The sequence below is a fragment of the Pelobates fuscus genome, chromosome 8 (assembly GCF_036172605.1).
Source record: "Pelobates fuscus isolate aPelFus1 chromosome 8, aPelFus1.pri, whole genome shotgun sequence".
Lineage (NCBI taxonomy): Eukaryota > Metazoa > Chordata > Amphibia > Anura > Pelobatidae > Pelobates > Pelobates fuscus.
The window spans coordinates 166,018,698-166,090,786 of record NC_086324.1 but is presented as its reverse complement, the minus strand read 5'-3'; the positions used below and the strand labels follow the sequence as shown (position 1 = coordinate 166,090,786).

At 40.3% G+C, this 72,089-nt stretch overlaps 4 protein-coding genes across 5 annotated transcripts; 3 read left to right on the top strand and 1 right to left on the bottom strand.

Annotated features, from left to right (window-relative positions):
- Positions 1-3: 3 nt before the first annotated feature.
- Positions 4-7,704, top strand: PTX4 (pentraxin 4). The gene is made up of 3 exons (XM_063430703.1): positions 4-608; positions 2,230-3,340; positions 7,046-7,704. Exons 1-3 carry the CDS (start codon positions 492-494, stop codon positions 7,684-7,686), a joined length of 1,869 nt encoding a protein of 622 aa, XP_063286773.1. The 5' UTR covers positions 4-491; the 3' UTR covers positions 7,687-7,704.
- Positions 7,705-8,696: 992 nt separating this feature from the next.
- Positions 8,697-14,884, top strand: LOC134571970 (uncharacterized). Its single transcript, XM_063430704.1, has 3 exons — positions 8,697-9,840; positions 12,239-12,365; positions 14,231-14,884. Exons 1-3 carry the CDS (start codon positions 9,634-9,636, stop codon positions 14,644-14,646), a joined length of 750 nt encoding a protein of 249 aa, XP_063286774.1. The 5' UTR covers positions 8,697-9,633; the 3' UTR covers positions 14,647-14,884.
- A 5,156-nt stretch (positions 14,885-20,040) lies between these two features.
- CLCN7 (chloride voltage-gated channel 7) lies at positions 20,041-60,270 on the top strand. Of its 2 annotated transcripts, XM_063430701.1 has the most exons (25): positions 20,041-20,279; positions 26,956-27,027; positions 28,667-28,738; positions 29,123-29,188; positions 30,040-30,172; positions 30,714-30,823; positions 32,224-32,304; positions 32,772-32,834; positions 33,036-33,119; positions 34,486-34,579; positions 34,847-34,911; positions 36,799-36,915; positions 44,716-44,770; positions 45,259-45,319; positions 48,526-48,664; positions 50,568-50,661; positions 50,753-50,919; positions 51,596-51,647; positions 51,772-51,899; positions 52,899-52,984; positions 54,065-54,197; positions 54,599-54,658; positions 55,374-55,550; positions 56,210-56,290; positions 56,651-60,270. In XM_063430701.1, exons 1-25 carry the CDS (start codon positions 20,139-20,141, stop codon positions 56,735-56,737), a joined length of 2,418 nt encoding a protein of 805 aa, XP_063286771.1. In that variant the 5' UTR covers positions 20,041-20,138; the 3' UTR covers positions 56,738-60,270. The 2 variants fall into 2 exon arrangements, with proteins under 2 accessions (XP_063286771.1, XP_063286772.1); XM_063430702.1 differs by lacking the exon at positions 26,956-27,027.
- A 3,045-nt stretch (positions 60,271-63,315) lies between these two features.
- PERCC1 (proline and glutamate rich with coiled coil 1) lies at positions 63,316-64,116 on the bottom strand. The gene has a single exon (XM_063429003.1). The coding sequence runs from the start codon at positions 64,114-64,116 to the stop codon at positions 63,316-63,318; it is 801 nt and encodes a 266-aa protein (XP_063285073.1).
- Positions 64,117-72,089: the final 7,973 nt, after the last annotated feature.

Below are 72,089 nucleotides of genomic sequence, written 5' to 3'. Positions count from 1 at the left end.
TTTCTGGTGCCTGACATACAGAGGTTTTCCCTTGCGTCTAAAATAGGCTTGTTGTAGATGCTCCAAGAGACTGCAAAACTCATCTATTTGTGGACGAAACCAGCAAGTGTGTGGGGGAGGAACACAGGAGGAGAAAGTATCAGATGGGGAAAGAGACCGAAGAGAAGAGGCCAATTACTCTTTCACCTAACAAAACTAAAGAATGACAGAACGTGAAAAAAGGCATTCGGGAAAAACAGAGAAATAAGAAATAAAACAAAAACAAAAAAGACTGAGAAGAAATTGTCTTGATGGAATAAACGTTTAGTAGAAATAAATGGAATAGAATAGTATAGTGAAAGTGACTTGGAAAAAGAAACGTTCATGAGAGAAGGAATAAAGAAAGTTGGACGACTATCTCTGTAGAGAGCTATGCATTCTTCGCATTGACCAAGAACTGGTGACTTTGGTGGACCCTCAGTTTCTGCAAGGTCTCTATCGCACATCCCACGATGTTGAGTTTCTTCATCTTGGCTGCACTCTGTCTACAGGGTGTCCTACTGGAACAAACACGAATTCTCGAGCAAAGAAAACCATTTTTTGAGCGTTTCCGGAGACTGGAGGAACAGGTGGGTTTAAGACTGAATTTTGTGATACATAGGGAACTTTATTTGTAGACCAAGGTTCTGTTTTGGCATAAGGTGGGGATATTTTTAAACATTGCATGTTGCTCCTCAGTAAGTTTGGTGTGAGGAATACATGGTTAAGGCGATTTGGGGTGATTGAGCGTCCTTGGACGAGTGGACAGATTTGTGGGGTCTCTAGGGAAGTGGGAAGATTCTCAGGGGTGCCAGGTGCCAGGGGTGCTGTTATTTGCTATTTTCTTTAGCTTAATATATTTGTTTTTAGCTGCATTACAAACTCTGAATTGTGCAATCTCATTTCAGCTCTGCAGGTGTGATAAGTGACCTTTTTCAGGGAAGCAGGGCACAGAATGTATATTTTCTTTGATCAGTCCTACTTTAGAAAAATAAACAAAGAACTGCATCTTAAAGCTTTATTTCTCAACTTGTGGACCACCTGCACTTTTTGGACTGCAGTCCCATGACCTTAAAAGACTGAGTTGACCTAATACCTAATTTAAACAGAAGGAAGCTTTCCACCACTAAGATTTAGTCTGACTGAGCACAGTGAGAGTTTAACTTTGATACATTTTTTATATCATGCTGATCGGTGGCATATGAAAAGGGCTGCCCTGTGGTATGTAGAATTCATAGGCAGTATTAGAGCAATCACGTAAATTTTCACTTTAATTCATTCGAGATTCCTTGTGAATTGATTAGTTATCCATCTTGCTGCATATGAAGTCTACATCATGTTGGGCAGCACTTTTCCTACACTGCCCATCAGCATGAGGAATTTACACTTGCCCGGGAAACCACAATGGAACTGGCAACACATTATGGAATGCCTGAGGCCACTTGTCCCTTTTAACAGAATATATGATATCACCATGGATGTAACTCTTTCATTGTCAGAGAACGAGGCAAAACCTTTCTTGTCACCATAGTGAACCATTTAAATAAAAAATGCATGAGTTTACTAGTCATATGCCTTTAAGAAACAGACACTGTAATGTAGACCACCGCCCGAAGATTTATTGCTTATGAGGCATGAACTTAAATACACACGGCCTTTAAACGTCTTGTCATATACATTAGAAATCTGAGCCTTTCTTGTATCTGCCAGAATTAGGATTGCCAGATGTGTTGTGTCATATGAAAAGTACTACTCTGTAGTATGTAGCATTCTTGTGCTGCAGAAGAGAATGCTTATCAAAGAAATTCTCATAAGGTTCCTCTTAAATTAGCAAACTGATTCCATTCCTGCAGCATATATATGGGAAGGCACTACCTTTCATGGATTGCCCATCTTCATAAAGAAAGGACACGTGTCCAAGAAAAACATGGTAACGCTGTCAGCAGGACAGGTTAAACCAAAGCTATATGCTTAAACAAAATGAAAATACTATTAACCTCCACATAAACCACATTTCTAGCTAAAACTCTAAATACAAGCTGTAAAGATTCCTAAGAACTAGTAAAACACAAATAATTTTTTTTTCATTAGCTTCGAAGCTACGAAGACATTTGGTCTTTCTATACTGGCGTTATGGTAGCCTGTAAATGATGGACAGGGACAGAAAATTCTCCTCCTATGACACTAAATTCCTGTGTTATTTTCTTGCAGTTTCGGAGGTTCCAGGAAGTAACGCTAACCCGCCTCCATGGAATTGCTGAAAACTACAATATTTCATACAATATCGACACACGTTTCCACCAAATTATGGACCAGCAACAGTCGCTTACAGAAGCTGTCAATGCCTCTAACCAGGTGACTCAGAACGAGCTGAATGGGATAAAGTTTTGGCTGAAAAAGCTGCAGAAAAAAGCCAAAAAGTTGGACTTAAAGATGGCCTCTTTGGAGGACACCATAACTGAGCGGAATAAGCAGGTGACAAGGGAAAACAAAGTACGAGATGTTGCCATGTCCAACTTGACATTAAATTTCAACAGCCAGAAACGGGTGATTGACCAACTAGTAAAAGATAACAATCTCCTGAAGAAAGGAATGGAGATGTTTCGGGAAGTTGTAAAGCGACAAGGTGGTAAAATAGCCACTTTGGAGGAACAGATTCGAGAAGTTTTGCAACATGATGTTTTACCACCAAATTCTTTGATGGCCACTCAAGAGCGAAATCGTACCCCAGAAAATAAGCAACTTGGGTCTCCAGGAACTAACCCAGAGACAATGACCACCAAACACCGTATGGCTAAACTTCAGATGAAGCATGAACAGACGAGGAGGCTCCAAAATGAGCAACAGCAACTTATTCCTGCCAAAGGGAAAATAGTTCAGGTCGTAAGCGACCATGAGAACAAGTCCAAGAATGTGCTTCAAACAGAAGAAGAAGCACCTGGCATTCAGACCATTCAACCACCACCAAGTGCCACAGAAAAGACACCACTTGGCATTCATACAACTAAGACAACACCATATGTTACAAAGGAGAAACTACCTGGTATCAAAACTACAAGGGCACCACTGCCTGCCATGAAAGAGAAACTACCTGTTATTGAAGCTACCAGGCCACCACTACGTGTCACACAAGAGACACCACCTGCTGTTGAAACTACCAGACCGCCCCGACATGTCACAGACAATAAACCTTCTGGAATGCATACTGTAAACCAACACATTACTGTGGAGAGACCTCCTGGCATACTGACTCCCAATTCCACACCACATGGCCCTGAGGTCCAAAGACATACAGAGCAGAGTACTAAGGTGCCGGGTACAAGTAAGTCAACTGTTAGGAATAAGGTTTAAAGTAACAACAAATCCTGATTTTAAAGGAACACTATAGGGTCATTAATACAAACGTGTATTCCTGACACTAAAGTATTAAAAGCACATGTAGGGTATCTCGCCACACCCCTTGCCCACCTTAAAGTTTTAAAAAACTCACCTTTTTTCAAGCGCCACAGAATTGATGAACTCAGCCAATCACAATGCTTTCCCATAGGAAAATATAGAATTGGCTGAGATAGTCAATTCTGATGATCTCAGTGAAGGAGGTGGGGCGGAGCCAAATGCCACCCTAGCCAATCAGCATCTCCTCACAGAGGTGCTTTGATTTAATGCATCTCTATGAGGAGCATTCAGCATCTCCATATGCAGAGCGTGGAGCTGCTGAAAAGCAGTTTCCCAGGAAGCAACTCTAATGGCTGTCTGAGGATTGGTCACTGGATGTGTTCCTAGGCTGTAATGTAAACACTGCATTTTCTCTGTAAAGGCAGTGTTTACAACAAAATGACTGCAGGAACATGCTATAGACACCAGAACAACTACATTAAGCTATAGTTGTTTTAGTGACTATAGTGTCCCTTTAAATAACTTTTATTTTGAAGGTGAGGGTTTCCATAATCTCCATTTGTAACCGACAGCTGTGAATTCTTCATGCTGTTGGTTTAGGCATTTAAAGTGCTGCCCAGGAGTGTAACGATTTACAACGCTGCTGAATTGATTTTTGCTGACTGCTGTATGACAGCACATTTCATGAATCACCCGACACATTGAAAAAGTTACAGCAGTGGATTGGGCAACCCTTTGTATGTGCATCTTGTGTACATATGAAATACGATTTATTTTTAATAATCAATAATGGCGATCTGCTAATTTTATATATGTAGCAGTTGCAATAAAATGCAACCAAGCCAGTGTCAGCTATTTATAATATTGTTCGCATTTTCCAAACATATGTTTTAAATTCCAGTTTAGAATAGCTGTCAAATACAAAAGCAGGCTGCCCACTGATTTACAGGATGCCTGTGGGGGGCCAAACTTTCTCAGATTCCTTTCATACACTGTCTCTTGCAGGCTGCCTACTTCAGCTGCAAATGTTAACTAAACATTTCATAGTGAAAGGGTCTTCTTTGAAGTTTAACCCCTTAACTACCAACATCGCTAACACATGTTTTTACTTACATTTTGCTTAGAAAAAAAATGTAGCTCATAAAACCACAATTTTTAATCCAGAGACTGACTCCTTAAGAAGAGTGGGAGGGGGGAATATGTGTGCTTTCTACCTGGCCTCGATCCTCGATCCCAGTTATTAGCCCAACCATGTCAAGGTTCAGTGGGCAAACACTTTGATTTTTAAAGGACACTATATCCACAATAACCACTACAGCTTAATGTAGTGGTTCTGGTGTCTATAGCTTGACCATGCAGGCTTTTCAGTGTAGACATCTTTTCACATCTCTATGAGGAGATGCTGATTGTTGCAGTCCTGTGTTTTGCCATTCATGCGCAGTAGCCTCCAAATGCTTTGCTATGGGAAAGGATTGGATTGGCTGCCATCATCACGATTGATGACTTCAGCCAGGGAAGCAGGGCTAGCCGTGGTAAGACCAGCGTGGGGAGGGACAAAAGGTTATTAAAATCACCTTTTCATTCCACTCTGAGTTTGACCAGAGACCTAATGAGCCACTCCAACACTATAGTGTTAGGAATACATGTTTACATTCATAACTCTATGGCAGGCTTCCCCAAACTCCTGCCCTCCAGATGTTGCTGAACTACAACTCCCATGATTCTCAGCCTATCTATTTAATTCATAGAATCATGGGAGTTGTAGTTCAGCAACATCTGGAGGGCCGGAGTTTGAGGAAGCCTGCTCTATAATGTTCCTTTAAATTGAAATGTTGATTTATAAACTAAAGGGCTACAGTCAATCAACTTTGCAATATAGCATGTATTATAATAAAATATATAATATAATAAAGCCAATTCCCTGTCAGTGATCCAACATAACATGTTGTAATATCTATTATAATTGTAAATGCATGTAGCTGAATGGTAACTTTGTTTATTCTAGCACCAATCAGTATCACACTTTCTGTCGTTTGACCCGCTTGAAGGGCACTGAGCCCTAGCCACATGTAGGCGTTCCAGACTATGCATAGTCCTACAGCTGTTCTAAGAAAGTTTAGATAATTTACTAATAACAATATATGAAACTATAATGTGATTTAAAACGAGAACATTGTATCTTATTTACACAGACTGATTTCTAAAAACAAAAGTTCAGAATAGATAAGAAGAAGGATTTCTGGCGCTGGTTTTGAATACATTTGGCAGCTGACACTTCCCAAACCGCAGTCTCTTCTTTCTGACCTTTAGAATAGGTGATACTGGAAAGGGGTGTAGGGAAGCAGCGCCTTCACCCCAACAATATGGAGCTCCTACACGAGAGGAGCACAGGGGAAAAAAGGAGAAAGAGAGATTTGGGTCCAAAATAGGGACTGTGCTTTTAAATCGGGACAATTGGGAGGTATGTTACAGCCCTTTAGAAAGGTACACAAAGGGATTTATTCACTAAAACTGGCAAAATACGTATAAGCAAAAATCAAGCTGTGGCTATAGCTAGGTTGGAGAATTTTTACTTACACTTTGAAATTCAGTTATCAACAATTCAGCGTTTTAGTGAATACATTCCAGAGAGGTTTATTAACAAAACTGGAATTTGTGGAGTAATGGCAATGGAATTATGAATTCCAGGCGAAAGGAGCTGTGCTTGGAGATTGGGCGATTTAGAGAATGTTTTCCTTTTCGGGAGGAATTGGAGGAATGGGAACAAGATAGAACTTTTATTTATTTTTTCCAAACTGTGACAGCTGGATGAAATTAATGATATAATTCTAGGTTTTATGTGCTTCCATTTATTTGTGAATGCGGGAGTATGTATAAATGGTAATCCCTAGTGTCCACTAGAGGTCGCAGTTGTCTAAATAATATCCCGATAGGGCTGAGCACCGCTGATATCGTTCTGAATCTTCAGAGTTATTCACTAAAATGAAAACTCAAACCGGAATCTTAAATTTAAGGCCAGATTAGTCAAACTGGAAAAAGTCACCAAATCGGCTGTGCTTTCAGTTTGGCTACTCTGGCCTCATTTTTGAAATTCTGTTTGAATTCTCACTTTTTTAGTAAATAACTCCATATTATGTATATCACCCAAATAGAACACTAAACACATTATATAAAGGGTTCATTCAATAAACACAGAATTGTAGAGAACCGAAATCTGATTTGCACAATTCAGAGTAGAATATCAAACCGTTACTAAAGTTGGGTTGATATTTTTCTTTTTAAATCAGCAGGTTTTGATCAGATTCTGCAATCCACATTTCACGTCTATAATTTTGCAATCTAGTTAGTAGCCCTGTTCCCATATCAGCCACATTGATAATCCCGAATGATCATTTCACCATTTTCAATGTTAATTTCGGCCAATTTGGAAGCATTGATTGGTTGAGAATGCTTGGCTAACCTGCCCCAGGTGCCAGGAGTGACGGTGCCAGGGTACACTATACAAGTACAGTGAGATCATTAGAGCTGATAAGAAGGCCCACTTCATTTTCCATAGGTTCCCCGGATACTTATCAATAAGAGTTTCAGTTTTTCCACTAATATGTATATATTTTTTTCTTTCTCTTCCCAGTTTGTAATGTGGAGTCCATGCTGACTTTCCCAAGTTCCTCTACTGAAAGTTATGTCACCTTTGGTAAAGGCCTGAGAGAGGGCCTTCACGAATTTTCTGTCTGCACCTGGGTAAAGACCAATGCCAGCTATGTTGGAACAATCCTTTCCTACGCCACAGAAGATAATGACAACAAATTGGTTCTCCATGGCAGGAATGGTGTAGACTATGACTCCCTCCATTTTGTCATCGGTGATCCAGCCTTTCGGGAGCTCCCTATTGTGCATCTAATCGATGGAAGCTGGCATCACACCTGCTTCATTTGGTCATCCATCCAGGGCAGATACTGGTTTTATGTTGACCGCAGGTTGGCTTCTACAGGTTCCAGGTTTCAGAAAGGTTATGAGATACCTTCCGGGGGGTCGCTAATTCTCGGCCAAGAACAGGACACCATGGGTGGAGGATTTGATAGCTCAGAAGCCTTTGTTGGACATCTGGCTGGCTTTGCAATGTGGAACAGGGCATTATCTCCTGGAGAAGTGTCTGGCATTGCCACCGGGAAAGGTTTACCTAGAGGCACCATCCTCACCCTGTCTGATGCCTCTACGTTGCATGGGTCAGTGAACAGAGTGGAGTGTACCTGCCTGGAGCACTGTCTGTAGACTGTACTGACACATCTGGAGGGAACAGAAAATAAATAATAATAAACCATGTATTTATTTCCTATCTCAATATTTTCTTAAAAAAAACATGAACTATGACAAACTTTGTGGACTGCTGGCTATATTGTAATAAGGTGACTCTTAGAAGATTCCATCATAAACTACCACGAGTCACTAACCCATGGAATATATATATTGCTTATATATATATTTAAGCAAATCACATTCCTATCATTTTAGGTTATGAAGTAACCCTCCCCATCCAATTCCATAAAGGGAAATATCTCTTTATAATGAGTCTTTTTTAATAACATACTATTTCATTTTAGTTTACAATAATAATGTCAAACAGCAGGATTTGATGAGTGAGTGCTGAATGCACCCATCTTTTTTTAAACAAAAGTCATGGTTTGGACCTCCTAATGATGAGTATTTACAATTAGCCCCTACTGATCCATTGTAAAATAAATGGTGTATTACTGACAGTGATTTAAATGTACATTTTGAAACTTCAGGCCAAAATAGTTCAATAGCAAAGATTCTGCAAGTCAGCTACCTTTGCTGTTTGGCTACCGTATTTTGATTTTTAAACTTTAAATTCATTATGAATTCTCTTTCAAGTCCAGAAAACTCACTCTATAGTGAATAGCCGAGCTAATGTCCTTTTATAAACTGGAGTGAACAGCTTACAGCATTAAAGGCTGTCCAAGATTAATGGGAGTTGTAGTTTAATCCCGAATTGGATGAAACTGTGCTTTATATTCGCTGTCCAATCTGGGCTGGTCTCATATCTAATGTTAGTGTGTTATGGCTATGTATATGTAAATTAATGTTAAACGCGTCTGGTATTTGGGGTAGATGATAACTGGTATTGTGGAAAAATCTCGACTAATTGCTGCAAGTATTATTATAACAGTATGAATAAAATATTATACGAACATCTTGTTTTGGCTTAACAAAAAAAACATTAATGTGAACTTTTTACAAAAAAAAAAAAATTGTGCAGATTTATTTTATTAAGTAGTAATACATAGCATTAAAACATAATGAAAAAGTAATTTGAACATTGTGTGGTGAAACTGTCCTGGATTCCTTTGAAGATGACTCATTGGCATAAGTAATAAGCCATTAATACAGTAATTAATACATTTGCAATCTCCTCCCACTGTGGTGTTTCCCAACCAAGAAATGGTATAAGGTCTCCAGAGGTTTACATTGGAATGATTTAATGTCCCAGAAGTTGAGAGCTTTCACACCAACTATCGTCTAACAGAGTTCCTTTCCCGTGCACCCCACCCGAATGCCAATATTGTAGTAGGGCCTCCTTCTCCTTTCCGACTTGTCTATCAATCTAGCTGTGGCCACACTAATTTAAGCATTAAACCTATATTAAAAACATGGATACTTGTTGTGCTCTGTTGATTAAAAGGAGTGTTACAATTATTTTTAGATGGCACTGTTGTATTTCACCGCTCTATACAATTGGCAGACACCTCATACAAATAATTAGTGATTTTACATATTTCGAGAAGGTTCCTAGTCCTGAGAGCTTGTATTGTAACAGAAATCAGCCTGTTTAATACATTTGCCACGGGAAGTCATGTAAACAGGACAATTTGAAGGTCACCTGTTAGGTTCAGATGTTTAGCAGAGCTTTACAGAGGATTGTAAAATGGTATTCCTGGAATGTGTTTCAGAAAAAGTCAACAAACATTTCTTGTTTTTCATAGAGTCATACAGAGTTGGACCCCCACTAAGAAAGGACCTTACATTGTCCAAAGATAACAAACCACTCTTGGCCCCAACAATCTTGTGATCATGTTACGAGTCCCACCCGACTCAGAGATCTGTGGCTAACATGTTATAGGCATTCACATGAAAGCTCTGAAGACTTAAGGATGTTTTACTAGAATTCTTAGTTGCCTGAGGTCTACAGCATGAGATGCCATGATGTGCCCAGGAAGGAATGTGATTGGCATCTTGTTATGGCTGTCCATATGGTACTTGTGTGTTTTGAAAGAGGGTCGTGGTAGCTTTTTGCTGCCAAATAAGGATATTCTGGATGATGAGGACATTCAGAAACAAGTGGATCAGGCCCTCCAGCTGGTGAACAAAGATAGTTTCCAAGGATGGCCTCTCGAGCAAATAAAGCAGGTGCGAATTTTAACAATTACCTGAATTTTAACAGAGTATGGTCAATTCATGAACTAAACTTGGTTAACAAGCAATGATAAATTATAGATGATCTGTTAGCAATTACTGTTAGCTAAACTTATAGTCCCTAGTTCTGCTGTGTGGAGCAAGAGTGGCCGCTCAGCCAAGCAGAATGCTCCCCTAACAGATCTTCGAAGTGGATCAACACCTTTGAGTATCTGGTAAATGACCAAGAAGACAATGGATTGAGTTTGTCCTAGACTCCCATATGGTTGAGCTATCCGTCTTGCTCCAAGTGTTTTATTCACAAAACCGTGAATTGAGGTGAAAGGAAAGCTCAGTTATTTGGTCCTAAATCTCAGATATTTAGCTTATTACTTTTTTTTACTTTGATAAATTTATAAATTGTACACAGCGTGACCCCAATGAAAGGGAGGCTCTTTTTCTACAAACTCCTCACTATAATTATACCAATAGGAGTTTGTGTGTGCATTTTAAACTTTACACTTCGCTTACATTTATTGTTTTTTTTTTACAGTACTTAACTATTTTGTTTTGGTTCCTTTGATTGTATTGATCTTCTGCAGGTATTGATGATAATTTATTCTGAAACAGATGGACATATCATTTTAGAAATATGACCAATGAGTCTTTTTCCCCCAAAAATACTTTAATTAAAAATGTTATGTGTTAAAAAAGGTCTATATTTTTTTCATGGCTATTTAAGAACAAGGACAATTAATCCATACTACCAGGGTAAGGAGATAAAAGCAGACTGAAATTAAGGCATGCTGCTTAGGATTCTCAAATATCTGAATTCCATGTGGCCAATGTGCCGTATAACCGAATCATTAAACAATTGGGTGAGCCGTTGTATTTGATTCATAATTTGGAGTTCTCTCCCTGTGGCCAAGAGATGATTGATGGAAAATTATGATCGATGGGTAGAGAACAGCCAAAATGCTTATATCATTCACAGATCAAGTAAGAAGTAACAAACGGAAGGAGAAAAATAAGTACCAGTAAACAAAACCAACAATTATATATTTAAATATATCGCCCAATGTACATTAGCCGAATGGACAGATATACAGGATAATGCATGATCACAACAAGGGGGAGATGGGCCCTAGGCATGGATTAGTGTACATATGTAGACAGCAATAGTATCCTGCAATGCCGTATGACATAAAGAAGCCTGTATGTTTTACTCAGCTATGTATCGTCTACAAAGCAGTGTATATTAGACCCACTAAAAAATTCCAAAAAACGCACCGGATATCCTTTTAAATACCCACAAGCATTTTCATTAATATTACAGTCTCTCAACTCTTGTATGTTCTAAAATGTGTATCTTGTTAGACGAGAAATGCCCCATAATCTCTATTACTTTATACCCTCTCCGATTTTCTTCACAAGTGAAATAGTATATTATAATAAAAGATAATGTAGTTATTTCATTTTCTTTAACAGGGCATCTGAGCAGCAACATGTACATGCATTTATTTATTCATTAATGTAGTTATTTATAAAATATTTTACCAGGAAAGAAACATTGAGGTTTCTCTCGTTTTCAAGTATGTACATAAATCTTTACACACAAAATCCCTGTGTTGCTGTAATTTTATGTGCTGGCTATGCACCCTACATTTCATGTTACATATTTCCACCAAAAAACATGAACCTATCGACGTGCTCCTGGATTTTTCTCCTGTCCCGTACATTTGACCCCTTATTCAGAGCGGAAATCTTCCGTCATGATATCCTTTTTTTCCAGAAGTTGTGTCCTCGAGGGGTTAAGCATCTGCCCAAAATGTCCCTGGTGATTAGGAGACAATTAGCTCAGGGCTGGTGGAACGAGCCCCCCTTTTCATAAAAGTGGTTACGATAAAGATAAAAGACATGATATTAGTAGAGCATAATGCAATCCTGGGTGGCCCCCCAGGGCCCGGGGTTTAGACAGATTGCATTCCACAAAACATGGGATCTCTGGATTGATTTTCATCACCCGCTTCCATAAAATGCTCTATTTTTGGTTCTTAGAGAGGAACATCGTTCTCCTTCTCACTGTGCCTCTCCCTCCTACTTTCTTCTTTGATCTCCCTTACTTCTCCTTTCTAGAATGTTCTTCCTTGCTTTGTTCCTTTTGCTTTCGTTTATGTTCTTTAACTATTATAAAAAAAAAGGCTCAGTGAATGTGTTTTACTTGTTTCTTTGTTTGACTTATATAGTTTAGGACTACTGACTGATTTAGAACCTTTGTGTTCGATTTAATATTCCTCGCTGATGTTCTGATTTTTCTTCTTGCGTATGCCTGCCCCAGATTCAGTAGAGAATTGTAAAAAAAAAGACAATAATGGACATTTTAATTTTTTTTTAAATCCTGGATCTGTTACAGGCGGTCCCCAGACTCCACATAGGTTTGATTGAAATATGGCTTCAGTTCCGGAAGCTTCTGAAGGAGCAGAACGAGGTGTGGACCAAATTAAGAAGGATGACTCGCCAGTCTGCCGTGTCCTGCCAAGGTACTCACGCCAACATGAGGACAATGTCTGGATTTGTATTACAATGGCGCCATTAACTCAGTCCATTATACGGTACTAAAAACCAGGAAAATCAATTAATCTAGTTATTAGATATTATAAAAAAAAAATAAAAAATAAAAATAAAAAAGTAAATTACTAGCTACATTTTTGTTCCAGACACTGCTTTCTCCCAGTCTCCAGTGGGCATGGAGAAACCCAGCAGTGGTTTCCTGTCAAACCGTTTTGGAGCCCACAGACAGCTACATAGAAAGTGTGGCGGATTCAGTTCCCCATTAACTTTTGAACACAGACAGAACATGCAGAAATGAATCTGCCACACTGCCCATGAGGCTGCAAAGGGCCCCGGCTACGAGGGCCAGGGACTGCCCCTTTAAGGATGTCCCTCAGCGTGCCCCTTTAACTATGTATTTTACTAATAATAATAATATGTATTCCCACAAAGCACTCAATTAAAACTTGTAATTCAATTTAACTAGAATTATGCACTATAATTGTCGCATAACTCTCAAGTAAGGCTGCAAATAAATGTGATATTTATGAGCCATGAAAAGTACAAGGTAGGTGTCTCTTTGTTCTAAAAAGGTTGGAACAACTGATAACGGCTGTTCAAATAGAGTAAACACTCATTAATAGAGTCTGTATGGAACATAAATAGCAGCAGAATAGAGAACGTTTAGCTCAGTGATTCTAAACATTTTGTGATACAAGACTTCCATGATGCCCAGCCAGAAGAGTGGATGGTTGGCCATTACCAATCTAGCCTCTGAAATGAATGCAGCATTGTAAACACTCCCAGTGGTCTTGTGTGGTACTGCAGGCTAAAAAATAAACTGTCCAAATTCTTCATGTTTTAGCAGTTATAGAATCATTTGCCACCCTCTGTCAGTCCCTGCCCAGCTTGGCACTAAAATATCAATGTGATACTCATGCTTTCTGTGTATATAAAATGTTTCTCCTATCCACACATTCGAAACAGAAAGAATTGTGATGCAATAATCTTGAATCTGTGTAATCTTAATTTAATCTACTTTAAATCTTTTATTGAATAAGTTTGATTTTTAATTAATTAAGTTAAAGGGACACTATAGTCACCTGAACAACTTTAGCTTAATGAAGCAGTTTTGGTGTATAGAACATGCCCCTGCAGTCTCACTGCTCAATCCTCTGCCATTTAGGAGTTAAATCCCTTTGTTTATGAACCCTAGTCACACCTCCCTGCATGTGACTTGCACAGCCTGCCATAAACACTTCCTGTAAAGAGAGCCCTATTTAGGCTTTCCTTATTGCAAGTTCTGTTTAATTAAGATTTTCTTATCCCCTGCTATGTTAATAGCTTGCTAGACCCTGACAGAGCCTCCTGTATGTGATTAAAGTTCAATTTAGAGATTGAGATACAATTATTTAAGGTAAATTACGTCTGTTTGAAAGTGAAACCAGTTTTTTTTTCCATGCAGGCTCTGTCAATCATAGCCAGGGGAGGTGTGGCTAGGGCTGCATAAACAGAAACAAAGTGATTTAACTCCTAAATGACAGTGAATTGAGCAGTGAAATTGCAGGGGAATGATCTATACACTAAAACTGCTTTATTTAGCTAAAGTCATTTAGGTGACTATAGTGTTCCTTTAAGAGAAAATACATTTTATACTGGTGTGCATCTTTACTAAGTCCTTGTTAAAGTGAAATTACTTTTTTATGTAATGATGAGTTACCTGTGTGTGATTTATTACAAGTGTACATTGTTACAGAATATGTTGGCGCTTTATAAAATAAAACAGTAAAAATGATATTGAAAATCTATAACAAATTAGTGAGGGTTAATAGTTATAATTACATGTGTTTTTCAGAAGTAAAAGCTGAAATGTCAGATTTCAGCGGCAACCTGACCTCCAGAATGGATGCCATCGAGAATCAAGTAGCAGAGATTCAACGCAAGGCAGAGAGTGTGGAAGAAGTGTGCAGATGCGAATCTAGGGCAGTGTCCGAAAACCAGCTTGATGTTAACCAGACAGACTCCAGACAGCAGCCAGCTCAAACCACAACCATCAACGTACAAGGCAAAAATAATTCCTCAGGATCTAACAAGCGTTACAAAGCGAACGTAGAGAAACTATCCCAGAAGGTGGCCAGCCTGACAGAGCTCCTAAATGGTCACAACGAGCTCCTGGTGGAATTATATCAACGCATCGCTGTGCTGGAGGGGACTCAGAACACACAACGCGTTTTGACAGATGTTCAAGAAAAGGGCAGAGGAGATAATTAGAAGAGCAAAATGGATCAGCATGAGGTTCAGGAGAGGACATTTCATATCTCCCACTGTTCCAGTGGCACAAGAGGTGTCTAGGTTCAATGAAAGGACATTAGATGGGTAGCAGGTGACATTTTAGCAAGATGAGGAGGTAGACTTCATCCCAATCACCAAAACCTTCATGTCCTGGTAGACACTGCACAATGAAACCCACGCATTCTGCTTTGACCAAAATGGACTTGACCCCTTTTTCAACAAAAAAACAATAAAATAAATGCTTAATGGAAAACAGAAAATGACTTTAAATATATGGAAAAACAAATCTTTAAGCCTTGGGGGATTAGAGTTAGGCAAATCCCTTATTATTTCAAACATAGTTGTGACATTGTGTTGGCTGCTGATTTGAGACGAATAAGGGTTAGCTACAGGAGGCTTCTGTGTCTTCTGAGTCCAGCCCTGCCCCTCTAAATGTTTAGCAGTTTACAGGTGGACATGGAAGCATGAGGACAACTTGATGGAGCTGTGCTGATAGCGCAGGAGAACATCTGAATCGCTGTAGTTGCATTTTACAATCAGGACAACTCCATCAATTACCCTAATGCAGGAATAGGAACCCAGTTGTTGTGGACTACATCCCTCATAATGCTCTTACAGACATAATGCTGGCAAAGCATCAGGGAGATGTAGTCCACAACATCTGTAGTGCGGAAAGTTGTCTACCCCTACCCTAATGTCACAAGGTCCACCTAGTTCATATGTGGGCTTACACAAGATGGTCATTGGGCAGTAATACCGACACGTGGTGGTATAAGACACATGGGTTTGTTATGATGGATGGAGGGCTGTAATGTACAAGGGAGCTGTGATGAGTATGGACTTGTTACTGAGGTAGTCTGTAATGGATGTGACATGATGTATGGACTTGGTGGACTGTAATGGATGTGATGGAAATTCGAAAATAAACTAATAAACTGATAAACAGATAAACCATGTAAATATTTGACATTTTAATTGCTTTGGAGCTCTGAAATAAATCCATATATAACATTGAGTTTTAATACTGAGGAGCTCTGTGATACACTCATACACACTGCACATCACTGTGAGTTTTAATTCTATGGAGCTCTGTGATACACTCATACACACTGTACATTGCTGTTTAATATTATGGAGCTCTGTGATACACCCAGACACATTACTGGGAGTATTATTGCTGTGGAGCTCTGTTATACACTCAGACACATTACTGGGAGTATTATTGCTGTGGAGCTCTGTTATACACTCAGACACATTACTGGAAGTATTATTGCTGTGGAGCTCTGTTATACACTCAGACACATTACTGGGAGTATTATTGCTGTGGAGCTCTGTTATACAATCAGACACATTACTGGGAGTATTATTGCTGTGGAGCTCTGTTATACACTCAGACACATTACTGGGAGTATTATTGCTGCGGAGCTCTGTTATACACTCAGACACATTACTGGGAGTATTATTGCTGTGGAGCTCTGTTATACACTCAGACACATTACTGGGAGTATTATTGCTGTGGAGCTCTGTTATACACTCAGACACATTACTGGGAGTATTATTGCTGTGGAGCTCTGTTATACACTCAGACACATTACTGGAAGTATTATTGCTGTGGAGCTCTGTTATACACTCAGACACATTACTGGGAGTATTATTGCTGTGGAGCTCTGTTATACAATCAGACACATTACTGGGAGTATTATTGCTGTGGAGCTCTGTTATACACTCAGACACACCCAACAGTATGGAGCTCCTAGAAAAGATAGACCTTAGGAAAGAAAAGAGGGAGAGAGGGATTTTGTCTGAAAATAGGGACGATTCTACCTCAATAGGGACACTTGGGTGGTATAATATTGGCCTCCTAAAAGGAGCATTTGTGGTTAATTTCCGAGAATGCCTCATGTTTGCTGCTAAGGGGCAATTCAGAATCAGAATTTAACCCTAAAAGTGATACATAAAATGTAACTTGGTGCCCTTGTAAGAGGGCAGTCCTGTCTGAAAAGGGGGAATGGCATTAATGAATGCCAATCTGACTGACAGCTGCGCAGGCAAATCACTCAGGGCATCCATTCATAGAGTGCTTCAGCAGTGCTCTGCCGATAGGCTGAATGTCCTGAAAGCACCTAGTCATAGAACGCCTGAGAGCAAAACTGGGACTTGACAGAATTCAGGACTGTCCCACTAAATGCAAGACTGCAGGTAGCTATAATAATCCACTACTTTCCACAACACTTGGTAACACATTTTCTATCGTTGGCGACGTTACCTACAGGATAAGGTTGTGACATTTTTCCATTGTGATTACTTTAAAAACATTGACACGATATGGGTAAAGTCAGAAAGTGTTATAGATCTGATATGAAGCTATGAAGCTGGCTTATAATAATAATAAAACGTAAAATCGACTTACTGTGACACTTATTCCACTATCATCACTGGCCCCATGCTGACGGTGGCATAAACATTGTTATGATTAAGAAGACGGTGTTGCTGCATTGCTATTTTTTTTCAAAGTCATTTTGGATTGTATAGGTTCACAGTGCAGGTCCCTAATTACTGTGAGAATGCAGCATACCTGATGAGGTTCTTTTTATCTATAATTGTTCTTGTCACATATCTTATTATTACTTTATAAAAGAGTGATAAGGCAGGGCCAAGGTTATCAGACCACCACGTTTTACTGAACATATTACATACAGCGGCAGAGCAACAACGGTCGCAGGGATCGCATCTGCGACTGGGCGCGTCACTCCAGGAGGCCCGGCTGCCCTGCTGACCCCTGCGACAGTCTGACTGTCTGTCCGTGTGAGTGTCTGTCAGTCAGTGCATGTGTGTCTGTCAGTGTGTGCGTGGGTTTGTGTCTGTCAGTGCGTGTGTATGTGTCTGTCACAAATGTATGGGGGTGGGAGAGACATATGGGGGGCTAGGGAGTGGGTGATAAACATGGAGGGACTGGGGGGAAAAAGAGACGTGTGGAGGGGCTTGCAGAGAGAGTTGAGATGTGTAGAGGGGAGGGTAGGGGGAATGAGACACATGGAGTGGCTGGCGGGGGTATGAGACACATAGGGGGTAGAATTTGCATGTGCTTCTAGTCAACATGAAGTGTTGCATGTCTAGATACATTTACTTATGCCAACATTCACTCCACATCCTATTTTTACTCTGTATTTTATACGTTTACCACAACATGAGCAGAGGGTTAGGGTTGTTCCGCTTCTTTTTATTATTATAGTAGTTCCTTTGAGGTTGTCCAGGATGTAATTAAAAGGGCACTACAGAAAGGAACTAACTGTTCTTCTTTAAAAAAAAATAAAAAAAAAAAATCTTTATTTTTGTTGTACATGAAAATATGACAGATTAGCCTGCAATGCCCCAACAGCATTGCGGGTACAAGATATAACACATAACAAAAAGGTCCGCATTGTGAGAATACTGCACATTTTTAGAGAAAGAAAAAATATATTTAGCTATGCATGCATGTCTAACTGATTTGCTGAAGATAAGATTAAAAACATAGAGATATGCTAGGCGTGGAAAGTGTAAATAATAGTAGAACACAAGGTCCCCAGGCCCGTAATCCAACTTTAGGCCCTTGAGGCCCACTATATCTGACTGGATCTATCAGGCTGCCATTTAGTGGGCCTCGCTGTTAGAAGTATCGAAGCCTGCAGGTTTGCCATCGAACTCCTTCAGGTCAGGGGAACCTCCAGGGTGTGGACTGGGATCACCCCGGCCGGTTCATAGGGGGGGGTTGCTGGGCTCAAGTTGCATGTAGCGGTTTCCTGCCAATGCGGGTCAGTAGATCGTCCGCCTCTTCCTTTTCACAGTCTCAGACAGGTCCTAGAAGCGGCAACTTGTTGCTTGTAATGATCGCGGGAAGTGTGCCGAGGCCAGTCAGCAAGGAGTGGTAGGTGATGGTGCCTGCCCAGGCTTAAGAGCCCAAGTTATTGTCAGATAAGATTATTCATTAATGTTCTAGGAACTCCTTGGATGTGTGTCCAAGTGCCATGATGGTCAGGCCCCGTCCTCCTTTTTTAAATTTTTTGATGCATCAAAAAATATGCAAAAGAAAAAAAAGCAACATAATTTTTTTTTGTCACTTTTAAAGTTCCTGAAATTTGTGCTTATGTCCACACATTACTTTATCAGCCTTGTGCTTTGCCTTCTCCAGGAAGTAACTTGGCCAATCAGTAGCCTCTCATTATAGTCTATAGCAGGGATAGGCAACCTTCGGCACTCCAGATATTGTGAACTACATCCCCCATAATGATCTTACACCTATAATGCTGGCAAAGCATCATGGGAAGTGTAGTCCAAAACATCTGTAGTCATGAAGGTTGCCTTTGCCTGGTCTATAGAGACTGCACTGTTGGGTATGTTTAACCAGGCACTGCAAAGGGTAACGTGTAATAAGGGAGGTCCGATACACAGATTTCACAGCTCTCTGTGCACAGCCTCAGTTCTGCTCTCAGATGGGGTTTCTTGGTTATGAGAGCTGTTAACCGAACTAAAGATTAAAAACAAAAGTTTTGCTGAGTTTCCTGGAGACGTGAAAATTATTGTTATTGGACACTACAGCTACGGAGGGATGAACAGAAAGGGTGGGAAGCTGTACACAAATACAGAAACCGTCAAGAAGGAAGTATTTTAGGATGGAAGAAGTGGGACAGAGGTGGCACATTTACTTATCCGCTATCGTTAATAAATATAGATTTGTGAAATCCAAAAAATAAAAGTAAATGTGGAAATTCACAATCCTGTATTTATCTGTATCCTGACACAGAATGCTTGCTATCTCCTTCTCCAGCGCAATGTGTGCCCTGCAGTGCCGGGACTGAACTGGATTGTGATGTCAATTGCTGAATCTTTAATATACAGTCACTAGAATACAGACTGTGACATGGAAAAGAGCTTAAAGGGACACTATGGTCACCAGAACAACTACAGCTTATTGAATTTGTTCTGGTGAGTAGAATCATTCCCTTCAGGCTTTTTGATGTAAACATTGTCTTTTCAGAGAAAATGCAGTGTTTACATTACAGCCTAGGGATAACTTCACTGGCCACTCCTCAGATGGCTGTTAGAGATCCTTCCTGGGTCATGGCTGCCTAAAATGCATCCAAACATTCAGTATCTCCTCCCTCTGCATTCAGACACGGAACAGCTTTGTTTCACTATACTGTCTGACACTTTGCATCCATTTATTTTATGTCACTGTATCACTGATACTAGCTAGAGAGCTCTGACCTGTTAATATCAGGCAAAGAACTACAGGTCCCGGCATGCTCTGCGCTCAGTGTGAGCCCCGCCGGCCGCCGTCGCAGATGCTAACCCTGGATCACGTGACGCTCTGAGCGCTGTCTGTGCGTGGATCACGTGACCAGACAGTCAGTTCTCTGAGGGAGATAGAGAGAGCGAGTGGAACCGTGAGCTTCCCTCAGCCAGCGCTCCGGCACTCAGACAGCACGGACATGGCGGACGTGTCCAAAAGAGTGTCCTGGTCAGGCCGGGAGCATCCACATCATCATCAACAACAGCCGCCGGAGGAGGAGGAGGGGGAGAGCACCCCGCTGCTGAATGGCACCAACACAGGCGGAGCGCAGCATGGCAGGGTGAGAGAGCTGACAGACCCCCAGGTCCTCAGTGAGTGGGACCCCCCTCCCCCCCAGGTCCTTAGTGAGTGGGACCCCCCCCCCCAGGTCCTTAGTGAGTGGGACCCCCCCCCCCCCAGGTCCTTAGTGAGTGGGACTCCCCCCCCCCCCCAGGTCCTTAGTGAGTGGGACTCCCCCCCCCCCCCTCCCAGGTCCTTAGTGAGTGGGACTCCCCCCCCCCCCTCCCAGGTCCTTAGTGAGTGGGACTCCCCCCCCCCCCCCCCCAGGTCCTTAGTGAGTGGGACTCCCCCCCCCCCCCCCAGGTCCTTAGTGAGTGGGACCCCCCCCCCCCAGGTCCTTAGTGAGTGCCCCCCCCCCCCCCCCCAGGTCCTCAGAGAGTTCTCCCCCCCTTCCAGGTCCTCAGTGAGTGCCCCCCCCCTCCAGGTCCTCAGTGAGTGGGACCCCCCCTCCAGGTCCTCAGTGAGTGGGACCCCCCCTCCAGGTCCTCAGTGAGTGGGACCCCCCCTCCAGGTCCTCAGTGAGTGGGACCCCCCCTCCAGGTCCTCAGTGAGTGGGACCCCCTCCCCCAGGTCCTCAGTGAGTGGGACCCCCTCCCCCAGGTCCTCAGTGAGTGGGACCCCCTCCCCCAGGTCCTCAGTGAGTGGGACCCCCTCCCCCAGGTCCTCAGTGAGTGGGACCCCCTCCCCCAGGTCCTCAGTGAGTGGGACCCCCTCCCCCAGGTCCTCAGTGAGTGGGACCCCCTCCCCCAGGTCCTCAGTGAGTGGAACCCCCAGGTCCTCAGTGAGTGGGAGCTGGACAGGCAGGGGGGACCTGGGGCCACAGTGAGTGTAAGCTGGACAGGCAGAGGGGGACCTGGGGCCACAGTGAGTGTAAGCTGGACAGGCAAGGGGGTACCTGGGGCCACAGTGAGTGTAAGCTGGACAGGCAGGGGGGGGGGGACCTGGGGCCACAGTGAGTGGGAGCTGGGCAGGCAGGGGAGACCTGGAGAGAAGTCACTGAAGGCTCTGTAGCCAGAGAAAACCTCAGGCCGGATTAGTGGGAACTTGTGAGGTAGGTGGCTGGAAAATAATTAGTGGTAATCTACGGAAAAGGTAAAATGTGAGCAAATGCTGCAATAGGAGGTATGTAAGGGAAATGTTATCCATCAAACCAGGAAGTGACCAGATAATTGTCAGGAATTCAAACTGAATTTCAGAATTTTGGCCAAATTCAGTTCAAAGACCGTTATTATTTGTTTCCTACTGTTTTGGCCTAAATGTGAAATTCCCTTTTAATGCATATTAGCCAAGCCTTATACTCGAATCCCATTCAATTCACAAAAGTTCTTATTTTTGTGACGATCTCTGTAAATGCTGTTGCAGTTTAGAATTCGTAATGTGTTCTTTTTACATCATACACTGGTGGCTCTACAAAGGAAGTCTTATTTCTGTTACAGTCTTTGAGAATGGTGATAAATAATCCATAGCGACATCTCACATGCTTTGAATTTAGTTTTTAGTTTTTTTTCTCCTCTCCAAATGCTAATGATTTAATGATGCGAATATGAATTATTTTGAACCAGTTTTGATTATATATTGCAACATTTTGCTTATTTTTTTTTTTTTTTTATACTTCTAGTGGTGCAATAGACAAACCCCATGCATTGCCCCAAATCTTTCCTAATATATTAAAGTGATTGTTGAAATCAGTGCTGACTTGTTTGTGCAGACCAGCTATAAGAGGATATCTCCTAGATCACATTCTTAGAACTGAGCTGCTGAAGATATGGAGTGAGGAGACAATCTTGATGCAAGTCTGTTCAGATAAAGAAGTAGTATTGTAATCTTTAATATACCAGATATATAACCGTCTCTGGAAAATGATACTTGAGCCTTACAACAACAAAAAAAAACGACTTTTCTAGGCCGATTCATTGTCTAATCCAGGCATAGGCAACCTTCAGCACTGCAGATAAGAGCATTATGGGGGATGTAGTCCACAACATCTGGAGTGCCGAAGGTTGCCTACCCCTTGTCTAATCACTGATACAAACTTCAGACTAAAATAGCAATATGATGATCATAACTGGGTTGGGTTTTTTTTTTTATTGTCTATTATAACCTAATTTTTTTAAATTCTGTTTTCGAGTCTTCATGGTAGCTTATTTAGTATAATTTCCCATTTAAGCATTAGTCACAGCTTTGCTGTTTTAGACTACATTTTCAAATTTGGTTATCAGTTAGTTGCTAATCTGTGTTTAATTCATAAACATCTTAACATAAAGTTGGAGATTATCAGCATTTTCCTTTCCTGTTGTACTGTAATTACTATGTTGTCAAGCTTCACAAAGAGAGATGTACCATTAAAAAGACTGAAGCAAATGCCCAATTAGAATATAGAATTCTCAGACTTCAGCTGATTAGTATCCAGAATTCTACTGGGCATGGGCGAGGGAATGCCTGCTGCTGAATGGGCATCTATGCCCAGAGAAAAAGAGACTCTTAAGTTGGAATTTTTTTGACATTTTTAATAAAAAAAATGAAATAACCTGAAGTGGCTTTAGCAAGTTATTTATATAATAAAACCAGAATTGCTGTAAGCTGTAGGTACTTAGTGGCCATTGAAAACGTTTAGGAGAGGTTCTATGCTTGGAATATAATTTGGACTCGTGTGTCTCAGACTAGCCGATGCCATAATAATGTAACAGGGTTAGACACTCTAAATACAGAAATATGTCCATTCTTTCTGGTCATATGGTGTTTATTACCGCTATCCTCAAGCGTGTTCTTAAATCTTCCTTTTGTCAGTTTGCCAAAGAAAATGTGAAATCAAGATCACAATGTATGCTTGTTGTTTCCAGACATTTCTCGTGTTACGTTGCTACTGGTGGGAGTACTGTGTACCATGAGATGTAATGCGTGGCCTGCGTTATAGAATCTTTATTACTGTGCGGTATAGTGTAGAGCTGGGGGCAGCATTGAAACCAGCCATTGGCTAGTGAACGTTTAGCCTTGGCAAATAGAATTTTATAAGTTGTATGTTTATCAACTTCAGGCTTTCAGGGGCACCATAATAACTTCATCTTAATGAAGTTGTTATGGTGTCTGGAGGCCCTTGTAATAGACAAGTTTTTAACTCGGCGACAGAACCAATGTGGCTTATCTTTTCCCTCTGGGAAATTGGTGGTGAATGTCTCCTGATTTCAGAATCACATGGTGGCTAGTCATCTAACTCAGGACTGATTACGAGAACACGTTTTCTAAGAACTGTCCTAGTTTTTCCAGTCGTTTGTCACGTTTTCTGGATTTTGATTTTTCCATCATGCTATAGTTGGGGCATTTAACTCCTATGTGGTTGTCAAACACTTTTGGGTAGCACAGTGAATATTCCTGTGGCAGCCGTGGCCATTATATGGGGTAGCCAGAAGGAATTCTACATTTATAAAACAGTACTTACAGATTATTACATCCTCTTGGTCTGAAACTCTGTAAAGCATCCTTGATACTTTCAAAGTCAGCTTTTGTTAGCACTGTAAGATTATTAAGAGAAAAAAGGGATGTTCTATGGGTGAATTACTTCCATCATAAACTGTAGCTGTTATTGTGCTTAATGTCTCTTTAAGAAAGTTATACTTGATAGAGGAATTGGAAGCTTTGCAGGGACTTGAAACAAAACGTTGATGCATTTCTCCCCTAAGGCTATTTCATAGAATTAGTGGATGCAGTGATCCTGAAAGCAGTTGGATCACGAAATTGGTAGCCGTATGTACTTGTTTATTTTCGGTTTAATAAATGCAAGCTTTGTATTTGATTTGGGAGTGGGAAATCAGTTTAATTAATACACATCCATTAGAGCCAGACCTTTGTTGCAGGTGTGTCTACCGCAGCATGTAAAATGCCTTATTACCTGCATTGTTTTGGTTGCTTCGGGTGTTTTTCAAAGTAAGACTAACGTTTTTTTGATTCAGTTTTGCCTAATCAAAGGGTCCTTTTTGTAGTCTTTTAATCAAAAATCAGCATTGCAACAGCCCGTTTTCAATATGAATTATATAGTTCCCCTTGCAGTGTCCTAGCCACATGGTTAACTTGTGAGTTATTTATTCAGTTTATTCTCTAATTTGTGAATTGTTGTTAATTTAAAGTGGATTTTTACATTTTGAGCCAAAACAGCCAATGCTGAAATAAACGCCGTCTTGGAGACTTTTTCCAATTTTAACTATTGCTATAAAAATTTGAATTGTATGATTTTCCGGCAATTGACACTTTAATAAATAGCTCCACTGATGGCAAAATGGAACAAATATTTTGCAGATCTGGTAGGAGGTGGTGATGTTTTAAACTAGAGATTGTGTATACTCTCCTATACATTGTATCTTGTCCTATCCCTAGTTCCACCACACACCACAGCGGCCATTTCTGTTGTGTCCAGATGTTGAGTTACAATACCAGAAGTGTGGTTCCTGTTACTGTTAAACAGGGTTCTCCAAACTCTGCCCCTCCAAATGTTGCTGAACAACAACTCCCCATGATTCTTTGAAATAAATGGATAACCAGAGCATCATGGGAGATGCAGATCAGCAACATATAGTGGGCCAGAGTTTGGAGAACCCTGCTTCAAAATATCCCCTGTCTTGGGTCCATCTCCAGACCTTAGAATTCAGAGTTTGTCTCAATGGCTTACGGAATATTCAGATGGAGAATGTTTTATATACAAACTGTGCTGTTATAGGCTGTGTTTACTGATAAACAGAAAGATTAGAGGAATTGTTTGCAGTTATAACAACCTAACCGTTTAGAGAGTCAGGAAAGGGAAGTTAAATGCTTTTATTTACAGTATTTAAGATAATTGAGCGATCAAATCTCGGCAGTTCTCCCGTTTGATTAGTAGATCGGACAGATATTTCTGCTTGGCTGCAAGTCAGCAGGTTCAGGTATTGGTCTGTCAAGTCCTATTGGGCTGTGACGCGTTTTCCTCGGCTCGTACACAGAGCAGTCTGCCTTTTGGGAAATTCCAATGCATTGTGAAAACTCACCCCTCAAAGCTTTGTACTTCTGCATTTATGGCTTTTATAGATTACTTGCCTGGCTAGAAAAATGACAGAACTGAATACTCTTATCTCAAATGCAAATACACAAAACAAAGTGTAGATTGCTAGAACTTTAAAGAACCAAAAAAAACCAAAAAAAACTGATGGCTATCGTGAGTCATTCAGTTGCAATATAATACCGAGATCCTTTTGTGTGGCACCCAGGAAGTGGCCTAGACCTCTTATGAAATTCTCACTTTTCACCCATTTGTGAGAGAATTTGCAAAGTGTGAGGGCAGTGATTGTTCCATCCACATATCACAGATGTTAATGTTATCCAACAAGCAGTCCTAATTTTGATGTTTCCTATCCGTTGTCGTTGGCATTTATTTCTTTCTTCAAACTATAAAAAAAAAAGTACTTTCCCTTTCTCAGATGTAATTTACACTTTCCACATAATTTGTCAGTTCCACCCTACCCAGCCCGCAGTGATTGGCTGGGAGTGCTGCGACAGGCTAGAGGTGTAACTCACAAATTAGAAGATGTAGAGATTGGTCTTTGGTTGGCAGTGAGAGCCCTCGGTTTTTGTCGATCTATCTCATGTTTGACAAACAAAGGACGGGGCCCTGAAACCCTTGCAACCATAACCACTACACTGAGCTAAGCTTAAGTGTCCATTTATGGAAGAGATATTGGGGAATGGGAGACGGTGATACTACCTAAGAGTTCATCTAGAATATTGTCTTCATAAAACCAAAATGCAATGATTTTGAGTTTTTAGGATGTACGTAGCTGTATGTTTGTTTCGATAAAAATATATATATATATTTTTTATAGATTCTTTTAGATTGCCCAAAAACCACAATTGTTGACCTGTTTGGAGCATCACTGACATTATTTGCATAGCTTTCTTGCATTCTTCCTCTAACAGTGGTTAAGCCCTGAGTGCTGGGCAGCGATAGCTTAGAATTATTGTAAGTCAATCAAGGAACTTGTTTTGCAAAGTGTTTTAGTAGAGGAAGTAACAGTGTCACTAGCATTACCTCGTGCTGAATGTTCTGCATGATGGTACAATGCATCTAGCGAAACTGGAAATTCAAAACCAGATTATAAATATTCTACGAAAATACACCAAATATGTGGAACTGGAAAGGAAGAAATTTGAAAGTCATGCACAGCCATCAACAACCCTCTTGTTTCTGTAGGGCAAACTTGTCTTGTTGCAGTGACTTGTCTTGTGCACTTGTACAGCGCTGCAGAATATGTTGGTATTTGTAAATAATGGTCACTCAGAAGCACAGACCCAATCTCCTCCCAGAATGCATTGTGTGTATGTGTTGGGGGGGAGGCAGTGTGGTCACAAAACACATGTTCTATATATATCTAGCGATGTGTCTGTGTTCAAACTGTCTGTCAGCTCTGTTGCCACGGAAACCATGGCATCTCCCACATCTAGTAACTTTATATTTTTGTTTTATTCCCATTAGGTCAATGTGTGTGTTTGGGGTTAAATGAGGGAGATGCTGGGTTTGGAAGTATCAAGGTTAACATGTTATCAGTAGCCTTGTGTATTGCCAGAGGTTGGTGATACATGCATGGTTACTTTCTATCGAGCCGTCCGGCTGCCATTGTCACACTTTATAGAGTCCTTCACCATTTGTTTTTCCATAGTACTCCAGCCAAAGCTTTTTTCAAACTGGCCAGCTGAGCACGGTGGATCTTGGCGATGAGAATAATGAAGTGGTGAGTTTGCAGATAACCTGTCTCTCTGCCTTTCCTGTTATTCACACAAATCTCATAGCCGTCCATTTATTAAAACATTGAATGTCCTATTTTGATTACAGTGTTTTGCATGTTACAATCATTAACAGTTCATAATGCTTCTGAGCGGATCATGTTGCTACTGATTTGTGAACAACCATCGCCACTTGTCTGGTCACATGTCCCAGTCAAACGACTTCTTTGTGAACCTTTTTTTTTATCATTCTGCAGTATCTAAGATGTCACTGTGAAAGTTATGGGAGAACACGCCAGACTTACAAATAAATACATTAGTTTATATCTCTGGTGTGTTGGCGGGTGTATTGGCCCTTATTTTCCCCAGTACCTGTAAAGTACAGAGGTTACTTACCTATAATACCTATAAAAAAAATATGCTGTGAATAAACTGTAACACATTGCTTAGATTAGGTCCACCATATTTATCCTCTAACCTGGTTAGAAGACAGTCACTGAGTTTACCCTCTCAGCTGTATAGGCGACATCCGCCATGTTTATCCGCTATAAAGCTTGGATGGCATCCACTGTGTTCTCAGCCTAACCAACTTGGGTGGCATCCATTGTGTTCTCAGTCTAACCAGCCTAGATGGCGCTCATTGTGTTCTCAGTCTAACCAGCCTAGATGGCGCTCATTGTGTTCTCAGTCTAACCAGCTTGGGTGGCATCCATTGTGTTCTCAGTCTAACCAACTTGGATGACATCCATTGTGTTCTGTCTAACCAACTTGGATGACATCCATTGTGTTCTGTCTAACCAACTTGGATGACATCCATTGTGTTCTGTCTAACCAACTTGGATGGCATCCATTGTGTTCTCAGTCTTTCCAAATTAGATGGCATCCATTGTGTTCTGTCGACCGAACTTGGATGGCATCCATTCTGTTCTCAGTCTTACCAAATTAGATGGCATCCATTCTGTTCTCAGTCTAACCCGCTTAGATGGCATCCATTGTGTTCTCAGTCTAACCCGCTTAGATGGCATCCATTGTGTTCTCAGTCTAACCCGCTTGGGTGGCATCCATTGTGTTCTCAGTCTAACCCGCTTGGGTGGCATCCATTGTGTTCAGTCTTACCCGCTTGGGTGGCATCCATTGTGTTCTCAGTGTAACCCGCTTGGGTGGCATCCATTGTGTTCTCAGTCTAACCCGCTTGGGTGGCATCCATTGTGTTCTCAGTCTAACCAGCTTGGGTGGCATCCATTGTGTTCTCAGTCTAACCAGCTTGGGTGGCATCCCTTGTGTTCTCAGTCTAACCAGCTTGGGTGGCATCCATTGTGTTCTCAGTCTAACCAGCTTGGGTGGCATCCATTGTGTTCTCAGTCTAACCAGCTTGGGTGGCATCCATTGTGTTCTCAGTCTAACCAGCTTGGGTGGCATCCATTGTGTTCTCAGTCTAACCAGCTTGGGTGGCATCCATTGTGTTCTCAGTCTAACCAGCTTGGGTGGCATCCATTGCGTTCTCTGTCTAACCAACTTAGATGGCATCCATTCTGTTCTCAGTCTTACCCACTTAGATGGCATCCATTGTGTTCTCAGTCTAACCAGCTTAGATGGCATCCACTGTCTTTCTACCCTTTTGATAACCAGTTTTTCTCTTTACTGCAGGAAACCGAACTTACTTCTAAGCTGGACAAAGATGTAACACACACAGAGAATCTATTATCCCTCAAGTATGAGGTATGAAAAATGTGGTTATTTTTAATAAAAAAAAATGCATTTAAACAGTTATGCATGTGTTTTTAAATATATGTTAAGACCCCCATAATCACCACAGCACATTTAAAAGGGGATGGTGCTAGAAGTCCATTGGCTCTATATCACTGTTAAGCATCAAACCATTTTGAAACCGTTTTAAACCTTGGACCCCAGTGCTCCATCACTAACTGGACTAAATTTCCTGTATTTAGAACGTTCTGCCAAGGCTGGCAGGGAATGCGTTTTAAGCACATCGAATGAAACGTTTGTAGATGTTGGAGTTTCTGTTATGTTTATAAAGTTGTCTGACAGGCTCATATAAAGTGTGCAAAGTAATAATCCTATTCTGATCTGCCATTTCTACAGAGTTTGGATTACGACAACAGTGAAAACCTGTTGTTTCTGGAAGAAGAACGTAGAATAAATCATACGGTAAGTTGTCCTTTTACCACCTATCCAAATTTTTTTATTTGTATCCCTTACTTTCCAAAAACCTAATCTGGTGGGAAGCCACTAATTCTTTAGCTCTGTAGTTGTTGGATTAGCACTCACGGTTTATCTTTACCGATATTAGTTTTGTTGTTTTGTTAATATATTATTTATTTATTCTGCAGTATTGAAATCTTTAAAACATGATTGCTGACCAGAAATTCTAGATATTGATGGCCCGTTCTGGCCTTTTCATTCCGTCTCCTGAAGATATTAATGAAAAGGTGTTTTGATAATTGGCACAGTTTACCGTGATTTTTGTATGTATACCTGAGTCAGTGCCCAGTAGGTGTAGGAGGTTGGGATTAACCGTAGCCAGAACTTAGACAGGCACACAAAGCACTGTAACCACTACTGCGTAAAGGAGTGGTTATGGTGCACAGTCTTTTGCTGCAGCTTCTCCAGTTTGGTCCAAATGATTTAAAATAGCTGTTTAGAGAGAAAAAATAAATTGAGGGCTCTCCCAGCATGCTTTGCTGCCAGTAAGATAATGGAAAATGGCTTATCCGTTAAATGTATAAATGTTTGCTTGTTTAAGTGAATACATTTAAAGTGTTGCATGTCTCTTTAAGATAAATCAATGCAGTCCTCACAGGATGCTCCCTTCTATATGCTGCACTAATCAATGGACCTAATTTGTGGTGTAACTGTATTATCTTAATTTGTGTGAATGTGATAAACAGGGCTTACTCTGTGTGCTGTATCAATCTGTAGATTAGAGTCCCGCTCATCATAATCCTTTTAACTTTATTTTGTAATTTTTTTTTTTTTTTAAATCTATTTTTGTGTTTCAGGCATTTCGGACGGTGGAGATCACGCGATGGGTGATATGCGGCATGATTGGTATCTTAACTGGACTCATTGCCTGCTTTATAGACATCATGGTTGAACAATTGGCTGGTGTGAAATACAAAGTGATCAAAGACAGTATCCTCTTACCAACAGTGGTCCGCGCGGAGCAGTACTCACACTCCGAGCTGTCCCTCCACCCCCCCCATTCCCAGCTATGCTGAAAGACCCAATATCAGCAGCAAATGGCTGATTATAAATGTTTGTTTTTCAGATAAAAAGTACCTGTTTAGCCCAAGTGAAGATAGTTTGTTGAATGTTTGATTGTAGGGAAAACCAATCTATTTTCAGTACTACATAGTAAAAACAAAAAACAGAAGTTATAGCTTTTATTACTTGTCATCTGGGGTGGATATTCAGATAACTTCAGCTGTTGGCAAACTACAACTCCCACGAACCTTTGCCACACATCAAGTGCCCATTATAGTTCATTTAACCCATTGAAAGGAGGGGCCCCACAGAAGAGCGTAAAACCCATGATTACTGTATATTATTTGTTCAGATGCTGTCATTCTCCGTCATGTGAACCACAATTAGCCAGTGTTATGTGTCATGGTTTTATTTTTGTCTTTGAATTTTTGTCGTCTTCACCGTCATTTTTTTTAACAAGTGTGTTAAGATATCGACAAATTCACAGAGAAAGGAGGGTTATCGTTCTCGCTGCTCCTCTGGGCGACACTAAACGCTGCCTTTGTCATGGTGGGCTCTCTCATAGTCGCCTTCATAGAAGTGAGTGTCTTCCTGGGTTGTGTATATCGGTGGAAGGGAATGGTTTCATTTAAAAGTAGAACCTTTGTCATGTATAAATCCAGGTGTCTAAAGTTTTCCTGACACAATAAAAAAATACTTTCATGAAATACTTTCATTTAAAAGTAGCACCTTTGTCATGTATAAATCCAGGTGTCTAAAGTTTTCCTGACACAATAAAAAAAATACTTTCTTCCTTCATATTAGGCATTTAGCTTACGGTAAATCAAATGGTAAAAATCTCAGTTAAAAAAAATAATTTTAATTCCAGCTGAAATTTCAAAAGGGGGAAGGGTTAAAATAGTTACTCAGGACATTGTAACACTGTAATGATCTCTTTATTAAAGTAACAGAAGGCACAGGTTAATATTACGATTTGTGCTTGATGAGTGCATGTTGCATGTTGTGTAACTCCTGTAAGATACACACACGAAACCACAATGTTATTTGTGAAGTTAAAGGACCACTCTAGGCACCCAGACCACTTCAGCTTAATGAAAGAGAAACTGCTATGTTTGTGAATGGGTTAAGCCTTCCCCTATTTCCTCTAGTGGCTGTCTCACTGACAGCCGCTAGAGGCGCTTGCGTGATTCTCACTGTGAAAATCACAGTGAGAGCACGCAAGCGTCCATAGGAAAGCATTATGAATGCTTTCCTATGTGACCGGCTGAATGCGCGCGCAGCTCTTGCCGCGCGTGCGCATTCAGCCAACGGGGAGGAGAAGAGGAGGATCGGAGGAGGAGAGCTCTCCGCCCACCGCTGGAAAAAGGTAAGTTTTAAAGACTTTCCCCTTTCCATAGTCGGGCGGGACGGGGTCCCTGAGGGTGGGGGCACCCTCAGGGCACTCTAGTGCCAGGAAAACGAGTATGTTTTCCTGGCATTAGAGTGGTCCTTTAAAGCAGATACTTTGATCTGTCTGAGCTGTAATTAAAGCAGAAGCCTCTTTACACCCTCGGGATCTAATGCCTCTCCTAGCGATGCTCCTGTCCTGCATTTAAGCTGTCTTTATTCTGGAATCTGTTGGGTCAATTTGTACGACTGAGTTAATCCATTTGCATGGCAGATATTTCGCGTAGACGGAGACTAGACCTGCACAAGTCTTGCCCAACTCGTTTCCCCAAAAACAAACTCCCAGTATTGTTATGGTCACAGTTGGATGCATTCATTAAATCATGAATTCCAGTAAGTTGCCAATTAAAATGGGAAATATGAGCCAAAATGAGAAAATGGCAATAATATCTAATGCTCCTTTTTTCAAGATTTTATTTATTTTTTATCATAGATTTTACGACTTTGTAGCAAATTTCAGCCACTCAAAGTTTAGTGAATAATTGAAGGAACCTGTATTCTCTATTGCTTATCGGTCTGTTTTGTTTTTGCAGCCGGTAGCTGCTGGCAGCGGCATCCCCCAGATTAAATGTTTTCTGAACGGCGTCAAGATTCCCCATGTTGTCAGACTCAAGGTACAGATGATGACATTTTACCTGTGTTCACAGGATCACCGACAAAGAAAAGCTGTGGTTGTTTTAGAATATGTAAATCCATTTAGTTAAAACAAATATTGTCTGCCAATTGTATGTACTCCTGCTTCTTCTACTCTAAAATAAAAGCTGAGATTTCCAAATTCAGAACTAGAGTGTGTGTTTATTATGATTATTTATAAAGCACCAACAAGTTCTGTATCACTGTACGCTTTTTAGCATGGTGTACAATATATAGGAACGTCGGCACAAATTGCTTGGTTCTCTGCTTAGGAGATTGCAATCTAATTTGTGTAGTACTTCACCCATGTTGAGAGACTCCTGAGAGCTTGGCAAGTGAGCTTACAATTTAGTTCATATTGATAAATGGCCCACTCTCACTGGGTCTGTTAGTGGTATGTACCCATTTACATCTCCATGAAATGTTTCTCCTTTCTTCCCCTGTCCAGACATTGGTGGTAAAGGTTTGTGGAGTCATATTCTCTGTAGCAGGAGGACTTGCAGTTGGAAAGGTGAGCTATGTCGTGTTTACGTTCTCCTTTATTTACCCCCATTACATTTCAGTGACCTTTCACCCACAATGGGAGGGGGGGGGGGGGGGGGTCATTAAGACTCTCCCTCAGTAATCTCTAACCTCCAGCAATATTGTTCTACTTAAGTGGTTTGACTCTGTATGGTGATTGTCTGAATACTTCTGCTTTCCCCTAATTCAGGAAGGTCCAATGATTCACTCCGGGGCTGTTGTTGCAGCTGGTATTTCTCAGGGAAGGTCGACCTCTCTGAAGAGAGACTTTAAGGTCAGTCCAATACACACACAATCACTCAGACTGTAGACTTTGGTCTGAGTTTACAGCTGCACTACACATCTTTTATAGTGCTGATCTTCACTGTGGCACATGTGGGGTTAATTGCTAGACCTTTAATCCCCTCTGTTAGAAAATCTGCATGGTTTGCAGAATAAAGAAATAAATACTTCTGTTTAACTACAGCTGTGAGTTGCAATGTTGTGAAGCTGTTTGTGCATGATCAGTGTATTAAAAAGGGCCGTGCTGTGAGTAGAATTGCGATTACATTTGCTCTTAAAGAACACTCTAATAAAAACTTTAATAAATATACATGCATATCTGCCTTCAAATTTCAGGTGTAATGCTGCTAGACAGGACTAAATGTTAATTGACACTGCCAATCTAGAGGGTCCATGGCACACTCACCAAGGGTAGTTTAAAAAAATAAAAATTTAAATCTATAAAACTTGCCTGTTCCAGCACAGAACAGTTTTGTCACTGCAGCCAGGTGACTTGTCCAATCAGACATTGCTTGCAAACATACATGACACATGTGCAACGATTGCTGAGATATGCCAATTCCTAGAAGCATTGCCCACCTTCAGTGTCTTTATGCCGTGCTATTGTCTGTGGGATATAAGGAATGTTTACTTTATACATATCAAAAATCATTTTAAATGATTTATATATACATATATATTTTTGGGTTATTTGCTTCCATAAACTCCCCCACCTAAAAGATTGCACACCACATAGGTCATAATTAAGTAATAAAATTAGGAACCATTAATATTACTGTAACATGATGAAACTTAAATCTCCTGTCAAGGGCACGCTGGCTGAACTGTGTAGGGCATGCTGGCGTACCTGCTGAGTTCTGTCAAGTTCCATTGTGAATGCCTGCCAAACCCTGCAGGGCACGCTGGTAATTTATTGAACTCTGCATGGTCCCATTGAGGTTCATTTTAAAGTACAACTGAACTTCTACAGATTCTCTGGGAAGATATTTAACTTTGCTGGGTTCTGCCAAGTTCAGCTGCTCTCTTCAGGACACAACTATTGAACTCTGGAGTAAAGTCCTGCAGGGCACATTAAGAGACACTTCTCAAAGTCCTGCCATGCTCCAACACAAAGTCCAGGTCATCCTTGGCAGCACGCTGGCAAAGCTTGTGATGCCCTGTCGGTCATGCCAAGCTCTGGTCCCGAAACTGGGAGTTCACAGATAGGACACACATATCAGCACTTCTCTACATCTCCCTCCTTACAGTGACCTTGTATGAGGAACAATGCAGACAGCTTTCTTAGAAACATACCTTTTTTTAATTCTCAGAATAAAGTTCATCTCCATTTCACTTCCTCTTTTTTTTTTTCCGTACAGATCTTTGAATACTTTCGCAGAGACACCGAAAAAAGAGATTTTGTGTCTGCGGGAGCTGCAGCTGGTGTGTCTGCAGCGTTCGGGGCTCCAGTTGGTCAGTAAAAACATTTGAATACATTTGTGTTTCCCTGATCGTTGCAAAGTATATGTGAAATATCCCCCCATGCCCTGGCTCAGTGACTGTATTAAAAATGTTATCTGATATAGTTTCATATTGCTGTTGTCCTTAATTTTACGGTCAGGCTGGCATTGGGCTTTTGCTTGTGGGATTTAATTTCAGTCGTTCGTGGTTTGACATGACCGTTCCTTGTATTGTCCTATTTTCTTTTGAATGCCCTTCTCTGATTTTTGCTGTTTGTAGGTGGCGTTCTTTTCAGTTTGGAGGAAGGTGCTTCTTTTTGGAATCAGCTTCTGACATGGAGAATAGTAAGTGTGTTTAGCTGCTGTATATCTAAATCGAGCATGAGATTCTGGAAATTAACCAATGGGTATATCACGCCATGTTAGTGTGCGCTAAACGCTTTTAGGCTTTTTAAATACTTCTGTGAGATTTTCACCAAAAACCTTAAAAATAAAGAGTTGCTCAGTTTTCATTTAATTTGATTACAGATTTAGCAGATTCTGTCACAATCCAGACAAGGCACAGCCAGGGCAAACATTGCAAATAAGAGACAAAATAGACGCCTATTGACAACATGCTTTCTCAATACTGACTACCAGGCTTCTAACCATGATTGACAGGAAGCTAAGAATACAATGTATTTTACACAGCTCACAAATATATATTTTTAAATATAGGGATAATTGAACATAATATTAAAGGTGCTGGTAAGGGCCAAGTTACTCTGCCTTTTAGAGATAGCCGGTACTACGAGTTAAAGGGACATGCACAAATAAAAAATGTGTGCTGGAAGGATTATTCTGATTGGAAGATGGAATAAGCCAATCTGAGTATAACCCTAGTCACAGAGTCTGAGCGTCGTGGGAACAACAAAACTAGGTGATCTCCCCAATGCAACTCCCATAAGCAGGCAAAACCACAAAACCTTTCCATCACTTTGGCTCTTTTACTGATACCCTGAAAGCTCGAAGGCTCTTGGCATTTTAATTTGGTTTTCCTGTACAAACAAAGCTACTTTTGTAGACACTGAACATGTTGACATGTTCTTTCCAAATTCTACGAAAATTAAACCGCATGCATATATCTCTCTCTTTACTTTTCCGACGAATTCCAGCGCTGCTTCTGTGTTCTGTGCCGGGGGATAACCCATCTGGCGGTTCACAAGGCTGACCTGATGTGTATCCACTTTAAAGCTAACGAGGTTTACCTCAGATTGCCCTGCCTGTTGCAAACACTGCTGTCCCATTGTCGGTTTAAATACCCCCTCTAGGGAGCTGCCATGTGGGTACTTCATCTTTATGGCTCCAGGACTTGCTCAGTTGCTGAACCCAGTCATGTTTCCAGGCATTAACAAAGAACTCTCTATTACGCCATTTTCCTTAGCCTCTGACACATAACGCAAGTAGCTGGTCACGGGGTTGAATAATTAGTTTAACTCTGTCACAGTGTATCTTCTCTCAGGGTTAGGATTTAACGTTAACCATTATATTATCCATGACCTGTGTTTGGTCCACAGCGCTAGCTTGGCGACCCATTCCTCTATTATATGTTTTACATTTAATTCTCATTGTACAGCGCTACGGAATGTGCTGGCGCTATATAAATAATATTTATAATGCTGTAAATCTATTCTATTAGTCTCATGCCACAATCTGAGGAAGCTCCATTTGACTGCCGATTGTAGAGCTGCTACAGTACCCACTGGCTTTTTGCACACTTGTCAAGTCGCCTGGCATCGCGGGACTCATGATCTGAAATTTGTACTCCTCATTACGTGACACAGCATCTCTGTTACCTGCAGTAAAGTGCTACCAAAATATGCCCCCTTTACAGGCAAGCAAGCCGTTTGTGACAGAGATGCCAATCCCAGCCCTTTCCTCTTCCTTTTTTGACCCCTGGCAAACTTGGCAACTCTGCTGTAGTCTAGGAACTAATTAATAAGATGTGCCAGTATAGGAACCATTATAATTCTCTGACAGCCTCATTTTGTATTCTTCACACAGGTGAAAGTATGTTTTAAATATTAAAGATTAAATGCTTCTTTTTAATCATTGTCATTTTTGTACAGATTATAACAGCACTTAGGACAGGGGGTTTTAACCTCTGCTTAAATTTGTAGAGAATTAATTGCTGTGCCTTCCTGTGCTTGTATCTGTTTTCTGATTGTATATATTTTTGTTCTACCTGTTAAGTTCTTTGCGTCCATGATCTCAACCTTCACGCTGAATTTCGTGCTGAGTTTTTACAACCAGAAACCGGGGGACCTTTCCAACCCAGGTCTGATTAACTTTGGGAGATTTGACACTGATGTGAGTAATGGGCTGCTTTTTCTTTACTCTCATTTTATTTATTTTCTTCATTAGGAAATTGTCAAATGTGTACTATAAACATTTCATAAGAATGTTAATGATATTTTGCACCCAAAAGCGGATTCATGCTGTAATGCACAATAAGTCCTTATTTCTTGCATTTCTGAGTGCCTGGTCTTCCCGTGGATTGCATAGGACGGGTGAGAATTAGACAGCGATCTTCTGTGCGAGATCGAGAAGATTTACTCAGAGAGCTCAGATTTTTTGACATCGCTATCCAAATCTGAGAATCTTTTCCTTTCCCTAGTGTCTGATAAATGTGTGTTTGTGATATATAAATCCCGATTGTAGCATGTCAACTACTAAAACCTGCTTTATTTAGTAATTCTTACACACTCCCACTATTGTGTTTTAGCTTAGTAAATTAAAAATAAGACCAGTCAGCCTGTGTCCATTCCAGATGAAGCTTTGGGAAACGTTCTATTATGTCCGTAGACTGGATTCTCCGCATATCTGTCCTAATGTCTCACATTCTTAATGCTGTGTATGGGTATTATATTAACTGTTACGCTCTTTTCTCAAGCATGGCAAGACCTATCTGTTGCTATTTTCTCTTTGATAAAACTCGACCGCTCTCTATAATAGCAAAAATAACCTGATCCGGTTTAATGGCGAGCCCAGTTTCGTGTCGCATCCTGTATTGTGATCACACAGGCTTTGGACTGGCAAACTCTGTAACTAATGGGAGGTTATATAGATTTATAGTTCTTTATCCCATTAGCTGCATGAGATCTATTTTACAGCAGTGATTCAGCTTTCCAGTAAGGCATTTTCCAGCTTTCTATGTTGAGCTAAATTGGGACGTTTTTATCAAAATTAGTCCTGCAAGCGCAGCTCAAATCCTTATTAATAGTTTCTAATCCCCGTCTTACTTGTGAAACCAGATTTTATTCATTGTGTAGTCTTGATGTCTAGGACACATTTGTGATTTTATTTCTGAGCCAGCTGCAGTGAGAGCAATGTATTTGTGATATCCTGTAATGGTTGTAACATTCACAAGAGCGACTCCACATTGACCTTTAAAAAAAAATATATATATATTTGTGTTTATTTTTAAGTTCAGTGTGAGTCCAAGATTATTATTCTCCCTTCTCCTGCACAAAGAAAAACTTAAAAACGAGGTAAATCTCTCATTTGATTCAAATCCTGTATTTACAGCTACTTCATTGAAGGCTGACGCCATGAAGCGCTTCAGCTTCCCAAGATAAAGCCCTTTGTTGTCCCCTTATCCCACAAATCTCTCTGTTATTAGTGCAGCTGGGATTCCTGCTAGGTGCAGTTTACTTCTACTGTGACCGCAAACCGAATGTGTGGGAGCGGGAGCTTGTAGTGTAACTAATTGTAATGTTACCTACACAGTGCAGCTAACGTGTGGGAGCCTGGAGTGTCCCTTTATTAATATAAACCCACCCAGTATAACTAACTGTAACCTAACCTACACAGTGCATCTAACATGTGGGGGAACCTGGAGTGTCTCTTTAATAATATAAACCCATCCAGTATAACTAACTGTAACTTAACCTACACAGTGCACCCAACGTGTGTGGGAGCCTGTAGTGTCCCTTTAATAATATAAACCCACCCAGTATAACTGTAACCTAACCTACACAGTGCATCTAACTTGTGTGGGGGCCTGGAGTGTCCCTTTAATAATATAAATCCACCCAGTATAACTGTAACGTAACCTACACCGTGCATCGAACGTGTGTGGGAGCCTGGAGTGTCCCTTTAATAATATAAACCCACCCAGTATAACTGTAATCTAACCTACACAGTGCACCTAACGTGTGTGGGAGCCTGGAGTGTCCATTTAATAATATAAACCCACCCAGTATAACTAACTGTAACCTAACCTACACAGTGCATCTAACGTGTGTGGGAGCCAGGAGTGTCCCATTAATAATATAAACCCACCCAGTATAACTAACTGTAACCTAACCTACACAGTGCATCTAACGTGTGTGGGAGCCTGGAGTGTGCCTTTAATAATATAAACCCACCCAGTATAACTAACTGTAACCTAACCTACACAGTGCACCTAACGTGTGTGGGAGTCTGGAGTGTCCCTTTAATAATATAAACCCACCCAGTATAACTAACTGTAACCTAACCTACACAGTGCATCTAATGTGTGTGGGAGCCAGGAGTGTGCCTTTAATAATATAAACCCACCCAGTATAACTGTAATCTAACCTACACAGTGCACCTAACGTGTGTGTGGGAGCCTGGAGTGTCCCTTTAATAATATAAACCCACCCAGTATAACTGTAATCTAACCTACACAGTGCACCTAACGTGTGTGGGAGCCTGGAGTGTCCCTTTAATAATATAAACCCACCCAGTATAACTAAATGTAACCTAACCTACACAGTGCACCTAACGTGTGTGTGGGAGCCTGGAGTGTCCCTTTAATAATATAAACCCACCCAGTATAACTAACTGTAACCTAACCTACACAGTGCATCTAACGTGTGTGGGAGCCAGGAGTGTCCCATTAATAATATAAACCCACCCAGTATAACGAACTGTACCTAACCTACACAGTGCACCTAACGTGTGTGGGAGCCTGGAGTGTCCCTTTAATAATATAAACCCACCCAGTATAACTAACTGTAACCTAACCTACACAGTGCACCTAATGTGTGTGGGAGCCAGGAGTGTGCCTTTAATAATATAAACCCACCCAGTATAACTGTAACCTAACCTACACAGTGCACCTAACGTGTGTGGGAGCCTGGAGTGTCCCTTTAATAATATAAACCCACCCAGTATAACTGTAACCTAACCTACACAGTGCACCTAACGTGTGTGGGAGCCTGGAGTGTCCCTTTAATAATATAAACCCACCCAGTATAACTAACTGTAACCTAACCTACACAGTGCACCCAACGTGTGTGGGAGCCTGGAGTGTCCCTTTAATAATATTAACCCACCCAGTATAACTAACTGTAACCTAACCTACACAGTGCATCTAACGTGTGTGGGAGCCTGGAGTGTCCCTTTAATAATATAAACCCACCCAGTATAACTAACTGTAACCTAACCTACACAGTGCACCCAACGTGTGTGAGAGCCTGGAGTGTCCCTTTAATAATATAAACCCACCCAGTATAACTAACTGTAATCTAACCTACACAGTGCACCTAACGTGTGTGGGAGCCTGGAGTGTGCCTTTAATAATATAAACCCACCCAGCATAACTAACTGTAACCTAACCTACACAGTGCATCTAACGTGTGGGAGCCTGGAGTGTCCCTTTAATAATATAAACCCACCCAGTATAACTGTAATCTAACCTACACAGTGCACCCAACGTGTGTGGGAGCCTGGAGTGTCCCTTTAATAATATAAACCCACCCAGTATAACTAACTGTAACCTAACCTACACAGTGCATCTAACGTGTGTGGGAGCCTGGAGTGTGCCTTTAATAATATAAACCCACCCAGCATAACTAACTGTAACCTAACCTACACAGTGCATCTAACGTGTGGGAGCCTGGAGTGTCCCTTTAATAATATAAACCCACCCAGCATAACTAACTGTAACCTAACCTACACAGTGCATCTAACGTGTGGGAGCCTGGAGTGTCCCTTTAACAATATAAACCCACCCAGTATAACTAACTGTAACCTAACCTACACAGTGCACCTAACGTGTGTGTGGGAGCCTGGAGTATCCCTTTAATAATATAAACCCACCCAGCATAACTAACTGTAACCTAACCTACACAGTGCATCTAACGTGTGTGGGAGCCTGGAGTGTGCCTTTAATAATATAAACCCACCCAGCATAACTAACTGTAACCTAACCTACACAGTGCATCTAACGTGTGGGAGCCTGGAGTGTCCCTTTAATAATATAAACCCACCCAGCATAACTAACTGTAACCTAACCTACACAGTGCATCTAACGTGTGTGGGAGCCTGGAGTGTCCCTTTAATAATATAAACCCACCCAGTATAACTAACTGTAACCTAACCTACACAGTGCATCTAACGTGTGTGGGAGCCAGGAGTGTCCCATTAATAATATAAACCCACCCAGTATAACGAACTGTACCTAACCTACACAGTGCACCTAACGTGTGTGGGAGCCTGGAGTGTCCCTTTAATAATATAAACCCACCCAGTATAACTAACTGTAACCTAACCTACACAGTGCACCTAATGTGTGTGGGAGCCAGGAGTGTGCCTTTAATAATATAAACCCACCCAGCATAACTAACTGTAACCTAACCTACACAGTGCATCTAACGTGTGTGGGAGCCTGGAGTGTCCCTTTAATAATATAAACCCACCCAGTATAACTGTAACCTAACCTACACAGTGCACCTAACGTGTGTGGGAGCCTGGAGTGTCCCTTTAATAATATAAACCCACCCAGTATAACTAACTGTAACCTAACCTACACAGTGCACCCAACGTGTGTGGGAGCCTGGAGTGTCCCTTTAATAATATTAACCCACCCAGTATAACTAACTGTAACCTAACCTACACAGTGCATCTAACGTGTGTGGGAGCCTGGAGTGTCCCTTTAATAATATAAACCCACCCAGTATAACTAACTGTAACCTAACCTACACAGTGCACCCAACGTGTGTGAGAGCCTGGAGTGTCCCTTTAATAATATAAACCCACCCATTATAACTAACTGTAACCTAACCTACACAGTGCATCTAACGTGTGGGAGCCTGGAGTGTCCCTTTAACAATATAAACCCACCCAGTATAACTAACTGTAACCTAACCTACACAGTGCACCTAACGTGTGTGTGGGAGCCTGGAGTATCCCTTTAATAATATAAACCCACCCAGCATAACTAACTGTAACCTAACCTACACAGTGCATCTAACGTGTGTGGGAGCCTGGAGTGTGCCTTTAATAATATAAACCCACCCAGCATAACTAACTGTAACCTAACCTACACAGTGCATCTAACGTGTGGGAGCCTGGAGTGTCCCTTTAATAATATAAACCCACCCAGCATAACTAACTGTAACCTAACCTACACAGTGCATCTAACGTGTGGGAGCCTGGAGTGTCCCTTTAACAATATAAACCCACCCAGTATAACTAACTGTAACCTAACCTACACAGTGCACCTAACGTGTGTGTGGGAGCCTGGAGTATCCCTTTAATAATATAAACCCACCCAGTATAACTAACTGTAACCTAACCTACACAGTGCATCTAACGTGTGTGGGAGCCTGGAGTGTCCCTTTAATAATATAAACCCACCCAGTATAACTAACTGTAACCTAACCTACACAGTGCATCTAACGTGTGTGGGAGCCTGGAGTGTCCCTTTAATAATATAAACCCACCCAGTATAACTAACTGTAACCTAACCTACACAGTGCATCTAACGTGTGTGGGAGCCTGGAGTGTCCCTTTAATAATATAAACCCACCCAGTATAACTAACTGTAACCTAACCTACACAGTGCATCTAACGTGTGGAGTGTCCCTTTAATAGAACAGGCTTTAGTCTGACATATGGAAAGTTTGCTTACAGAGAATGCCTTGCCTCCTCAGTTGCACAATTCCCCAAATAATGCTTTAAGTGCACAATGTGTAGAGGATGATAAGGAAGCACAGGACATTGTGTAATATCAGCCTTGTATTTACATTACAGAATATTACTTCCCATAGAAGAGAGAGAGTGCTTCACATTGTCTAGATTGTAATGAGTACAATGCATGCAGTGTATGTAAGGCTTGTTCACTAAACTGCGAATGGTGAAGAATCGATATGGACGTTGTAGTGTTAGACCTGTGTAGCTGAGCTGGAGTAATTATCCATTAAACCATTTATCTAGCTCAGTGATTTTGATATGAAATGTGCAGTTCCTAATTTAATTAGTAAACCCTGTAGGTAGTTGGCTTTAAAGGGATACTGTAGTTTAAGAAATACAAAGCTCTGATTGCCATTAGAGGCAATATTAACCATGTAATGTAATTATTGCAGTTTCTCAGTTACATTGCAGGACTAAGGGGGACAGGAACATTGCACATAGACCACTTCAATGAGCTGTCTCTTTAAGACAGAGACAGCAGCAGAAGACTAATTTCTACGTTTAGCGTGACTCCTTTTCAGTGGTGAAACATAACCGCCCAAAGTCATGGTAAATGGAATAAAAACTTTGATGTGGACGGTTGTGGGATTTTCTGAATCAGCATCTCCCCTTCCATTCAATGACCTGCTGTCTCGTGATAACATTATATGGTTTTTTTTATGGTATTTCAATTCATAAAATAGCTTCAAACCACTACTAAAAGAAATTGGTCATCCATTTAGAGGAACAGTAGTTGTATGTCATGCTCAGTCGTCAATGTTGTGTTTTTTTTTTTTTTTTCTTTAATTCTTTATTTTTGAAAGTGCATTGATTACATACATTAGTAATGTCAAAAATAGTACAGTAGTAAATTGATATTGATAACAGGTTCAAGATATGTTGCACTTTTTTTTTTTTGAATGGGAATTCAAGAGTAAACAGACAGGCTTAACAAATTAAAGGAAACTGATAGGCTATGCATGCTGCCTACAACATTTTAGTTTAAGATTATGCTACTAAGTCTGGTCATATACTGCAAATGGTCAATATAGAAGATTAATTGCGCTGTTAGGAAATACTTGCTGGAACACATTAGCTTGTAGACCTGCCGCTTCATCTGCTGGTACAGCTGATAGACCACTGGGCTCCTTGCGATTCCGTGCCAAAGAGTGCTTAGTTAGTACAAAAGTCCAGTGCAATGTGGGTGTGAATGCTTTCTTAAGAAGGACGGTGTAACGGTCCGCTGGTACCTATGCTGCACTGTCAAGGCCGAGGTGGGTATAGCTAGCCCTTGCTTGGTGGTTTGATGTGTTCTCACTCAAAACTCGGCCAGGATGGTGCGTGTAGTGGGCAGAGGGTCACGGGTGGTGGCTCCTGGCTCTGTGCCGTCGCAGCTGAAGGAGTGCAGCCCTCCACCCTATTCATGCGGGTAGGTCGCGCACATGGCTGGTATTCGGCGGCCATCTTGAGGAGCGCTGCTCGATGGTCCACGGCAGGGTGATGATTTTTAAGGCCTTAGTTGGCTCTCCAGTAGTTGCCCGTGTAGACCGGGATGACCCCCCCGGTCCAGGGGGGGAGGGGGGAGCCAGACACCAGCCGGAGACCCGGGAGAGCGGCCGTCTCGTCCCGGCTCAAGCTCCTCCACACTCCGGGTACTTGTTAGGTCGTTGCTGGTGCCAAGGAGGGTCTTGGCGGGTATCCCCGTGTACCCCATCAGCTTAAGGTCAATTTAGTCGCTTGTGGGTATTGCTGAGTGGGTTTAGGCTCTGGTCAGCGCTGATTTTGTGGCCCCGAAGCGGGAGCTCAGACATGGCACGTCTGATCCCGCCGGCGGTCAGGCCCCGCCCCCCGTCAATGTTGTATTTTAAGCTGTGAATTGTACTGGCTTTTTAAAACTTGCAGGCTGCACTGAATGTTTGATCGATCTCTCTGTCTCTATTGATTTGTTTATAGCGTTTTATACATGAAAACACCACAGTATGTGTTGGTGCTCTGCGTACATGGGAAGCAAATGTCCCCCCGATATGGAATGATTAGTCAGTACTTCTTACAGAGAACGGGAGATAATGTTTTGTATGCATATAAGACTCTTTAATTGTGTCTCATTATCTAAAAATAAAAGTTCATTTTTTGCCCACTATCTATAAATATGTACTTACATCCTTATCTATGTTTTTGCTTTTACAGGAAAATACTTACAAGTACTTTGAACTCCCCATTTTTATAGTAATGGGAGCAATAGGTAAGAGATTTCGATGTATTTTGTGTGTGGGTTTTTGTTTGTTTTTTTAATCTGCATTTCTTTATGTGGTTGGATAAAGGGGGAACCTTATATTTATGGGACTTATAGTCGTTTTATGGGAACACTAGACGTTTTCAAGCCATAAAATATCGCTACTGTGCTAATCACTATGTTTTAGCTATTTAGAATCATTTTTAAAGCTGCGGTCCTGACAAACAGACCGCCATTGTGCAGCAATCTGCGTGGCCCCGTTCTACCTTCACTGATTTCCTCCTTCCTACTATACCTAGAGCAACTTTAAATTCTGATGTTGTAGAACTTGGCAAAATGATCCAACAATTCTGCATTAAAGGGACACATTCTTTATAGCCGAATGTTTTCCTTTAAGGCATTGTAAACACAGTGCATTCTTTCTGACCTGCGTATTGGATGTGGACATCCTGCACAGTAGACATGCCATTTATTGTGGTTTTTGTTCCCGGATGTAGGTGGGATGATTGGAGCTTTATTCAATGCTCTGAACAACTGCCTGACTGTTTTCCGGATCAGGTAACTTTCTCTGTCTGTCCTGCTATGTCCTATAAATATGTCATATCTGTAAGAGCAGAATTTTCACATTAAATGGTATTTGCGTGTGTTCCCTCCTCCCTCCACGAACTCTGGTTTGCTCATTAAAGTAAACAAGGAAACGGCTTCTTTTCTCATTAGTAAGTGGATCCTGGTCATTAATGATTTCCTTGCATAAAACCAGAAGATGTATTTGGGCTCTGCAAGGTCAGACTTGTGAATAAGATCCGTGGGATAATGTTGACATTTTCACTTCATTTTCCACTGTACAATTCCGACCCCATTGATAACTGTAACATATAAAGGACTGAATCATTAAACAGTGAAATTGTAGTGAATGATTGGCTGGAACTTTGGGGAGACCATGCTTTAAATAGAGAAACACTACTTTGAGGATCCCTGCACATGCGCATCGAACGCTGTGCACATTTAAACATCCCCATTGAATAAATTCATCCTATGGGCTTCTGCGTCACATGACCTTTTACTCGGTCGTTGCTGTGGAAGCACCTACAGTGGCTGTCAGTATGTCCGTCTCTGGAAGCATTGCAGTTTCTATCAGATTAGACGCACTATGCGTGACTATAGTGTCTCTTTAATATCCCATGGAATGCTAGTTGCCTTGCAGGATTTGGCGTTTTTCTTGTGGCAAACTGGGAAATATGCTATCCTCACTCCGCTAAATTATTATTGCTATCAGACAGCTCACTGGGTTGTAAATCTTTTTATGCAACAAAATTGTGGAGCGCTCTGCTTCTACGGACCTGCCTCCGCGGTCAGTGGTCCTGGTTACTGAACGGAGTCCCATAATTCTGTGCCAGCCTGTTAATTTCCAGAACTAGCTACAAAGATGCAATTGGAAGAACGGGTGCGTGCCAGATGAACATGCTAGACCCTGCATTTATGTTGTTCCAATGAAACATCTGCTGGGATTATAGTTTCTAAATTCTGTGTTTTCCAGTCACCAGCTTTACTTCATTCAGTGATATTTTATTATTTATATAGCGCCATCAGATTCCGTAGCGCTGTACAATGGGTGGACTAACAGACATGTAATTGTAACCAAACAACTGGACGTACAGGAACAGAGGGGTTGAGGGCCCTGCTCAATGAGCTTACATTCTAGAGCAGGGGTAGGCAACCTTCGGCTCTACAGATGTTGTGGACTACATCTCCCTTGATGCTTTGCCAGCAATATGGCTGTAAAAGCATTATGGGAGATGTAGTCCAAAACATCTGTAGAGCCGAAGGTTGCCTACCCCTGTTCTAGAGGGAGTGGGGTATAGTGATACAAAGGGTAAAAGTAGGGGGTGATATGAAAGTTAATTGATTTATCGAGACAACAAATTATGTACAAAATGCAAGCCATATATGGGAATTTGAGGGAGAAAAAAAATATCTTTCTTCCATAACCAGGAATTTAATGACCTGGCAATGAATTGCAATAATTTGAAAAAACAACCTGTAAAATTTAGTCTTAAAGATATCATGGTCTTTGTAGAATTACCTCGTTTGAGATTAAGAACGTCATTGGCACAGTCAGAGTTTAAATTACTGACCCCAAATTGTAGCGTATTGAAAGACAAATTGCAAAATTTAGGCTGAAATAGCCAAGCTGTGACATTTTTTCATAACTGCACTTATTGACAATTTTAAAATAAATTCCAGTAGTGAAATTGTCAAAACACTAACTTTTTGTTTCTTTTTTATCAGATGTTAATATCTGTTTTTATTTATTTATTTTTACCAGCTGTCATTCAAATCTATTTTTATTTTTTTGACGGTGAGATGTCCCTTTCCATCCAGGGTGGTTTAGGGTTAATGGTGTTAATTTTCTGGAATGGGGAATGGGGAAAGTAAAACTGTTTTGCAGTTCAGGTTTCTAAAGATACATTACTCATATTTCCATCATTCGTAGGGATTAGTTCCCCAGCCTGCATCTCCCGGGACACATCTGGTACACAGCTGAATCTTGACATTGAGTACTTTGTGCAGAATTCAATATTCAGTCATTCTCTGCTGGAGAGCCGTGGGCTTTATGGGCCAGACAAACTTTAATTTCTATCCCCTGGGAGTACGATTAATGTGACATTTTAGAATGATTTATGGAGTATAGCGGGGGCAGAGGGGGAATAGGATGAGCTCAGTGCCTGCCATATGATATTAAAGAGCAAAGTACCTGTCCATGCAGGGGCCGCAGGCATTGGATTATGAGCATTTGAAGTACCTGCAGTACACCATAAGCCAGAGGCAGGCAACCTTTGGCAATCCAGATTTTGCATACTACATCTCCCAGAATGCTCTGACAGCCATAATGCTGGCAAAGCATCAAGGGAGATGTAGTCCACAACATCTGGAGTGCCAAAGGTAATCTACCGATGGGAGCTGTGTGTTCAGGCAATAGCTGTGCTGCCATCTAGTGGTTTAGCTATGCTTTACACACAGTTTCTTTGTTTTGGGATATACAGGTCGTATTAATTTTCTCCTACAATGTTTGTTGGGATTTTAAAAGGTGTCTCTGCTCTGAACTTGTTAATTACCGCCAGAAAAAAAGCTTTGTGTTTGCCTGGGCATGTGCTTATTATTTATCCTAGCAAAGTTTTCTGTCACTTCCTACAAAGTCTGAATTGAAAAACGGGGGAATAAATGCCTGCGATGTGGGGTTACTTAAGATCCACCTATCCTATCAAATATAGGGAATAAGTCACACCTTATAGCCATACTATGTTTGAATCCACGACTGTTGCAAAGTTCCATAATCTTTCTGGATCCTACTCAAATCTTAACATAAGCTAAGACAGAATGTTTTAACTAGCCTTCTAAAATGTATTCCTTTTTTTCTTCTTGTGCTTGCTGTTGCAGAACCACTATTAAGAAATTCATGTTCTAGGTTTGCAGCTCAATTTTTCTCCTCCACCTAATAGACAAGGCATTTTTTTTTTTATATTTGTTTTGTCCTAATGAGACTGATGTACCAGATCTAGAATGCTCGGTATAAACAGAAATAATATCTTGGAGCAAACGTCAAGACACTGAATTTGAAACTACATGTGCACGGTCAGGTGAAGGGAAACAGTCTTGTATGACGTGGTTGTTATACAGAGTTATTAATGCGCTTCTGTTTAATTTGTGGTTTATTCATGTCAGTTATTGCGACGTGGGTTTGATATTTATCTCCTTGTTTCCAGGTATCTTCACCGTCGCTACTTACAGGTGATTGAAGCCATGTTGGTGGCAGCTGTTACAGCCACCGTATCCTTCGTCATGATCTACTACTCCACAGATTGTCAGCCGCTGCGTGAGGATGCCGTGGAGTACCCCCTGCAGGTAAGTTGGTTCTGGATATCTGCACTATGTATGTCCTCTAGCTCAAGAGTGGGCAAGTCCTAGAGACAAGAAAATTACTACCACTTACCAAAAAAACAACTAATCAACACTTTTTTAATAAAAGAAGCTGCTGCTTTCTGGTAACAAGTGTTTTAAGCAAATGTTTACATAAAAAGTGTTATTACGTCGGGGGGGCGGGGCCTGACAGCCAGGATGGCCATCAGCACTTTCCAAGAGCTCCGACAATAATGTGCTAAAATCAGCTACTTACGACTGACTCTACACCCAAAGCAGCCCGGGCCAACTGGAGGACGAAGCAGAAGCAAACTGGGATCACGGGGAAACCTATCCCTTACGTACACGCCATGATACCGCTCCGTCCGGCCATGCGGCCTAGCACTAAACAGGGCCATGTGCTTGGGGGAGGCAGCCGATCCCTCTGCACAGAACAGGCGCCCGACAGAAGGCTCACGACAGCCCTACTACCCCCCCCTTGAACCGGTGGGGGTAATACCGATCCCCGCTGGGGTCACACACAGCAACACCGCTGACTGATCCCATGCAGTCACGGAAGCCACCAAATTTAGCAGCCACAGCTTCACCCACGCGACCCTGGGAGAGCACCAACTGCCTCACCGAACAAACGGACTACACCGCAAGGCTGCACGAGATATTTAAAACTTCAGGAGAAACCTGGCCCTGCGCCAAAGGCAGCAAGCGAATCCTCAGCAGGATAACAGCCCACATCAAAGACCTCGTGGCACCCACAAAATAGCCTCTACACCCGGTCTCTGGCTCCCCCACAGCCAACCCCACCGCTCGACTCCCCGGTCCAGACAGCGGAAGGCAGCAGGGGTCACCCGGTCCCCCACTGGGCTGGGAGGCCACAAAAGACAGCACCCTACCCACCGCCCATATACCAGAAAGGTCACCCAGGGATCGGCGCTCCCGGAGGCCCACAGTCCCACCGCACATCGCGGGGTGACCCGTGGACACAGGAGAATGACTCCCATCTCAGCTTGGGCTGGGGGAAAGGAGCGGCCGCAGCTCTCTCACTGCGGAACCACCCGATGCCAACAGCGACGCCATTCCGGGCGGAGCACCGAGAGGGCAAGAGGATTGGACTTACCTATTCAGGCTCCACCACTACCGTTGACGGGGATCCTGATGCTGGACCTAGATGTAGACTTCCGTGCTACCTGCCAGGGACACTACACACTCGGATAGGTACACTGAGGGCCCATCTCCTTCAAGCTCACGAAGCTTACCGCAGCCTCAAGGTTTATGAGTTTATATGCCAGTTCAGTCACTCTAACATGCCGGCTGATGCACGTACCTGCATACCATAACGACTAGAATGTCCTTTTGTTAGAAAGTATTGCCTCTTTTCTTTTTTAGGTTACAATTTCCAGCACACAAGGGCCACATTAACATAACATAATAAAAATATGCCTTAACCTTACGAATAGCACCCTGCGGCTACTAAGCTACAGAAATAATCCTAGTTCAGCATGTTACAAGTTCTCTTTTTCATAGATGTTATTGTTAGGCTACTCATTATGTATAAATTGTGCTTATTGCCATCTCAATCTCTGACATAACTTTAACCCCTTAAGGACCAAACTTCTGGAATAAAAGGGAATCTTGACATGTCACACATGTCATGTGTCCTTAAGGGGTTAAGCTAGTTTATTACTCTCAAAATATTTATCTCCAGTGCCACAATATCAAATCTCTTGAAAAGCCTGTACCTATTATCGTGGCATAGCAAACATGTATGTCAAACTTTTGCACAACAAAAATAAAGAATAAAAAAAAAAAAGTTACTATGTCTCTGTTGTAACACTGGAGCCACCCTGGGACTTGGACATGCCTTTTAAAAGTGTGTTTTTTCTTTCTCTAGCTGTTCTGCGCTGATGGGCAGTACAGCGCCATGGCGTCTGCCTTTTTTAATACGCCGGAGAAAAGTGTACGCAGCCTCTTCCACGATCCTCCAGGTTAGCGCTAATGTTTCCTGTCTGAGTGCCCTGGGAGTTGTCGTGAAATAGTCCCATATTTCTAAGATCCTGTTTGTGACTCTCTTCTCAGGTACTTTCAACCCCCAGACGCTGGGCTCATTCACTCTGCTGTATTTCTTCTTGGCGTGCTGGACGTACGGCCTGACTGTGTCGGCGGGAGTTTTCATCCCATCCCTTCTGCTTGGAGCCGCCTGGGGCAGACTTTTTGGGATCTTCCTAACGTATATTCCAAATTCTGTATGTGTGTTTGGTTTTATCCCCTTTTCCTCCAGTGTGATACCGATCTAGTTGTTTGAAACACACTGAACCTGCATTGCGTTTTATTTGGTTTTAATCTCTGATGGATCACCTTGGAAATAGAGTTTACAAACCTCAAGGAAATATAGGTCACAAACATGTAGTTGCACCAAAATATAATTCACAAACATCTCAGGAGCCAAACACGGCTGTCCCTGCCCGATAAGACTACATTCAGACCGGCACACTGAAAGCTGCTGGATAAGATATGAAAACATCCTAAATATAGTTGTGAGTTGGCACTGAAATGGCCCCGATTGTTGTAAATCATGGGCTCCCATTTATTATCCATTGTTTTCTGTTGCAGTAGTCCTGATAATGCCCGTATGCTTATTGGGAGGGAATACATAGTTATTATACCTTTGACCTCATAGAAGTTGCTACATGGCGCAAAATACCATTGTTGCAATTTCAGAATTTATTTCTGCCACATTAGAAAGAAGGAAGCAATAGGCCTAGCAATAAAAGACTGGTCTGCTTCATGATCATTAGTCTCTTAGGAGACATATTTGGTTTAAATGCCTTCCAAAGTCTCCTGTGCAACCATTTGAGAAACAGATGGCTGAGCGGCATTTTAGGGAATTAAAATTAATATTCTCTGTTTTTTGTTTCCCAGACATGGGCTGATCCTGGTAAATACGCTCTGATGGGAGCAGCAGCTCAGCTTGGTAAGTAGACTTTGGTTTCTACCCAGAATCCTCTTGGTTTGTCACAGTGGTCTATGTGATTTGTTTATCAGTAGGAGCGTGTCCCTAGTATAATGAAATTTTAACTGCTCTTCTTTATCTTAAGGTGGGATTGTAAGGATGACGCTAAGTCTCACGGTCATTATGGTGGAAGCTACAGGAAACGTCACCTATGGTTTCCCAATTATGCTGGTCCTCATTACGGCTAAAATAGTGGGCGATATTTTCATTGAGGTAAGTGGGCATTCTGACCTGTCGCTGTGAGTCTCCATGCACACATTGCAAGCTGTAATTCCCTTTGTCCATACAATTTGTACCATGCTGGGTGGCAGCACAGCAGGGATTTATGGGAGTTTTAGTTCAGCTGTCAACATTCTAAGGTGAAACCAGATAATTGAATTGATCGCAGTAACCCCTGCTGTGTCAACCAAGACCAGTTACATAGTAATGAGCTACAAATAACGATTGGTTTGGCCTTTTACGTATCTCTATTCCTGCTGTTGATCCCTGCCGTACAGGGATTTATGGGATAATATCCGCATTCCATTAGACATTTTTTAGGCGCTTCATGATTGGTTGAAGCAATTTGTTCTCTGGACAATCTGAAAAACGTGGGATTTACAGTAAAAACCAAAGCTTCAAAACGGTAGTACCTTAATTTAAATTCATATAGGGGTTCATAAATACGTTCTTTAATGGAAAATTTTAGAGTGTCCCTTTAATGGGGGTGTGTGAGAAACCAAAAGGCATTGATGGTAAAACCATGAGAATAATAGCAAGGATTCTAAAGAAAGTAGTGTATATAAAATATTTAGTCATTTGTATCCCTATGGGCTTTTTGCAGTTATATATATATATATATATATATATATATATATATTTTAACATTTGTAAAATAAGATTCTATATGATCTGTTGGTGAGGGTGAACACTGTCTCCCATTCCCTTTCTCGTTCCTGTTGTTCAGTCGATGGTGTCCTGAGTTGACTTAGGTGCAGTGCGTTCTGTGTGGTTCTCCTGCTCATATATGCTGCCATTTTTATCATAACTCGCACTTATCTAGCACCGACATATTGTGCAACGCTTCAGTTATATCGTTGGGTTATATATTACTAACGATGACAGACATGAGGTGACGTGTGCCCTACAAAAACGAGATTACTTTCTTTTGTACAGAACGTATTCTTTATACTGCACTGTGTAAATGTATAAATGTCTTCCGTATTCCATCAGGGTCTTTATGATCTTCACATTAAGCTGCAGAGCGTCCCGTTCCTGCATTGGGAAGCCCCAGTTACATCTCACTCCCTAACTGCCAGGTAAGTACAATGCTTGATTCACCCCTTTCATACTCTGAGTACAGAACACTATAGACCCTAGTGGAGACATTGCTGTTTGTACTATATCAAGCCACTTATTTGGAAATGCTGCCCTCTTGTGTTTATTTTGAGCTATTGCTAGTTGTAATTTTTTGGGAAGCAGTATTGAGGTTTTTTTTTTCTCTTATTAATTCATTTTATTTTTTTTTTTTTTAGCAATTTTGTGAACATGCAGAGTGCATACTTTAGAGAGTAAATCTTGATCTAAATGTTATTATTGACCAATGCACAGTAAATTATATATCTAATATTTGTGATCAGGATGCAAAACCATATATCCAACATTTAAATCCTAAATGTCTTTCTATACTAGGCTATTTTTAGCCAGGGTTGGTTTTTAATTCCATTATCTGGTTACAGCAATTAGGTCGGATCAGGCTGTCATTCATTGTTGCTTATTTATCCTATTTCGCTAATCCCATATACTTTTCTGACCTGATATAGTGTGTATTATGTAGGCATCTAGCACCTCTCCTAACTGCTGCCTTTGGTCTACCAGGTTATACTTGATGGTTTACCTCCGTATTTTCAGTATTATTAATAAAGTTTTTGTTATTTTCTAGATTTCACTGGGATTTTAATCTAGTGGTCACTCCTCTCTATGAGAGTGGTCTCTTAGGTTTTTCCTCTATATTTATAGATTACTTTGGGTTACCCCCGTCTTCCTAGTCTAGGTGACCACATTGGTTAAGGCACAAGGTGTGGGAGCTCTGTTAAGCCCCTATCCTAGACCTTTACCTTTCCTTCTCAGTATTACTTTCCATATATCCAAAATTAAATACATCTGTGCAACAGAGTAACTCTGTGATAATGATTAAAAAAGGAAAGCAAAATTACATGTCTGCAGGGCAGGAAGGAACTACCTTGCTGTTATTTCTTTGTGTATTATTATTATTATTATTTTTGTAATATTATATTGTATCTCAATGCATACTTCCTGGTAAAATATTTAAAAAATTAAATACATTTCTTTAAATGTCTATTTCATCTGAGTGTACATTTTATTTCCCTGTTTTTCAGGGAAGTGATGAGCACACCAGTCACCTGTCTGCATAGGCGTGAAAAAGTGGGAATCGTTGTGGACATCCTAAGTAACACTGCGTCCAATCACAACGGCTTTCCTGTGATTGAAAATAACGGCGAAACTGGACAGGTCTGAAACGAGTTTTACTCCCTCTTGTAGACAATGCCTACCACCAACTCTATTATAGCGACTTAAGGGCTTCAATTTATTCCCAGTACAATGTTACTGACCCTCGAACCAGTTTGAAGACCATTTACCAATATCACATAATATTTCAATTGGTTCATCCCCCCCCATATCATGGGGAACAAAAACATTGCATTCAGCTTGAAATTACAATGATTCCACTGTGCGTGACACTTATCAGACGCAGAGTAATGTCTAAGAAAGAATATGCCAATTAATGTGCTTTGTGTGACAGCCGTTACTCATAGACAGTGACTTACTCTGCCAAGTATATATAGTAAAACTTCTGTTTCCATTTTTATTGAATTCCTCAATGCAATGAACCCATCTTTCTGTGTTTGCAGCCGTCCAGGTTATGCGGTTTGATCCTACGGTCCCAGCTGATTGTTCTGCTCAAACACAAGGTAAATCCACGTAGAACGTTCTTAGCTGGTACATCGGTTATTCTGTCCGGACATGGCCCCCGCTGGTTGCTGGTTTAGGGAAGGACACAGGCGCTCACAGCTTGCATGAAATGCTTTCAGTACCACTGAATCTTCACATAAAAGAAGCGGTTTAATTATTTTTTCTTCTTCTTCGTGATTTCATTCTTGTGTTATAAATTACAATCAGATATTGCAAACTTTCAGACGAGGCATTTCATGCAGATTGACATTTCACATAATCCTCGAACGCCCTTTTTATTTCTTTATTTTTTTTTTCTTTTATACACATTACTCATTATGTGAGAGCTGTGTACTGGGAATGGTCTCAACAAACTTGCAAAAGCTAGTAAAAAAAAGTGCACTGGCTTGGATTCATTGTATCTATTGAAACACTATCATTTGCATGAAATGCTTTGTGCTTTTACATATGGAATAATTTCATAGTATTTTTTATATCACTTGTGACAGTCTCACTTTATTAAGAGTGTAATATGAAGGGTTAGCACAGAGTATGGGATTATATGATGCAGCGTTCCAGGCTCCCTTCTGGCCCTTTCAGTGGGTATAAAATGGTGCAACCTGCGTAGCAGTTTCAAGGCTTGGCGAAGACCTCTTGTCTAACCCAGTTATTATATGGACCTGTGATGAAGACCTTTGAAAATGAATGCATTGTGTCTTCATCTGCTACTCCTAGGTTTTCGTTGAGAGGGAGAACATGAGCATGATCCAAGGGCGCCTGACGCTAAAGGATTTCCGAGACGCCTACCCACGCTTCCCGCCAATCCAGTCTATCCATGTGTCGCAGGATGAGAGGGACTGCCTCATGGATCTCACGGAGTTCATGAACCCTACTCCCTATACTGTGCCCCAGGTACACAAGCATTCACCATGCTCTATGACTGTCCTGCTAGACAGTAAATAATAATCACTTAACCCATAATACAACACTGGGATTTGCTATTTAAATATACAACATTTGCTGTTTGGGATTTATGAGCTCTGAATGTTTTTGTTTTTTTGGGGGGAGAAATTAAAATATTTGAATAGGCCTCAGATATGTTTGGACTATTTAGGCACTAGTGGTTTGATATGGCGCAGAATAAATGAATTTGCAAGACAGATAGACATCAGGACTTTGGGTTATAGTGTAAGTCCATTATGCTATCGCTATGCACAACGTTTTATGAAATAAGCACATTCTAAGTTGGGATGTAGGAATGGGCTTCATGGGTTACAGTTAAATGGTTATGCATTGGAGAAAGCAGTCAAGGTTAGAGGTGAACCAATGATTCCAGAAAATACCAGACCCCAATGCAAATGTAACCACTTTTAGGAGCCAAATTGTGTCTCTTTGGAATAACCTCAGTGTTACATCAACATGCAGTTTCCTGCTTATTCATCAATAGGATGTCTGCATTTATTAATTATCGAGTCATTCCATTTTTTAATCTGATCCTTTGAGAATCTATTATGAAGAAATATATTTAACATGTTAATTAACAAAGTATTAACCATTTCCTTTTCTTGTAGGAAGCATCTTTGCCTCGGGTATTTAAATTATTCCGTGCCCTTGGCCTAAGGCACCTTGTCGTGGTTGACAACCGTAATCGAGTAAGTAGCCTGTTAATAGAACCCAGAACCCCTTCATACATGCACGTACAGCAGCTATCCTCCTTGGGGAAAAGTCTCCAGCAATCGTCTGGCTCATTACATTCTGCAGATCATTTTGTAATGCTGCCAGTGTTTGTTCAGTAAACTACAGATTTACAAGGTCAAGTGAGACCTGTATTAACGGCTGCTAACAGCAACATTTTATGTTGATCTGACATTTATTTCCATAAAAAAAAAAAATTCTTGCTAGGGGTGGATATTGATCATTTAATTATATTATTGATTTTACAGTCTGTTGGCAGGTTGTATTGCTCCGATATAGGATCTATTTCTAAAGTATCCATTTTTCTTCCTCTGCAGGTGGTTGGTCTGGTAACTAGAAAAGATCTTGCTCGGTACCGAATAGGAAAGCATGGTTTGGAAGAAATATCGTTGGCACATACGTGATTTTGCACCATTTCCCCCCTTTTTCTTGGAAATGAAGCTGTGTTCTGGGATGGCACTGCCATGTTTACGGCCTCCGTGGACAAGGGTGGATTGACGGCTTGACCTACCAGACTACTTTGCCATGTATTAGACCCTTGCGGCCAGAGCAGTTTGCTCCTTGAACCTCTGTTATCAAAAGGGTTAAAGGTTACAATATTTTTCAATTCCACTGACCCTATGCTGCTCCTCTCTAAACCAGCTCTCTGAAAATTGCCATGATGCTGCTGAACATAATCGATTTTCTTTTGCAAGTGAGCCTCCCTTCTGGAATTTGGACCTCTATTTACATGGAATCCGGTCTCCGAGCATTCTTCGAACTTGATGTCCTGAAAATGGCATCCAGAGTTTGAATCCTAAATTGGTCTTAAAATGATAATAATAAAGTAAATGCTCTCTCTTTCACTGATATACCGGTATATATTTTGCACTGAAATCTGACTTTTTTAAAAATATAGAACCAAAATAAAATGATAGGATATGGACTTCTCATTGTACCGAGGATTCTCTGTAATTGTTGTTAGGCGATGCTCAGGTAATACAGGATAGGTTTCTTTTTCACTTAAGCTACATTTGTAAACAGTTTAGATCATTAGTATTTCCAAAATGTGTCCGCTATGCATTCAGACCCCTGGGCTATTTAAGATACTGTGATGGTATCTGCGTTATTTTTAAACCCCCAGAGTTTAAACAGATACATACGATTGGGCTACCTCTCTGACTGTCCGTTAGTGTTAACAAACCTCCACTGATCTGGCTGTGTAACAAAACGAACGTTCACTTTGTTTTAACAGATACAAAGCTTTCTGCAATCTAATTCCTTACCCTCGGTAACAATCTGTAACTTCTCAATTACACAGCTTGCGTTCTAAGTAAGGTACATTGCTGACAAACAAGATTTAATGTAAGCATTTCCTGCCTGGGCAGTGGTAGGAGAACATGCAGTAACATAATAAACTGTAAACTTTGAGAGCAGTGAACTGTTTTCATGTTAAACTAATACTTAAATAAATCTGTTTAAACTGTATGCCAAGTAAAAAATATTCTGCTTGACCCAACGGACGCCTTATAAGATGATCCAGTATGCTGTATACCAAATATCCCATTTATAAACAGGGTACTCACTGTGTATTTTCACACCTGTTTACATGCAACTATTCTTATGCCAATGTGCATAGCTGAGAGACGCATTTATAATGTTGTTTAAAGTACAGGATTTTTTTTAATTTAGACTTTTCAGGGTTAGTTTTTTATTTTATTTATTTTTTCTAACCTCAGCTGCTGATTACGTGCTGAAGTGTGAAATGAACAAAACGCCTACTGGCAAGTGGCTATTATTTTTAATTGGTTTGAGGTGTCTGACTGCAGTACAGTCATTTCACCAGTAGGCTGCACTGCAGATTTTGAAAACCTATATTTGAATAAAAAAAAATAAAAAAATCTTGGATCAAAATAAAGGCTGTAATATAAAAACAAAAATAGTGAATTGAGATAATGTTAATCCTGAAGTTGCGATGAGAAGTGTTTAGACCTGTTTTGATTGTCCTAAAATATTGGTTCATTTTCTCAAGTCATATCACAACAGAAATAAAATAATCTCTGTGTATTTTATGCATCGTACGGTCTTGTTTAATCATAACCTGTAAACTACTTTCAGGACCCATTTTATATTCTACTATCACAATCTGACCCTTAAAGACCTGATGTCTGCATGTAATTTCTGTTTATATAAACCTATTGGCCCACAATGCACTGCTGTTAAATAATTTAGATGTTCCATCTGAAATTGAAACCTTAAACAGATTGTTATAAATGCATTGTCTGTCATGTGTCCCTAAAAGGGATCTGTCACTTCCTGGGATTTTCAATATTCTGTTTACTTTTCCCTATACATAACAAAAGTATATTTGATGTGGAGTGTAAAATAAAGTGAAACGTAGAATTCACCCCTCTTTATACTGCAAATGGGCTCCATCTAAGCTCCCTGTCAATCATTGCTATAAGCTCCACCCTTTACACCTGGCAGTCAGCATAGAGAAATTAAACAATGTATCTATTTGTCCTCTTCATTTGCAATATGTGCCCTGGCTGTGCCTTGTCTGAACTGGATTATGATGTAGTTTTGCTAAATCTATAATATATATGTAAAAAAACACAAGATTTACAGGTGATTTTTCAATGTTTTTGTCTACTGTGTCCATTCCAGTGAAGTGTCAGTTCCCCTTTAACCTGCTACAGCTGTAATGGGATTGACCGGATGGATGCTCCAGTCTAGTTCTTTGGGTGGACTAATGTGTGCAGAGGTCATGTAAAGGTGTGTGAATATTGCATTTCCGCATCGCTAGCAGGTGTGCTTGGTACTTTAGAGATTACAATTGCTGTAGACAGGCGGTACAGTAAATGCAGTCAGTATGCTGGCATTATAAGAGATGGTACAGTTTGTGTTATGTATTGTTGGAGTGGGGTGTCTGTACGCTGCAAGGGTTACACTGTCAGTGGATATTGAAGGAGTCTGGGAAAGAAACGATGCAATAAATGGAACAAGTTAAATCTGTTGTGTTTTATGAATGTATTGCTTCGTTTAAAGTGTTTTATCTGTGGATTTATTGAGGCTTGTAGTTTGATTGGGTACAGGTATGTAGAAAATGTTGGTGGAGTTTCTTTTTAATTAACCCCTTAAGGACACAGGACATGTGTGACATGTCATGATTCCCTTTTATTCCAGAAGTTTGGTCCTTAAGGGGTTAAAGGAGAGTATAAAGACTATGTGGGTACATGAAAATACAAGTGATTCGTCTGAATAAAATGGCTTTTAGACGACGAATGAACAAATTCAGAAATTTGGTTCGTTCATAAACTCACCGAATCGCCTGTTGCAAAATACTTTTTTCGGCTATGGGTTAAAATTATTTTAATAAGGTTAATTGATAAATGAACCAAATTTCGTAATTGATCCTTTTGACAACTGCCAGGCATTTTATATGGACAAATCACTTAAACACGTCTAAAATGGCGGGTTACACGGTTCCCAAGCATTTTGCAAATCACACCAAATGTCCAGGATTTGTCAGTATCCCTATCGGAACAGCATATAGCTTGATCGCTCGAACACTTCAATCTACTTGGATACAGTAAACAATAGCCTTTATTCCAGTTTCACATTCGGACTGGGGCATGCAAGGAGGGGAATCATTGATCAACACAAATACCAGCTACACATTCCTGTTATGTAAATTTCCTGCATTTAGATAAATGTCTGACACCTCATCCATGACTGTTAGATAACTGCTAATTTCTTTTAATTGATAGTGCATTCTTCTATACTACTTTTGACCTGGAATTTTATAATTTAACCCTTGCACTCTGCTGTTAGATTATCTGTACAGAATATTTGTGTTATGTTATTGTTTGGTCTGATGTATAAAATATTCACTTTGTGTTTTCTTTGGTTTGGAGTTTGCAATAAAGTATGAAGAGCTGACATTGAAATATATAAACCTAATTTCTCTCTCATTTTATAGCGGTTGATGGTTGGATTCCTTTCTATAAACCACTAATATCGATGCAATGGGCCTTTTTTTTTTTTTTTTTTTTAAATTTCCATAATACAGACAGTGACTCGAGTATAAGCTGAGTTGGGGTTTTTCAGCACAAAAAATGTGCTGAAAAACTCTGCTTATACTAGAGTATATACGGTACTTATCCAAAAGAACACAAAACATTTTAAACCATTTCTAATATTTCCACAACTGGTGCACAAAAATCCATCACAGATTACTGGCGTCTGCGCTGACATCACCCATGATCTCCACCAGTGACCCGTGATCTTCTCCAATTGGAACTAGACATACTTGGCCAAACTTCACGCTCCTCCAGTCAAATGCTTCTATCCGCAGGAAGCGCCCCTAGTGGCTGCCTGGATATCGCCCACTAAAGATTTATTTAACCTTATATTGAAAACATTGACTGTGAGGGTTACTCACTACAGTGAGAATTGCTTGGATTTGAAAGCAAGGCTAAAGTAGCCAAACTGCACTCGTTCTCCAAGTCCACAGTTCTTCCAGTTTGGCTGTTCTGGCAATATATTTAAAATTTGCTTTGAAATACGCCAGTTAGTTCAGTGGTAACAAAACAGCCTTATAATTTGGAAGCCTTGGTGTGATTCCCACATTACCACCTCTATATATACCACCGCTATATATCTACCTACGTCAAATCCTCATAGATTATAATGTCACTCTGACTATCCCCTTTTTATAATTGTAAAGCACTGCGAAATATGTTGGCGATTTATATAAATGCTAATAATTCTGTGTGTATTCATTCACTATAGAATTCAGTGAGCAGGCAGACTTTAATAATGGTAAAAGGAAACTGAGAGGGGATATGATAACATTATACAAATATATTCGGGGCCAGTACAAACCTTTATCTGGAAATCTATTCATAAACAGGGCTATACATAGGAAACGACGCAACACATTTAGGCTGGAAGAAAGGAGATTTCATCTAAGGCAAAGAAAAGGGTTTTTTTTACAGTAAGAGCAATAAGGATATGGAATTCTCTGCCTGAAGAGGTGGTTTTGTTAGAGTCTATACAGATGTTTAAACTGCAATTGGATAAATACTTACAAAAACATAACATACAGGGATATAATTTCTAATTAGTGGGGTAATATAGCTGCTTGATCCGAGGAGACATCTGACTGCTATTTTGGGGTCAAGAAGGAATTTCTTCCTAGTTTGTGGCAAAATTGGAAGCACTTCAGACTGGGTTTTTTTGCCTTCTTTTGGATCAACAGCAACAACATATGTGAGGAAGGACGAACTTGATGGACACAAGTCTCTTTTCAGCTATGTAACTATGATAAGGTAGGATTGTATTTACACTATTTATTTGAGAGATTGATGAGTTCAGTTATCTCACTGCTAACAGTAACACCTAGGATCATAACCGAGGTGTACACACGAATCTGGGAATTTTAAAACAGAATTACGCTATTGTCAAAAACGTTAGGCAAATGTTTCACCTTATCTGTCGCTATGATTTTGCTATTTTACCCTTAATTTTCAAATGTGCCTTTCTATGCACACACAAAAAAAAAAATCCCCACTTCCTTCCAGTGATTGTGGAAAACAGAAATTCTTAGGAGGCAATTACAGGCACCATAACAACTTTAGCTTAATGGAGTAGTTTTTGTGTATAGATCATACTCTTGCAGTGTCACTGCTCAATTCTCTGCCATTTAGGAGTTGCATCACATTGTTAATACAGTTCAGTTTACACCTTCCTGTGTGTAACATGCACAGCCTTCTTAAACACTTCCTGAAAAGAGAGATTTAAGGTTTAAACTTCCTTTATTGCACGGTCTGTTTAATTTAGACATTCGTATCACGTGCTTTGGCTATAGCATTCTACACCCTGAAGGAGCCTCCTGTGTGTGATTCAAGTTCAATTTACAGAGCAGGTGGTAAAAACTTGTAACATAAGTTCACATCTGATTGAAAATGAATAATTTTTTTGTGGTTAGGGCTACATAAACAGAAACAAATGTGATTTAACTCCTAAATTGCAGAGAACTGAGCAGTGGCATGATCTGTACACTAAATTAAGCTTAAATTATTTTGGAGCCTATATTGTCTTTAAGATTACATTCTGCTGAATGAAATTTCTAGGCAAGAAACCAAATATTGTATAATTTACTTACGTGTGTATGTATACTATGACTGACTGGGATTTCAAATAATTTTTTATTTTTTTCCCCAAATCTGCTCTTTTTGAACTACATCTTTTTTATTTTCAATTCACTGCAATGCAAAGTGTAGCTAATACCCCTTTGGCGTACAACACATTTTGTATCCTTTTTGTGGTTTTGTTATTTCAGACAAATATAACCGCAATAAAAAATGTCAAATACAATGTTCACTGAGTGCTGTATATATTTAACAAAAAATAGAGTTTTACAGTTTTGATTGTATATACATTTTCCATGTTTGAAGAATTAGCTCAACCTGCTTCAATTTCAAAATTGCACCACCATATAACAGATCGTAAAATCCACCATTATCTAGTTCACTGCTATAAGTCTATTAATCGGATAATACGTTACAGTTTATTCTGGATTAAGCAGATTTTAATTCATGCAATTTAAATGAACGAACATTTTAATAACCTATTCGAACAAATGTATTCTGGTAGCATTCAATGTTTGTTTTATGAAATCTTCATATGGTTTCATTAATTATAGGACAGTAAGCTTTTTTAAATAGTGTGCTCTTAAAGGAACCTTATTGATCTATGCAGATTATCTAATTACATATACAGGGTGTATGACTTAAGCCAATATGTCCATATATCATTTGTATGCTCTACTCCAGAATTCTTAATTTTTGGATTTTCTTACAGTTCAAGTGATGACTGTGGAAAGTGATCATATTAGTGAATAAAGGAGATGGATAGTTGGGCTTTAGAAAGAGTCCATGCTCTATAGAATTTCTGCATTTTATTGACATTTTGTAAAAGTTCTGCTCGTCCCGCTGACCTATCTGCTAAATTCCCCCATAATGTCTCTGCTGGCATTCTGCAGTTCATGACTGGTGTCGGAGGTCCAGTTTTCAAGGAGATCACTGAAGTCTGGTGTGTTTGTGTTGAGGATGCACATGGGGGCTGGGGAAGGTTCCCTCCAGAAAGATGTGGGTAACATCCGCCGATGCATAGGGACGATGTGAGCGTATTTCTTATCTAGTCTCTGCGTTCTGCAATCTTTGCTTGCTGCCACCTTCTGCCTCATGTATTTACGGAGTCCAAAATCGAACAGCTCTGTCAAAGGCCCCAGTTTCTTAGGGTCTTCCTTGCTGCTGATGGTTCTCAGCATCTTATGGTCCAGTTCTATCGGAGGTGTGAGAGGATTGAAGGCGTTGTCTTTATCATGGTTTCTGCTTTGTGCCATCTTTACCAGATCTTGATAGTACATCTCTTGTCCTGAGAGACGAGGCATATAATAATCCTCGTAAATATTACATGAGTCTGGATCTTCTTCCTTAGTTTTCTGACCAAAATATCTTTGAATGTCAGAGCTAATTAACTCAGAAAACTTAAGCAGCTGTAATGTCATTTCAGTATCGTGTTCTTCAGGCAAAGCATGATGGTCATCGCTTTCCGTGAACGATTCTGGACTGTCTTCTGCTAGCTCCTCGATTTCCTCCTCTTCCAGCAATTCATCTTCTTCCTCTGAGGTATCCTGGAAGTCAATGTTATGGTGTAAAGTAGAATGTAGAAAGGGGAGTTGGAAGGTCGAGGGAAGTTTGAATTCAGAGAGGTTTCTGATCACTCCAGTGGCCATCTTGTCAACGTGACTCACTAAAAAATTAAAACACACACGGTTAGTCATATTGCAAATCATTCCATATAGGATATTGGCCATTGTTTTGTGTTATAGCAGCTTAAAAGGTACCTGTCATGACAAATGAAACAATCTTAAATAATAAAGAATCAAATGTTTGTCTATAATTTGTGCTAACAGAACTGGTAGCAAACGTCTAGATTTCTCTAAAATCAGAGATCAAAAGGTAGCCTTTTCCCCCCTCCTGTCAGTCAATTTAGTCTGTGCACAGTGATTAGAAGGCTGTGCTCTGCATGCCTGCTATCAGGATGTCTCTCCTGATTGAATTCAGCATAAGGGAAAGCAATGCATGCACAGGGAAGTAGGGAGAAGGGATAGGCTCTGTGTGAGAGCAGCAGCAGCAGCACAAAGAGAGGAGAGAAACCACCAGTATGATTTATTACAGCAGTTTTGTACCGGCCATCTAAGAATGGAGGGAGAGGACAGATACGTTTTATTCACACAAAGCCAAACTTAAGTGTTGGGTACTTTTAAACTAATATGGAAAGCAAGTCTGTGCTTCCTAAACATGGGTGTGTAGGAGAGGTGTGTCTTAGAGCAAGTATAACACCCACTGAAATATGATTTATGCTCTCCGCAGTAGACCGGTAATATACATAAATTAAAATATGAGTTTTTAAAAATATTATGGGAAGAAACAAGTTCTCGCCTGTGGAGTTTTGCATTAGTCTGTATAAATCTATCTGCAAATATAAAACCTTTGTTTATCAACTAATGTAAAGTTTAGAAGTTGTCCTATAACCGAATAAAGTATACTCAATGTTACTTCATGTAGCATCAGTCGGCAAGCGTGCCAACACTAAGCAATTTTCTATCACCTTTAGCCGTCTGAGTATATTGGAAATTCTGACAATAAAGGGAGACTATAAGTGTTAGGAGAAAATATGGTTATGATACCATTAGGTTACAGGTGCTATCCTACAGTTTTAGTTCAGAAGTGATTTAAGAAGTCCAAGGTTCCACATTCTCCCTTTAAATGGTGCTTCATTCCATGAAATAATGAACACCAATCAATGGGCTAGTTACCATGTGTGTCCGTAACAAACAGCCGTTCTAAGAACACTACAAACCCCTAACGCACTTCTGTTTAAGTGTTTCAAGGGTTAACTACATGTCCCTTACGGCTTATTTTATAAATAAGAGAACTTACATTTATAAAAACCTCTTAGTAACATGTCCATCAGATAGTGGGGAGGGTTTTCTGTCTCAGATGCTTTGAACTGTACAACTGAGTATTTTAGGCAAATTATTGCAATTACCACGCATGCGCTGTATGGTCGCGAGAAGTCGCCAGTAATGATGACTTCAAAATGGATGGGGGGGTTCTGCGCTGCAGTGAGGATACACTCCTGATGCTGGCTGACGATGAGACTACCTTGTGTTAACCTTGTTATTGTGGAAATGGGGGTACCCGGAAGATAAATATTCAAATAAATAAATAAAAACTATTTTTAAATTGAGTTGTTTCTTTAAGCATTGTAAATCCCAGGCAAGGCCCAGACTTTTATTGACCTATGATTATATGAATTTGCCTCTGCTAATTACACTGTTTTAAAAAATGTTTTACAAAATATCTCTTAATGAGAATTGACTTTCAGGACGGCCAATCTTGACTAAAATAAAGTGATATTACTCCAGATATTCCTTGTTACCACGAGTAGAATCGCACAGACTGATTTACAGACGTCCTTTTTACAGGTAACATATTAGAAGACAAAGAACTTCCAAGTCAACAACAAAAGCAAATCGTTATCGTTAATGGAAGGGCTGATACTATTGTCTCATTAAACAACACAAACTGTGAGCGGCGACTTTACCCACTGACAAGAAAAATCTATTTACATAGCTGTATTTTCTCTCACTGATCCCACAATACCGAATAACCCTCTGTGTAACCCATGCTTCTATCAAAATAAACTAGAGATGGAGGGGCAGGCAGGGGCTATATACCCTGCGATGGAGGGTGCAGGCAGGGGCTATATACCCTGCGATGGAGGGTGCAGGCAGGGGCTATATACCCTGCGATGGAGGGTGCAGGCAGGGGCTATATGCCCTGAGAGGGAGGGGGCAGACGGGGGTTGTATGCACTAATGAGAGGGAGGGGGAAGACAGGGGCTGTATTATGCCCTAATGAGAGGGCATTAACGTCACACTGTCTCAAATGATGCAATTGGGGGTGTTATTTCTCTCTCAGTATTACAGGGGTAACTGGGATAACAATGCCAAAATTAGGCCCAGGGCTTTTCAGGACCTCATTAGGGCATGCAGCCCCTGTCGCTCTCATTAGGGCATAATACAGCCCCTGTCTGCCCCCTGCAGAATAACACCCCCAATTGCATCGTTTGTGACATTAATGCACCATATACAGTGGGGTGAATGGTCAATGCAGAAAGTGGGGATTTCTAAATGTAGATTTATGGAATTAAATGTAAAATGTAGTGTGACAATGTGATTTATAGAACACATTAGGGGACTTAGGGTATGGTATATAGTGCCACTATATAAATAATTGCAATGGCATAGGCCTGGTTTTAGGAGGGGCTATAAAATTCATCTTTTTTCCCCTCTTCTTGTAAAATTTAGGCATAAACAAGCAATTTAAAATGAAGAATATCTCTTTTTCAATCGCTCTTTGTGCCAATTGGTAACACCCCTAGTCGGAGGAAATAGATGGCTAACTATGTATCCGTGGCTAGTTATGAATGTATTTATCAATGTGAGTGGCAGGGTGGCTGGCTAGGTGAGCGTTTGACCATTGGGGTGTGTGGCTCGTTAGGTGAGCGCCTGGTAAAGTGAGTTTGTATATGCGAGTGTGACAGAGTGGCTAACTAGGTATATAATTAGCATTTTTATACAGTAGAGATATGTAAGGGCAAGTCATTGACAGACAAAATAATTTTGACAGATATAGGAGGTAAAACTGCTCACACAAGTTTATAATTCAGGACAGGGGGAGGCCATTTTTAACACTGCAGATGTTGTGGGGTACATCTCCCAGGATGCTTTGCCAACATTACAGGAGGTGTAGTCCACTACATTTGGAGTACCGAAGGTTGCCCACCCCCCGATCTAGGATATGGGAGATTATCTATTAAATATAATATGTGAGTATTTTAGCATGCACATCCATTCACATGTATTACACCCATACATATAAACACTAATACAATCCACACATTACATATAGGGCTATGAAATCAATGCGTCTGAAAGGGGAAACAAAGATTTGGCATCAAATGTTATCATACACAAAATAACCAGATAAATACCATGTTAGAAAGATAGCCCGATATCTTATCTGGATATAGTGAATTGTTCTTCCCAGATACCAGCTTTTAGATGAACAAACTACTGCAGCCGTGCTGGGGGAACTCGCTTTCTAACACAGAGAATGTTCATCAAAATAAATCCGTTAAAAAAAGCAAATCTTTATTCCATCTTCTTCACGTTTGGGCATGAACGAGCAATTTAAAAAGAATATCCAAGTCACCTATAGTCACCTACTTGGCTACATTGGATATATCTTCCAATTTAGTTAGCAATTCGCTACAATTTGAGAATTAGTAAATGAACCCAAATCTGTTTTTTGAGATTCGTTTTATTCGATTTATATCTCCAAACTGTAGTATTTGTAAGAAGATGGAATACAGAAGGTTTGCTTGTTTAATCAATTCATTACGGCGTGCATCTTGGAAGTCAGAAATCTAGTTAATCAGGTCAGACTTTGTTATCGGAAAACTGTTCATGTAATATTATAAAGGGATATTATTATATTAAATGGGTGGAGTATTATTTATTAAATAGGTCCGACATTATTGTACTTATTGGTTTTTTTTTCTTATTATTATGTACACATCTAGTTCAGGCATTTCAGATAAATGATTAATTAAAATAATGCATTGTATGATTTATTCTATCAACACAAATTGTAGTCAATTAAAAACCAAATTGCTAAATTTAGGCTAAAATAGACAGGAGATTTTTTTTTTCCAAAATACGTTATATTTGCCTGAATTTTGCAATTAAGTATTGCTTTTACTGTCATTCGTTATTTAGTAAATAAACCGTTGTTCTATTGCTATGGAAAGTAAAAGTCTCAAAAAATAGCCTCCTTTAAGTCAAGTTGTTCAACAAAGAATTAAAAAAAGAAAAGAAAATGAAAAGAAAAAATTATGGACATTTAATCCTTTAGATAATAAAAAGTAAAATTTAGTGTTAAACTTTCTCCTTTTGAATGGTTATAGTATTTTTTGTTTTTTTTTATTGCAAAACATTTTTTATGGAATTTTGATATCTACTGATAAACTAATTTTCTTCCACAACAGATAATTGGGAAGAAATTAATCCACTTGTTCTTTTCTGGGAAAAAAAAGATTTGCAAGAAAGTAACAGGGGCGTGATAACTGAAAATAATGATATTTATTATGTGAATTTTTGATATTATTTATTTATGAAAATATTTTATAGTTTTGAAATAATAAATAAAATGTAAAATAAAAAGTGAAACAGTTTTATTTTTGGCCTATTTTGCTTGTATATTTTGTATATAAAAAAAAAATTCCAACGAGGATGGGATGGTTAAAACCAAGCATTTGACTTTTTTAAAAAAAAAAATATTTTTTAATCAAAATAAAATGGCTGTTTCGATTGTCTACTAAAAAGTATTAAAAACATTTTTTAATCTACACTCAATCAATCAAGAAGACATGGAACTGATGTTAGAAGATTTTAGTTGAAACAATTGTGTCTGCCTTTCTAAACTGATTTAAATAGGTGACAATATTTTTGTCTAATTGCTCCACGCGAATGGTTAATATTTTTGTAATGCTGGTGAGATCTGAAAAAATTAGAATATAAGAAGACCCTCATAATTACCTTGTCTGATATAAACATGTCCGTCACTGGTCTCCTGTGCTGTCTACCTGAAGCCTCAGGTAATGTATTTATAGAGAAGGTCGCAGCTCACAGGTTGACAAATATTTGATTGGAGTATTGTAATAGAAGACTGGGCAAACAGAGGCAGGATTTGTTTTAGCGCCCAGCAACCAAAGGACAGGGGAGAAAGACAGCAAATTAGAGCGGATGGTGAATTTTAACTTAATGGTCCATTTGCTAGGGATTTCTCAAGTGGTGTTCCTCTGAATTCTGCTATTAAGTCTCTGACCACAGATGCGTGCCTTGCTCCTGCACTTACTTCCCATGTCTCTAATCAATGTTAGTGATCTAAGCTTAACCTGGCTTCAACAAATAGATGGAAAATTACATTTCATGCTATTTTGACTTCTAGAGTAGGGATCTTTTAAAGTATATCATGCTTGACAAACAGTCAATATTGATACGGACACCTAGCTAGGGAGGTGGGAAGGCATAAACGATGCTATGAGCCAAATCAGTTTAAAACTAGCACAAATATATGGATTGCTATAGAAAATATAAATAAGAATAATGTTAATAATAATTATTAACTCTTTAAAAATCTTATTTATTAATGGTGTGGAAGATAAATTAATATGCCAGTAAGTAAATATTCACTCAGTTATGAGAATGGAATGTTGTTCAAAACAAACAACTTCTTCTATAGTTATAGTAACTTACTGTACCCGATGCATTTCACTACAAAGCACAATTAATGTGACTGAGATTCTGACACATATGGGAAGAAAGGTCACCCCAATCAGCACTAGATGGATCATACATAAATATGTATAGTGGTGTTTTTCTGATTTGAATATCTGAGTATTTTGGAATTTGCAACAATATTAATTTTTGATGCGGTGGCCATCTTTGTATTAACTTTGACATAGGCTCTTTCTGCTTGTGCTAACGTGATCAATTTGTCCTACATAATCCATGCCTGATGTAGTCATCCATTAGAAGGTCAAATAGTTCAACATGATACGACAAGGAATGTAATTTGTAATTGTTTTCTCAACAGAAAAATGTAATTATTGTAGAGTTATATATTGAATACAGAGTACTTTTTTGAAAACTTTTCTGACAAATACAACGTTTTGTACATTGCATTAGATGTGAGAAGAATTCTTCAGTTGTAACATAGCATAAACCAAATAAAACTCAGCTTAAGATCATTATAAGAAATGTCTGATCTAACGTGAGGCTCGTCAAATAAGAAACACTGGTTCCACCTGATGGGGACCAACTGAAATAGCCTAGAGAGTCTGTTGGGAGTTCAACCCCCCCCCAAAAAAAGTTCCCCCAGATCTTCACCATGAATCTCCAACATTTGCCATGCTTCAAAGTCTAGAGGTCTTGTATAAGGAAGGACCTCTTTCTCCTCCATTCCAACTGGAAACATATATTTTTTCCATTAAAAGCTGAATTTTAAAGGTCTTATTTAGTAGGGCTGCATTGTAAACATAATTTGTTCATTCTTATGAATGTCAATAAAACACTGTTAAAAACCTACAATGATGAGCGCTTCTCTGCACTAGGGCTGCAGTATCTGGTAGCAGAGTAGGAGGCGACTAATGCCAACGGAACACAGGTTTGTGTGATGTAGTGGTTATGGTGTTTGGAGAGTTCCTCTAACCTGCACAGCTCCAATTTTACTAATATGTTCCCTTACCCACGCAGCCTCTACCCCTTCTCTCATCCCCCCAAGAATTTGCCAGTAAATCATAATGTTTTAAATCAGTAGTCAATAAATCTTGGCACTTTTTCGTCTATTATAAACCTTGGTCAGTTCTCTCTTTGCTCTCTGCCCCCCAACATCCACCTACAGGACTTTTATAAAGACACCCGATTCTAATAGCATGTGCTTTATGGGTCTACTAGACTTTCCTGTCACCAGTCCTTTAGGAAACTAAAATATATATACTTTGGGGGGGCATGTGATATAGCTATTTAATTTCCGCTGTATAGCAATTCACCCCTCTTATATCCCTATTGCCCATACCAATACTATTCCAGTTTAATCTCTAAAATGACATAATGTCACAGTACCTGCTAGAGCTCCAAGCCCGATCCAGCAGCCTGTATCATTCTGGCATCATCCTGGATGCTGGTCGCTGTGAATCAGCGCCCTTATTTGGCACTTGACCTCTGTGGCTCAGTTCCAACGCACAGTTACTTGCAATATCACACTCACATTATTTGGTATTGCAGAAATGACACCTGCCAATCATCTGCATTGTAACCCTATTAAAACCCTCTCTGCTTTGCCCTGTTGTGGTTTTCCCATTTGGTGTTTAGAATGTGAATCTTTATTCCTTATCGATGGCTGTTATTTCGACCTCAGCTAGTTCCTGACCATTCTATATTCCGACCTCAGTTCAGTGTGATCTACGACCTGCGTGTTAGACCCAGGGGTATTGTGACAGATAGAATGAAAGACAGAAATATATTGTACAGTGTCAACACAAGTAGCATTCAATCGTCCCCTCTGGATTTACTGCACTTTTATTTCATGTCCCCACTATAGTGATCTGCTCTTCCTTCGTACAATACTTGTTTAACTACATTTACTAATTTGCTTTGTTTACCCTTTGTACAGCGCTCCAGAATATGTTAGCGATTTCTAAATAAAGATGAAATGATCACAAAGTAGCTCGCTGTGCTAGACGGCACCATCTCGTCACTGAGTTTTTGTGATTCAGAGCTAGTTATCATCCACATCTGTGAACCGACTGCAGTTGTAAATTGACGAGGATCTCACTGACTACAAAGCTGAATTACCTTTTTTTTTACTTTGCTATTTCCATGTTTAGCGAGTCCTGAAGTCACAACAACTTTCTAATCGATTGACAGATCCAACTCAAGTTATTTTTCTGATTGATAACAATCTTGACGCCACATTTATGTTCAATGTTTTAATATCTTTTTGTTACCTAAGGCATATGGGGTAGTACTCCATCTGTACTTGTAGGAATAGTCTAAGCATCATAAATGTGATT

Coding starts and splice junctions, on each gene's coding strand:
- LOC134571970 (XM_063430704.1), top strand. CDS start 9,634: ATGATGTGCCCAGGAAGGAATGTGATTGGCATCTTGTTATGGCTGTCC. Junction 9,841..12,238: donor CTCTCGAGCAAATAAAGCAG/GTGCGAATTTTA, acceptor GATCTGTTACAG/GCGGTCCCCAGACTCCACAT. Junction 12,366..14,230: donor GTCTGCCGTGTCCTGCCAAG/GTACTCACGCCA, acceptor TGTGTTTTTCAG/AAGTAAAAGCTGAAATGTCA.
- CLCN7 (XM_063430701.1), top strand. CDS start 20,139: ATGGCGGACGTGTCCAAAAGAGTGTCCTGGTCAGGCCGGGAGCATCCA. Junction 44,771..45,258: donor TATAGTAATGGGAGCAATAG/GTAAGAGATTTC, acceptor TCCCGGATGTAG/GTGGGATGATTGGAGCTTTA. Junction 54,198..54,598: donor ATAACGGCGAAACTGGACAG/GTCTGAAACGAG, acceptor CTGTGTTTGCAG/CCGTCCAGGTTATGCGGTTT.
- PTX4 (XM_063430703.1), top strand. CDS start 492: ATGTTGAGTTTCTTCATCTTGGCTGCACTCTGTCTACAGGGTGTCCTA. Junction 609..2,229: donor TCCGGAGACTGGAGGAACAG/GTGGGTTTAAGA, acceptor ATTTTCTTGCAG/TTTCGGAGGTTCCAGGAAGT. Junction 3,341..7,045: donor TACTAAGGTGCCGGGTACAA/GTAAGTCAACTG, acceptor TTCTCTTCCCAG/TTTGTAATGTGGAGTCCATG.
- PERCC1 (XM_063429003.1), bottom strand. CDS start 64,116: ATGGCCACTGGAGTGATCAGAAACCTCTCTGAATTCAAACTTCCCTCG.